Source organism: Melitaea cinxia, chromosome 1, assembly GCF_905220565.1.
Source record: "Melitaea cinxia chromosome 1, ilMelCinx1.1, whole genome shotgun sequence".
Taxonomy (NCBI): Eukaryota; Metazoa; Arthropoda; class Insecta; order Lepidoptera; family Nymphalidae; genus Melitaea; species Melitaea cinxia.
The window spans coordinates 10,210,193-10,282,281 of NC_059394.1; the positions used below are offsets into that span (position 1 = coordinate 10,210,193).

A 72,089-nucleotide genomic window follows, 5' to 3' on the forward strand; every position below is an offset into this window, starting at 1 on the left:
TATTTTTGTTGTGTAGGCAACACCGAACAAATTCAAGCCTGTCGGCTGTTGGGAATTCCCCTAATTATTTTATGAATTTCTTGAATGAACATAAACTTTATATGTTCAACTATTGGGTTAAGTTTGATTTGATTCAAAAGACCAAGTTGTTATTTATTTACTCAGTCGTCAGTCAGTTCAGTGAACGTACAGTTCGCTATCGTTCTTTAATCTGTAAATGATACTTACTTCTCAATCTTGCTTTGTTTTTAAACTGTTTAGCGCTGTAAAATTATTTTTGAAATAGTTTTAAATAGTATTTGATAATACCCAAGCCACAGTACACCCAAAAGTTTCGAGATTGTTGGTTACGTGACCCAGGATTAGAGGATTGGTAGCAAGTTGTGGAAAGCACTGGTGGTCCAGTAGCTAAGTGCAAGATGTGTGGTACGTTATTAAGGAATCATTATGGAGATTTAAAGAATCACGAATTATATAAAAAGCACCAGCAAAAAATAACGAATGAAATATAATTTTATTCGTACCTAAATGAATCTAATTTATACCAAGGAATTTTGTTACGAAGTAATGCAATTCGAAGATGTAGTAGGAGAAAACAGATTTAAAGATTTAGCCACATTTGCGATATCTCTATTAGCTTTACCGCACTCTAACGCAGATGTAGAGCGATTATTTAGTATCAGGAATTTGGTCGAGACGAAACAGAGAAACCGAATGAAACTTGATCTCCTTTCTGCGATTTTCACAGTTCGTGCAGGCTTAGCACGCGAAAGCAAATGCTGCAATAATTATATAATACCCAATGCCGTAGTTCAAAAAATTGACACTAAAGCATTTTATTCTATGCAAAGTGCAGATGAAGCTGATTCATTAGAAGACGATTTTCTTTAGTAGTTATGTACTTACCTAATTGTTTCCTTTTTTTCTGTAGTTACATTAATTATTGTTTCCTGTAGTATGTAACTTAAATAATAATTATTTTATTTCATGATAATAATTTCGTTGTTGTTGTTTTGTTTTCAAATCATATTTAGGTAGGTAGCCGTTGTCTTTGATTTTTTTTGTGGAATTCTGGTGGTTTCAGAGGCCAGTAAGTTTTAATGGTTTCTAGTGGTTTACACGGCCTCATTTGGTGGGTTGGTAAAAATAAAGTTGGCAACACTGACTAGTGTACACATCGCAGTACCATCCCTAGAACAGGGCTGCCAGATGTACGATTTAAATCGTACTCATACGATTTTTTTGCATTTTTACTCATGTACGATCGCTAGACCAAGATCGTACACAAAATGTACGATTTTTATATTTCCATTACCTGGAAGCATTTCATAATTAAAAAAACGTCATCCACCGGCAAGTATGAATTTAGGAGAACTACCCCAACTACCTAACGCGTGCCTAGATCTTTTACTTGAATGAAGTCTCTTTGAATAATCATATAAGAGCTGTATTTGTTTGCTTTCTAACAAAACTAATATATATAATATAGATATTTTCTCTTTCGGTATTAATTGCGACTTGAAATAAAAAACAATTTGAAAATTATAAAACACTGGCTCAATTTGCTTTAAATTTGTTGTTTTCCCCACTACAGTGCAGATTGTGAACGAGCATTCAGCGAAGTTTATTTAATCAAAACAAAACTTAGAAACAGTTTATCCAATGATACACGTAAGTGCAAATTATTAGCTAAGCAATCAATTAAGAAGAAACGAAAATTTTACGAAGTTTAACCAAACAAATTCTTTTATTAAAAAAATATGACCACAGAAAATTTTGTATGAGTGTAACAAATAGTTTTATTACATTTATTTTCTAAAACTAAACGAATTTTGATAATTTATAATAAAAAATTAGTACTTAGTCTTAAAGGGCTGTACGATCTTTTTATTTCAAAATTTCCTTGGCATACGATTTTTTTTTGTAGTTGACGTACGATCACACTTTTTGTGCACCTGGCAGCCCTGCCCTAGAATGATAACAGTTTGACATTTGTAGGTACTATAAAATATTTTAGGTAAATAGGTACAAAACGTTATACTCTAGACTTGCGCAAAACAGTGCTTCAAAATGTAATGTAATATTACATTACATTTCGTACTGAGTAATATGGCATCACACCATCACACCGAACATTACCCGAAATGTGTACTGTTCGGCGTGAGATATTTCTTATCAAATGCTATATATCACGTAATTGTCATCACACCAAACATTCCATGAGATTTTGTACTTATATTTAGTTTAAGTGTACGGTGTTCGGTGTACTACGTAGTAGACCAAACATCACTTTAGCATAAAAATGGTAAATGAGAGGTGGAAACTGGCTAAAAATTCATAATATTTGTTTTGTTTTTTTTTTTTTTGTTTGGTTTTCTAAAAGTTTGTTCTAAAATTAGCTTTGATTTGTAAAAACACATACAACTAAATTAACACATTAATAATAAACACATGGACAACTAAATTAATACTAGCCGTGATCCGCGATTTTACCCGTTTAGTTTCGGTCCCCATGTGATTATTGATCCTCTTCGGATGTCCCATCGATCACTATACCAAATTTCATCAAAATCAGAAATCGTAAAAGGTAGATAGAGTTACTTTCGTATCCCTACTAATATTATGAATGTGTGTTTGTTTGTTCGTCCTTCTTTCACGTCAAAACGGCTGAACCGAATTTGTCAAATTTTGGTATACAGATAAAACAGACCTTGGAGAGAGAGCCTTAGGCTACTTTTTATCCCGGAATCATCACAGGAACGGGAACTACGCGAGTGAAACCGCGGGACGCAGCTAGTTTATAATATAAGTTAGGAATAAACTTATGACCATGAATACTGGCGTATTTAAAAATCAACTTTATATACATACAATGATTACTTTTTTTATGTCAATACTTCATTTATAATTTTATTTTCACAAGCAACATAAATAAACAAAACATTTTAATAAATGCAAAAGCAGAAATTTGAACTCGAATTTTAGCGGCAGTCAAGTGCGTAACGCATTATTAAAAAGTATTACGTACAGTGTTGTGCTATAATATGCCTTAGCATTCTTAAATACGATTCATATTTCACTTAAAAAAATGACGGAAACTCGCCACGGCTCAGTAGCTCGCTCTCACTCATACTAACGAAAATAATGTAGAGCTAGAGAGTGAGGTTATGACTGGTTGCAAAAGTGCGCCGCGCATCACCGTGTCTCACTCAGTAAGTGAAGTTAGACTGAGCAAATAGATAAGAAATCCAACATTCCGACCGAACAGAGCGCGTAATGTCAAGTGTGATGTGTAATACTTCATTTCGTCGCGTAATGTGTGATGCCATATTTCATGTTCGAGTAATATCACGCGTAATGTATCAATTGCATTACTTACACATGTCTATTATAAGGGGCCTACTCAAAGCACTGCCTGCAGGGCCCTGCTTGCAGTGCCACTGCCGATCGTATTGTATGTATGCATGCAGGGCCGATATTTTAATTGTTCACCCTGTCGCAGGGCCGCAGTGTCGTTCTGCCAGCCCGACACACGATCTCCCCACTCCGTAAACTGCAATCAGGGACATGTGTAGCTCGGTCGGGCCGATTTAGACCACCATTTTGTTTACGTCGGTACATTGCGACGTTTGTCTACTCTATTTGACCTGGGGTTTGTCTTGTCAGTGGTTGTCATTTAGCAATTAATCAGTTAGTTGGTGGTTAGTTGGTTTGGTTTTATTATATTATTTGTTTGGCTCTGTTTTCTTCAAGAAAAATGAGCCAGCGAGAAAAAGACGTGTGGAGGGACGTAATCTAATTGTATAGGGATTTGCCATGTCTTTAGAAAACTAACCACGATCATTATCATAACAAAGATATGCGGTCGCAGGCTATGTCGCTTTTACATGAAAAATATAAAACTTCTTTACACCAGTGCTTCCTTTTTTTCTTTTGAACGCTACAAGTACTCAATACAGTCAAACCCAATGCTATTTTTTGGTGTTTGAATAATGTAGGAGCCATTTATAAAAACTGACGAATTTAGGCAAGGACAAAGAGAACACAAGTGAACACGACAACGTATGCCGCGTAAATGATTTGCAGTGCTTTGTGGAGCAACATCCTCTGCGGCAGTAACTGCAAGCAGGCCCTGCAGGCAGTGCTTTGAGTAGGCCCCTATACTCTCATACTTTGTCTACGGTACAAAACTAAAAATATTATCGTCATTTGATGGATTATATGATTTGATCACTAAATTGTCATTTGTCTCAATTTGTCTGTGCAAATTAATAAAACTTGTCAGATGTTATTGTTCTATTAGTACGTTATAAATATAATAAATTTAAAGAATCTTATTTAGTATTTATAATAAGTAGTTCATTATGTTTTTTAATATTGGATGGATTTTTATGAAAAATTAAATCAAGTGAAAAATATAAAAATGGCAAAAACTGCTCAAGAATTCATTCAGAGTTCTTTTTCTCCTATAATTGCAACATTATGTAGCCCAAAAGTAGAAAACATACTTTCCAAGAACAATTTAACATTTCCAGAATTATTACAACCATTTACGTCGACGCAGTGGGAAGGTATTTATTCTTGATATCACTATAATAATTCAATAAAACCAAAACAGTTATAATGAAGAATAAAATTTCATAAATTTCAGGTCATTTTAGGGAACCCGGCGGAAGTGTTTGTAGTGTCAAAAATTTTAATTTAGTGATAAGAGATGTGAACTGGAAACCTCTTCAGCCAACTGAAGCTAGAAGGCAACTTAATAACGCTGTATTACACAATTATGATGACAAAACTGTTTCCCTTAATATTGGTCTGAATTTTTCTTAAAATTCACCATCCTTATTAAAATATAATGATTGTTATGTTATTTAATTAATCATTATAATTACAGAAGGGCGTAAATTTGATATACCTCATACAACTCCTTGGTTCGATGCTTGGAGAGAAACTTATCTAGAAGTACAGTTTCCTTCTGACCATGAATTTACTAATCATTATTTGGCTTGCATAATTGTTGCAACTACTCTTGATGATAATACTATTGATGTTTACGATTCTTTAAATCAACAGTATGCACAGTTACAGAATGTTGTTCCACCTAAATTGCCTAAATGGTTCAATAACTCTGTTCTTAAGTCTTATCTTCTTTTACACGATGTTTCTACTGTTACTAAAGAAAGGTAAAATGATATTTTACAAAAACTTGACATTTTATTTATTTTATTTATTTTAAAACTTATAAAATTGTAAAATTTCAGAGCTGACAAAGCATTTGAAACATTAAAACAGACTTTTGGAACTTCAAACTGTTTTATGTTATCAATTAATTCTAAACATTCTTCTGATGTCAAATTATCAACAGATTATTGGAGTCATTTTCTTAAAAGATCTACAGAAGTTATGGTAAGGAATCTGAAATAATAACAATTCTGCAACTTAAAAATATTTATTTATATACTAAAAGTGATGATTCAAATACAAAAATAACATACAATACTTTTCATTTATAAAAAAAAAACAACTGCAATAAATTATTTACTTTATATTAGTATTATAATACAAGCCTTTAAGCTTTATTGTAACTGTAAAGTATAATTCATTATATTACCCTAAAATATATAATTTATATATATTATAGGTATTAATAGAGTTATAATGAGAATTTCACTCATTTTGTGTATAACAAAATCAAATTAAATAAATTGACATAATAAATTGACAATTTTTATAGGTTATTTCTATTTAAAATCATAGAAACAGGTGATTTTTATTTAATACATTACATACCTAATTACCTAATTTAATACATTAGTACCTGAGTACTAAAAATTAAGTATAAATATCATATTTATCTAATAAATGTTCATGGTTATCACTTTTTGTGATATTTTTGATTGGATATGGTTTAGACATCAAACAACATTCTTAATTTTAAATTTTTGCTTAAAGGATTTATCAATGTAAAGCCCTAGCTGTATCTAGTGCTAATACTAGCTAGCATCTAAGTGCATAATCACCTAAAAATAAATACATACATACATACATACATATAATCACGCCTCTTTCCCGTAGGGGTAGGCAGAGACCACTTCTTTCCACTTGCTATGATCCTTACATACTTCTTTCGCTTCGTCCACTTTCATTATTCCCTTCATACATGCTCTTCGGTTTAGGGTACTCTTGACCTGGCCTTTTTTCAAGACGTCCCTTATTTGGTCTCGGAACGTCCGCCTAGGTCTACCCCTATCCAACCCTTCCATCCACACTTGCCTTATACACTTTTTTCGTCAATCGTTCTTCACTCATTCTCTCGACATGACTAAACCATCGGAGCATACCTTTCTCCATTTTTGTCACTACATCTTCTTTCAGACCATTACGTTTCCTTATTTCACTATTTCTTATCCTGTCACTCAGTTTAACTACTATCATATTTCTTAACGCTCTCATCTCAACTGCATTTATTCTGCTTTCATGTTTCTTCTGCCATACCCAACTTTCACTTCCGTACATGAGTGTCGGAACCAACACCCCCTCATGTACAGCCAAACGGGCCTTGTTAGACACCTTCCGACTGCTCATAAATGAGTGCAAAGTTCCATTCACCCTGTTTCCTGCATTCACTCTTCTTTCAATATCACTCTCACACTTTCCATCTCTTGTAAACTTTGAACCCAGATACACAAACTCATTCGCCTGGTCAATTAGTTCATCTCTAATCACGATATTGCAGTCTGTCACTGCCTCATCTCTTTCAAACACCATCACTTTTGTTTTCTTTACATTCATCTTCATTCCCTTCCTTACAAAGGCTCCACTCATATCAGTTACCATCTCCTGCAACTCCTCAGGCGAAGACGCAAGTAATACTTGATCATTAGCATAGAGAAGACATTTGACGAGTAACTCATTCATTCTCAACCCATTTTCACTGTCTTATAAATCTGTCAAACAATTGTCTATGAATAGATTAAACAGCCACGGTGAGGCTACACATCCCTGTCTAACACCTTTTTCGATATTAAACCATTCAGTGTATGCTCCATTTATCCTCACACAAGCACTAAAATCCCTAGAAAGAGATTGCAATGCTCATATGAGGACACTGCTCATACCATTCACAAACAATGCTGACCACAATTCATTACTCATCACTCTATCATAGGTCTTTTTCAAATCCACGAACGCGCAATAGACTTTTTTGTTTTTTGCCAAACACTTTTCGGCTATGCACCGCAAAAAAAAGACCTGATCCGTACATCCCATTCCCTTTCTAAATCCCCCTTGTGCATCCCATACTTTATCGTCTGTTTCATTCACAACCCTCTCAATCAACACTTTTGCATACAATTTACCGACGACGCTGAGGAGGCTTATACCGCGGTAATTCCTGCAGTCCTGCCGTGACCCTTTTCTCTTGTACAATGGGACGATTACGGCTTTGCATCAGTCTCCCGGTACTTGCCCGTTTCGCCAGCACAAATTGAAAAGGCGGTACAGCTGGCTAGCCACTATGCCGTGTCCAGCTTTTAGCATTTCGACGGTAATCCTGTCATACCCTCCAACCTTACCTAATTTCATACTTTTCAACGCTTTCACTATTTCGCCCATGCTTATCTCACTTTCATCAACATTTATACTCGCTTCCATGGAAGGTACCGTATGTTGTACCTGCACTTTCGCTCTTTCGAACAAATTTTCAAAATACTCTTTCCATCTCTTTAACACACATTCTTCTCCTTTTATAATGCTCCCATCTTGTCTCCTGATTGTACTCAGTTCCGAGGTAGAAGTTTCTCCTCTGGCTGTTTTGATGGATTTCCAGAAAAACTTGATGTTTGACTGAAAATCTTCAGTGAGCCTTCTATCATCTATCTTTCTTTCTAGACACAACTTCTTTCGCCGCTAATTTCAATCTTTTATACTTCGTTCTTGCTTCCTTTATCTCGTCATCCGTTGCCTTTTAAACTTTTTGGTTAGCTTTCGTCGCTAACCAATCCAACCACGCTTTCTTCTTTTCTTGCACAGCCTTTTGTACATCTTTATCCATCCACACATTATAGTTCTTTCTTCCTTTCCTTCTTTATCTACCCCGCATACCTCAATAGCAACATTCACGACCCCTTTCTTAAATGTATCCCATAAATCTTCAATCGCACCTATCTCTTCTATGCCTTTAAAACTTTCTTTCAGTTTCTTTACATACTCGTCTTTCTTTTCCTTTTCTTGTAGGTTTTCCACTTTCACTCTGTCCAAAACACTCATAGGCTCGGCCCTTCGGTGTCGCCACCGTTTAAAGAGGCCACGCATTCGGGCTACGACCAGGAAGTGGTCTGTGTCGAGGCCTACACCGCGGTATACCCAAGTGTCCTTGCACTTTCTTCCTCAGTCTTTCATTCTCTATTACAAAATCAATCACACTTCTAGACTCACCCTCATCTTTTGTATACAAATTGATCTTTTTATGGTTAAACATTGTGTTGGCCACGCAAAGATTCCATTCCAAGCATACTTCAAGCAATCTTCTCCCATTGTCATTCACTCTCTCGTCCCCAAACGTACCCAGAACTTTTTCATACCCATCACGCTTCACTCCAACCCATCCATTAAAGTCCTCTAACATCACGATCCGTTCATTTTCTCCGCACTTATTCAAGACATCTCTCATGCTATCCTAAAACTCCTCTCTCTCTCTCTCTTGTTGGGCTTTTGATGACCCACCTCCGCGCAGCTCTGTCGGTGCATAGACCCCAAGGATAAAAAAAGCGAGTGAGTCCGACTTTTAGCCTGATCCAGAGGAGTCTTGGGCTTACACATTCATGCTCCATCACACATTCAACCATTCGAGAAGAAAGAATCACACCAACTCCCTGACAGCCTCGGCTGGTTTCGGGGACTCCCGACCAGTATGCCGTTTAAGGACCATGAACTGTGGTGTCACATCCCTTCCTCTTAGTCTCGTTCACACACAGAATATCTATAAATCGTTCATCCATCATCTGACCTGCTTCATCTACCTTACCATCCATTCCTCCTCTTACATTCAACGTAGCGAAACGGCTCGGGCCACTTTTCGCCCCCGCGAGAAACGAGACGTGATGGGTGGCGAACCACATCGCCGCCATTTTGGTTATTTAATTTATTTTTATCCATGCGTTCCCACGAGATAGCAAGGGAAAGGTTTGTCCACCCCAGCAGAGCCCCGTATGCCAGGGTAAGGGCTGGCCTAATTCTGGGTCGCCCGGGCAGAGTGGCACGCTAACGACTAGGCTTGCCCCTAGACACGCATCCATCCGCGCGGCAGACGTTGGATTGGCGGAGAGGGTAGGAATGGGGAAAGGGAAGGATAGGTGGTGTGAAAAGGAAGATTGATAAGTTGGTGTGGGGTATAGGAAATGTAGGATATTACCGCCCAGAGGGTAAGGGATAGGACAGTAATAGCTAGGGAAGCCGGGGTCGCATACCCGTATACTATACCACAACTACCGGACAGGTAATTGGGATGAGTATCCCATGAATAATATTTAATACAATAAAATAAAAATCAAACCTGTTAAATAAAAATGTTGCTAAAAAGATATAAAATATAAAAGTCCTTCATCTTTCTTACAATCAAATCTCCTGTAGGTATTATTTGCTTTTGCAGAACGATTCATTATCTCCATCTGCTCCTACCATCACACCTGCAGAATCCCAGGCAATATTTCAACCTCCAAATGTTACAACTCCAGGTATGATTTAAAAATTTTGATGTTTGCAATATCTTTAATATATGAAATAATAAATAATGTTTTAAAATCACTTTTCGGCATAAAAATAAGAGCAAAAATGTACATAGATGAATTCGATGTGTATGTGTTTATGCATATATAAAGAATAAATGTAAAGAGAAACAAAAAAAAATCGTTATTAATAAATACTCCTTTGTAACCTTTGTGTAGACTCTACACTGTAGACCATTTTTCAAAACAAAAATGTCCTGTTTTTTGGTATACAAAAAAAAAAACAAACATATTTATATTTTAAATAGAAAAAGTTAGACTATTGAGTAGTTTACATTACTGATAAAATTTTCAAAGCCATCACATGCTGTGAAACAAGCAAACAATATCACCTTAAATGATTATTCCATTGTATTTGTATTATTAACATCTTGATTACAAATGGTGTTAAATGGCATACAATTTTATTGTTTCATTGTATCATTTTTTGTAACCATGTAAAAATAGACCCTAACGTATATTTCTTAGGAAAACATTAACTTTTGTATAAGATTTATATAACAAAAAATTTTAATTTAAATTTTAATGCTATTTATGTTTCTCAGAAGGCGTTCACCCGCTGACAGCTGAAAATGATGTGTATGATAATGCAAATAGTTTGCAGGTAACAAACATCTGAATTATATTTTAAATATGTTAAATGATAATTCAAAATTAAAATCAAAAATTACATTATTCAGTTAGGCCTTACAAACACTTTTGAATTGTCACTATACAATTTAAACCTATATTAGTTTTAATTAATTAGTATATTATAGTCAAAAGTGAAACTACCACCGATTCGGACTATAGATTCTGCAGAGAGGAATCAGCAAGGAACTCTGCAGTTACTCTCTAAAAAAATGTATTTTTTATACTAATAAAATAAATTATTTTAGCATTTATATAATCTTGAACTGAACAATATGCTTTTTTATTTATTCCACCAGTGTCATGATAATGAATTAAGCCATTATACTTATAGCATGCTTGCTAAATAAATCATTTATACATACTACTTCAAACTTTTGTAACATGAACTAACAACACAATATTACATATTTCCACTCTTATCTTACATATCTAATCTTGTTTGTTTATTGGCTTATGAATTATTGTAATTTTATATGTATATTTTTATAAGAGCAATTTTTTTAAATAATTTTAAATATATTTTTTTAATAAATAAATAATTACATAGAAGAAGTGGCTTTTGTCAGTATAGTGTTTAATAATAGATATTATTACAAGACCTTGACCAAACTGTGTACCCAATTTTTCTAGCCTTATTCGTTTTCTGGAAGTTCAGAAAGTGTCAATGTGATTGGAAAACCTTCGGACACTTCGAATGAAATACATGGAGCAGCTTTAAATGACACTGATATTGAAGCAATAAAAAGTTTTTTGCAAGAATATGCAGCAAAAGCACTATTACCGCATATTGAAAGACAAATAGCCCAATTGACTGAAGTGGTAAGGTTATTTTGATAGAAACGAAATACTTGATTTTAGTGTTAATAGAATATAAAAAATAGGGTTATTAATATTATTGTTTTGATAAACTATTATTCGACATGTAGGTTTTAATATTTCTTATCCCAGTTATCGTCACCAGTAACAGCTATAGAGCAAAATTAAATTAGCCTACCTTATTTATAACCGACTTCAAGAAAAACAAGAAGAGATTCTCGATTCAACTGTTTTTTTTTTTTTTTTGTTACATACCTTATAACTTTTACTAATTAATATTTAATTGGTTATTTTTTGACTACCTACCTACGTTGTATTGCTTGTCTGTAAATTGAAGTCGAGTTTTTTACGTTTGCTAAAAAAAAAACATTTATTTAAATTATTGCTAATGTTGATTAATATATATTTTAGGTGGCCAATAAAAAAGGTGTAAGTCGATCTTTACTTTCGGCGACAAAACGATGGTTTACAACTGGGAAATCGGGCAATACAGCAGTTAATAATACTGTCATGTGAGTATAGAACGCTTTTAGTTTAATACAAATTTAAGAATAAACGAAACTGTAATTGATGCTAGAGTATATGTTTTGTATTTTGTTTTTATTTGGGAACATACAATTTTATATTACAATATAATATTATAACTAATACATACATAACTGCATAATAGCATTATATGAAAAATATTATTTGTGACAAAGAAGCACCTGGCACATCTGAAAGCCATTAAGCCCAAGAATAATAATTCTTTTAGATATTCCAGTGATTGCCCTGAGTTGCAGCTGCGACGATTAGGTGATCTCTGGTTCCTGTGCGGCCAATGGCAACGGGCATTTGATGCTTATCACACTGCAAAGAGAGAGTTCTACGCTGACAGCGCCTGGCTTTGCTATGCTGGTGCTTTAGAAATGGCTGCTATAAGCGCATTCATGGCCGGTGAAGCGAATCGCAAAACTTTTGGTTATATGGAAGAGAGTATTGTCACATATCTCAATACCTGCAGGTGAGATTTGTTTTATAATTGATTCGGTTCCCTTTTGTCTGATAATGCAACGAAAACAAAGAGTCGACATTACCATACATTGAGACTGACTCCATGTGTTCCTTATTGGTTATCGATTAACATTGTTGCGCTGGATCTATCATGGCAGCGTGTGCGTGATGTTATTAGAACCTGTAATTTCCTTCAATACTATAAAATGAACTCAATACTCAAAAGCGTAACTTACTCCTTGCCTTTCAAAATACATATTGTTATTAAGTTTAAGGTCTGTTCGCATTATGCTCATGCGTAAAAAAATATTTACATCAATATTACATAAAGCAAAGTTTTTATTCCACAATATTTTCAGATATTGATATTAAGTGATTGTTCAAAAAATTAATTTGGATCGTATGAATTTCCATCAACATTTACATGAAAAGAATCTGTTGCGCGGATTCTGTTACGACATTTAAGTTTTACACGTGTTTCTCTTTACTAAGCACGCGGTTTCTTCTATTTATAATTTTGATATAAATTATTTCTCCTCTATTTTTCTATTTTTCGAACAGATTTTACTTTTTAAAATTGACAAAAGACTCGTTCGTACAGTCTGAACGTTCAACAGGTCAATGTGAACTTGGCTTTCTTACTTTCTAATTTACCTTGATCTAATTTATGAAGAGGGATGGTATTTTTTCATCGCGAATATACCACAATATATAGTGTGGGTTGTGACTGGAACTAAGATTACACAGTGCGAGTAAAATGCAAAGTGTTTTTTTTTTTTTAAATATAAAATGTTCCTTGATTCAACTTGTTTTTATTTAAGCACGTGGTGATTTCCGCGCACATTGTTAGCTGTTCCGTTTTTGCCCTGAACATTTCATGTTCATACTGTGCATCCTTTTAATTTTAATAGAGTACCTACCGAGAGTTTTCCTCCAGTCTTTTTTATCTATTTATCGGCGTACACTGGGGACATTTTTTATTGTAATATTCAATAAGGTCGGATGTCGGTAACATAATAGATAGGTTATGTCATATACTAGAGAAAAGAAAATAAATTAAATTTTGTTATTAACTGTAGATTCGCAATAGCATTGAGTCTATAACATAACGTTGCAATCATAACTTATTGTAAGTTATTTAAAAATTTAGGTTTTCTTGACGACTTATGTGTATGTATGTTTTAATTTTATTTCATCTAATGGGCGTTTATAAGCCCGACAACATTTACGAAAGGTTTAACTTTCAAACTAATGCTCATACGATGATTACTTTTTTGTATTTATGATCGATATACTTAGGCAAATTATTATGAACTATTTGGCGCTGAACAAATGGCGAATAACTCTGCTAATTATCCAAAATGACTTGGTATAAAAGAAAACTACGTTTAAAAAACCGAGTTCAAAAACTAAAAAGCAAAGTATAACTTAATAGAGATTTAATTGGAAATACATCTAATATATAAAATTCTCGTGTCGCGGTGTTTGTTAAATTCCTCTGAAACGGTTTGACCGATTCTCATGAAATTTTGAGTGCATATTGGGTAGGTCTGAGAATCGAACATCTATTTTTCACCCCCCTAAATTTTAAGGGTAGTCCACCCCAATTTTTTTTTAATTTTTAGATAAATTATTTATTTTTTATTTTATTATGATTTGGCGTTGAAAAATACATACAACCCTAAATTTTCACCCTTTTACCACCAACCCCTATTTTTAAATAGCGTTTAGCGGCAAGACACGGTTTGCCGAGTCAGCTAGTCTTCTTATACAAAGCTACTACCTTTAATAAAACTAGTGGTTGCACAGTGGTTGAATTCGACCATAATTATTTAATCTATAATCTATTCTCAATTTTACTCCAGACTAACAATAAACAAAAGAGTATATATGCGTGTATGTGTCAAATGCATGGTAGTGTGTGTAATGTTTTTTTTTTTAATTTCATTTATTTAATGTATTTTTATTGATTTAATGTATTTTTATGTATAACTAGCTGACCCGTGCCCACTTCGTTGGGCGTTAATTATTATCTTTGTGATGCAATTATGCTGTGTCAATTTCGTCGACGTCTGCTACGTAGCCGATTACCAGTATATAAGTGTATAATCTGTGGAGCCGACCGCGCGAGTGAGCCGCGCGGACCTACCCCACCCCAGCCCGCAAAATAATGATATTTGTAATAAAAAAAATACTAATTGATAGATTTTGAATTGCTCAATTCAACTACGTTGTCCTTTTAAATTGCTCACCTCAAATTATATAATTAAAAATCAAAAATTAAAAAAAAAAACAAATATTTTCAAACTCCTATATCTTTCGATGTATACAATATTTTAAATTGCTCAAAGTGTTAAAAAACTGCTCAAGTTGCATTTATAATTGCTCAAGTATAGTTTGGAACAGATCCACTTCCCTTAATTTTTAAATAAATATAAATAGTTTGCACAAATAAAATATTGATATTTGTAAAAAAAAAAATACTAATCGATACATTTTCAATAGCTCAATTCGACTACGTTGTCCTTTTAAATTGCTCACCTCAAATTATTTAATTATAAATTTAAAAAGTCGTTGAAAAATATTCTTTTATCAATATTTTCAAACTTCTGTATCTTTTGATGTATACAATATTTTAAATTGCTCAACGTGTTAAAACCCTGCTGAAGTTGCATTTATAATTGCTCAAGTACAGATTTGAACAGCTCCACTTTCCTTAATTTTTAAATAAATATATAAAGTTGGAAGAAATTTAACGTTTATATCGATAAAGTGAGCGCTGCAGATGCGCATAGACAATGATGGGAAGCCAAAAAAATTGCGGATATTCGTAATAAAAAGATGCTAATCGTTCGATTTTCAATAGCTCAATTCAACTACGTTGGCCTTTTAAATTGCTCACTTCAAATTATTTAATTAAAAATCAAAAAAGTCGTTGAAAAAAATCATTTATCAATATTTTCAAACTCCTATATCTTTTGATGTATACAATATTTTAAATTGCTCAACGTGTTAAAACCCTGCTGAAGTTGCATTTATAATTGCTCAAATACAGTTTTGAACAACTCCGCTTTCCTTAATTTTTAAATAAATATAAATAGTTTGAACAAATTTATCGTTTATATCATAAGACAGGTGTATATACGCTGCGCGTGCGCATAGACAATGATGGGAAGCCAAAAAATTGCGGATATTCGTAATAAAAAAGATACTAATCGATAGATTTTTAATAGCTCAATTCAACTACGTTGTCCTTTTAAATTGCTCACCTCAAATTATTTAATTAAAAATCAAAGAAGTCGTTGAAAAAAATTCATTTATCAATATTTTCAAACTCGTATATCTTTTGATGTATACAATATTTTAAATTGCTCAACGTGTTGAAACCCTGCTGAAGTTGCATTTATAATTGCTCAAGTACAGATTTGAACAGCTCCACTTTCCTTAATTTTTAAATAAATATGTAAAGTTGGAACAAATTTAACGTTTATATCGATAAAGTGAGCGCTGCAGATGCGCATAGACAATGATGGGAAGCCAAAAAAATTGCGGATATTCGTAATTAAAAGATGCTAATCGTTCGATTTTCAATAGCTCAATTCAACTACGTTATCCTTTTAAATTGCTCACCTCAAATTATTTAATTATAAATCAAAAAAGTCGTTGAAAAAATTCATTTATCAATATTTTCAAACTCCTATATCTTTCGATGTATACAATATTTTAAATTGCTCAAAGTGTTAAAAAACTGCTCAAGTTGCATTTATAATTGCTCAAGTATAGTTTGGAACAGATCCACTTCCCTTAATTTTTAAATAAATATAAATAGTTTGAACAAATAAAATATTGATATTTGTAAAAAAAAAATACTAATCAATACATTTTCAATAGCTCAATTCGACTACGTTGTCCTTTTAAATTGCTCACCTCAAATTATTTAATTACAAATCAAAAAAGTCGTTGAAAAACATTCTTTTATCAATATTTTCAAACTCCTGTATCTTTTGATGTATACAATATTTTAAATTGCTCAACGTGTTAAAACCCTGCTGAAGTTGCATTTATAATTGCTCAAGTACAGATTTGAACAGCTCCACTTTCCTTAATTTTTAAATAAATATATAAAGTTCGAACAAATTTAACGTTTATATCATAAGACAGGTGTACGGTGCGCGTACGCATAGACAATGATGCGAAGCAAAAAAATTGCGGATATTCGTAATAAAAAAGATACTAATCGATAGATTTTCAATAGCTCAATTCAACTACGTTGGCCTTTTAAATTGCTCACCTTAAACTATTTAATAGAAGCAACCGGCAATTGAGGATAACAGTGGAAAGTAATGTTACTTTAACAATGTATGTGAATCCTGATAACTAATAAAAGTAGGTAATTATTTTAATTATACGAGGAAAGTATGAAATCTGCCTGCCAAAAAAGTGGGGTTGTTCCAAACTGAACTTGAGCAATTATAAATGCAACTTCAGCAGGGTTTTAACACGTTGAGCAATTTAAAATATTGTATACATCAAAAGATATAGGAGTTTGAAAATATTGATAAATGATTTTTTTCAACGACTTTTTTGATTTTTAATTAAATAATTTGAAGTGAGCAATTTAAAAGGCCAACGTAGTTGAATTGAGCTATTGAAAATCGAACGATTAGCATCTTTTTATTACGAATATCCGCAATTTTTTTGGCTTCCCATCATTGTCTTTGCGCATCTGCAGCGCTCACTTTATCGATATAAACGTTAAATTTCTTCCAACTTTATATATTTATTTAAAAATTAAGGAAAGTGGAGCTGTTCAAATCTGTACTTGAGCAATTATAAATGCAACTTCAGCAGGGTTTTAACACGTTGAGCAATTTAAAATATTGTATACATCAAAAGATACAGAAGTTTGAAAATATTGATAAAAGAATATTTTTCAACGACTTTTTAAATTTATAATTAAATAATTTGAGGTGAGCAATTTAAAAGGACAACGTAGTCGAATTGAGCTATTGAAAATGTATCGATTAGTATTTTTTTTTTTACAAATATCAATATTTTATTTGTGCAAACTATTTATATTTATTTAAAAATTAAGGGAAGTGGATCTGTTCCAAACTATACTTGAGCAATTATAAATGCAACTTGAGCAGTTTTTTAACACTTTGAGCAATTTAAAATATTGTATACATCGAAAGATATAGGAGTTTGAAAATATTGATAAATGAATTTTTTCAACGACTTTTTTGATTTATAATTAAATAATTTGAGGTGAGCAATTTAAAAGGATAACGTAGTTGAATTGAGCTATTGAAAATCGAACGATTAGCATCTTTTAATTACGAATATCCGCAATTTTTTTGGCTACCCATCATTGTCTATGCGCATCTGCAGCGCTCACTTTATCGATATAAACGTTAAATTTGTTCCAACTTTACATATTTATTTAAAAATTAAGGAAAGTGGAGCTGTTCAAATCTGTACTTGAGCAATTATAAATGCAACTTCAGCAGGGTTTCAACACGTTGAGCAATTTAAAATATTGTATACATCAAAAGATATACGAGTTTGAAAATATTGATAAAAGAATATTTTTCAACGACTTTTTAAATTTATAATTAAATAATTTGAGGTGAGCAATTTAAAAGGACAACGTAGTTGAATTGAGCTATTGAAAATCTATCGATTAGTATCTTTTTTATTACGAATATCCGCAATTTTTTGGCTTCCCATCATTGTCTATGCGCACGCGCAGCGTATATACACCTGTCTTATGATATAAACGATAAATTTGTTCAAACTATTTATATTTATTTAAAAATTAAGGAAAGCGGAGTTGTTCAAAACTGTATTTGAGCAATTATAAATGCAACTTCAGCAGGGTTTTAACACGTTGAGCAATTTAAAATATTGTATACATCAAAAGATATAGGAGTTTGAAAATATTGATAAATGATTTTTTTCAACGAATTTTTTGATTTTTAATTAAATAATTTGAAGTGAGCAATTTAAAAGGCCAACGTAGTTGAATTGAGCTATTGAAAATCGAACGATTAGCATCTTTTTATTACGAATATCCGCAATTTTTTTGGCTTCCCATCATTGTCTATGCGCATCTGCAGCGCTCACTTTATCGATATAAACGTTAAATTTCTTCTACCTTTATATATTTATTTAAAAATTAAGGAAAGTGGAGCTGTTCAAATCTGTACTTGAGCAATTATAAATGCAACTTCAGCAGGGTTTTAACACGTTGAGCAATTTAAAATATTGTATACATCAAAAGATACAGAAGTTTGAAAATATTGATAAAAGAATATTTTTCAACGACTTTTTAAATTTATAATTAAATAATTTGAGGTGAGCAATTTAAAAGGACAACGTAGTCGAATTGAGCTATTGAAAATGTATCGATTAGTATTTTTTTTTTTACAAATATCAATATTTTATTTGTGCAAACTATTTATATTTATTTAAAAATTAAGGGAAGTGGATCTGTTCCAAACTATACTTGAGCAATTATAAATGCAACTTGAGCAGTTTTTTAACACTTTGAGCAATTTAAAATATTGTATACATCGAAAGATATAGGAGTTTGAAAATATTGATAAATGAATTTTTTCAACGACTTTTTTGATTTATAATTAAATAATTTGAGGTGAGCAATTTAAAAGGATAACGTAGTTGAATTGAGCTATTGAAAATCGAACGATTAGCATCTTTTAATTACGAATATCCGCAATTTTTTTGGCTTCCCATCATTGTCTATGCGCATCTGCAGCGCTCACTTTATCGATATAAACGTTAAATTTGTTCCAACTTTACATATTTATTTAAAAATTAAGGAAAGTGGAGCTGTTCAAATCTGTACTTGAGCAATTATAAATGCAACTTGAGCAGTTTTTTAACACTTTGAGCAATTTAAAATATTGTATACATCGAAAGATATAGGAGTTTGAAAATATTGATAAATGAATTTTTTTCAACGACTTCTTTGATTTTTAATTAAATAATTTGAGGTGAGCAATTTAAAAGGACAACGTAGTTGAATTGAGCTATTGAAAATCTATCGATTAGTATCTTTTTTATTACGAATATCCGCAATTTTTTGGCTTCCCATCATTGTCTATGCGCACGCGCAGCGTATATACACCTGTCTTATGATATAAACGATAAATTTGTTCAAACTATTTATATTTATTTAAAAATTAAGGAAAGCGGAGTTGTTCAAAACTGTATTTGAGCAATTATAAATGCAACTTCAGCAGGGTTTTAACACGTTGAGCAATTTAAAATATTGTATACATCAAAAGATATAGGAGTTTGAAAATATTGATAAATGATTTTTTTCAACGAATTTTTTGATTTTTAATTAAATAATTTGAAGTGAGCAATTTAAAAGGCCAACGTAGTTGAATTGAGCTATTGAAAATCGAACGATTAGCATCTTTTTATTACGAATATCCGCAATTTTTTTGGCTTCCCATCATTGTCTATGCGCATCTGCAGCGCTCACTTTATCGATATAAACGTTAAATTTCTTCCAACTTTATATATTTATTTAAAAATTAAGGAAAGTGGAGCTGTTCAAATCTGTACTTGAGCAATTATAAATGCAACTTCAGCAGGGTTTTAACACGTTGAGCAATTTAAAATATTGTATACATCAAAAGATACAGAAGTTTGAAATTATTGATAAATGAATTTTTTTCAACGACTTCTTTGATTTTTAATTAAATAATTTGAGGTGAGCAATTTAAAAGGACAACGTAGTTGAATTGAGCTATTGAAAATCTATCGATTAGTATCTTTTTTATTACGAATATCCGCAATTTTTTGGCTTCCCATCATTGTCTATGCGCACGCGCAGCGTATATACACCTGTCTTATGATATAAACGATAAATTTGTTCAAACTATTTATATTTATTTAAAAATTAAGGAAAGCGGAGTTGTTCAAAACTGTATTTGAGCAATTATAAATGCAACTTCAGCAGGGTTTTAACACGTTGAGCAATTTAAAATATTGTATACATCAAAAGATATAGGAGTTTGAAAATATTGATAAATGATTTTTTTCAACGAATTTTTTGATTTTTAATTAAATAATTTGAAGTGAGCAATTTAAAAGGCCAACGTAGTTGAATTGAGCTATTGAAAATCGAACGATTAGCATCTTTTTATTACGAATATCCGCAATTTTTTTGGCTTCCCATCATTGTCTATGCGCATCTGCAGCGCTCACTTTATCGATATAAACGTTAAATTTCTTCCAACTTTATATATTTATTTAAAAATTAAGGAAAGTGGAGCTGTTCAAATCTGTACTTGAGCAATTATAAATGCAACTTCAGCAGGGTTTTAACACGTTGAGCAATTTAAAATATTGTATACATCAAAAGATACAGAAGTTTGAAATTATTGATAAATGAATATTTTTCAAAGTTTTTTAAATTTTAAATTAAATAATTTGAGGTGAGCAATTTAAAAGGACAACGTAGTCGAATTGAGCTATTGAAAATGTATCGATTAGTATTTTTTTTTTTACAAATATCAATATTTTATTTGTGCAAACTATTTATATTTATTTAAAAATTAAGGGAAGTGGATCTGTTCCAAACTATACTTGAGCAATTATAAATGCAACTTGAGCAGTTTTTTAACACTTTGAGCAATTTAAAATATTGTATACATCGAAAGATATAGGAGTTTGAAAATATTTGATTTTTTTTTTTTAAATTTTGATTTTTAATTATATAATTTGAGGTGAGCAATTTAAAAGGACAACGTAGTTGAATTGAGCAATTCAAAATCTATCAATTAGTATTTTTTTTATTACAAATATCATTATTTTGCGGGCTGGGGTGGGGTAGGTGCCGCGCGGCATCCTAATTCCTATGATGCGCGGTACATGATGCGCAGTATCCAATTGTCCCCCCGCGCAACAGCGGCTTATGAGTTACGGCAGCGAGCGCCTACAGCGATGAATAAAATCGTAATAATATCGTGTATTTATTATTTTAAATTAAAGAACCATATAACATACTTTAAAAAACAAATTTTATAGCACTTAAATGAATAATATGTTGCTTCAACGCCATTTATCAAAAATCGAGAAAACGTCGTCGATAGACTAAAATAAGACTTAATTAATAACGTCGAAAGACTAATAAATTGTTTTCTAATAGCGATAGATGGCGCTAGTTTATTTACCATTATATTTTATTCTTTTACTTATTTAGTGAATTTTTTGTTCAATTACAATAAAATATAGCCTATAGCACTCCTGAATAGTGTAGCTTTCTGTTAGTGAAAGAATTTACATGATCGAATCAGTATTTGCGAAGATTACCCCACATACAAACAAAGTTATAAACTTTACCTCTTTATAATATTAGATTAATTATAGATTTTTAAAAAAATATGCATTCTGCACTCTTCTATATAAACTACAAGTTGCTCTTTGGTAGTGAGAGGAACGTGGTGTGAAGAATCGCGTCCGCCATCGAAAAGGGAGGATCCTCCGGCCAGACGGGTGTTGTGTCTGGCGGGCTACCGGCCCCGGTTGTTGTCGGGATCTTGTATATATACTTATTCACTTTGAAAACTCTGATAGCGCGATGTAGCATACGTCAGTTTTTCTCTAATTACGTAGTTTGTAGTCGTTCGTATTTCGCGCGATAGATGTCGCCACATCACTCCCCTCCGAGACCGCAGGTCGATAGCAGGTTAAGTCGTCCATTCATCTTGTGATGCTTGCCGGGCCAGTGGAATGTTCCAGTGAGTCGGAACCAGATGCCGCATAGTTCACGGTGAGTCGGAACTGTCAGCGGTGATGCTGCATATGCTCCAGTGAGTCGGAGTGGTGCAGTGCTGCGTAGTGGCTGGCTGCTGCGTCGACCAGGAGAGAAGTGCGTCTCTGCTTGCTGACCGGGCGAAGTGCAGTGTGCTGTGCCAAAGTCGCTGAGAAGGCTGTGGGCGATGACCAGGAATGCGCGTCCGCTGCATGCTGGTGGTCAGGATACCCGTAGTAGCCGTAGATGCTGGCTGGCTGGAGTTGTAGATGCTGGATGCTACTCGCTGCTCGAAAGCTTGAGGAAGTGATGATGACGATGAAGGTTGCGCTGATGTTCATGCTCAGGGTCAAGTGATGATGACGTCATGATGACGTAGCTTGCGAAGGCTGCGCTGATGTTCATGCTCGGGGTCACCAGTTTTTGGTAGTGTGAAGAAAAGAGAGGAACGTTGTGTGAAGAATCACGTCGGCCATCGCAAAGGGAGGATCCTCCATCAGACGGGTGTCGTGTCTGGCGGGCTAACGCCCCGGTTGTTGTCGGGATCTTGTATATATACTTATTCACTTTGAAAACTCTGATAGCGCGATGTAGCATACGTCAGTTTTTCTCTAATTACGTAGTTTGTAGTCGTTCGTATTTCGCGTGATAGATGTCGCCACAGCTCCTCCGTCCGCGCAATTTTCGTAAAAAGGCGTACAAAGTTTTTGCTTCACGTATTAATATATAAAATACTACTATTTGTATGTGCAAGCCACTGATAGTTTTGAAGTCGGTGCCAAGCCATAACAAAATATAACTTCATATTATACATAGCTTAAATTAATACTGGTAAGTTACTGTAATAAATTTCCTACTACGCTTCAGCCTGTAATATCCCACTACTGGGCATAGGCCTCTTTCCCCACGTAGGAAAAGGATCAGAGCTTAATCCACCACGCTGCTCCAATGCGTGTTGGCGGATATATTCTCTACTATGAGTAACGATCGCTATCAGGTGTACATGATAACAACCGAGACCGACGGCTTAACGTGCTCTCCGAGGCACGGTGGGGGGACCCACAAGGACTGCACAAACACCCAGACCACGGCAAACACCTGTATGGCCAATAGTAATGTTTCTCATGTGCGGGGATCGAACCCGCAACCGCTAACCGCTAACCGTTGTGCCAACGCGGTGTAAATTTGCTACTACGCTTGGATTGTTTTGTTCTAAGCGAAACCATCCCGCTGAAGGTCTTGGCGAGTGTTACATTTTGCATTTCAGAGAACTTGGTTTAAATTTAATACCCAACATGCGTTGAAGGTATAGCCGCAAGACCATCATATGCGTCTCTAGTACCTACGCCGTTATAGCTTTAGAGCCGCTATATTGTGTTCAGCGATGAGGCCTATTTTTGGGCGTAACGTAATTAACATAATTTTGAAAGTAAACACAATTGATTCTACCCACACCATTACATCCAAAAAAAAAACATACTACCATCAATAATAAAAAAAAAACGAGTTATAGCCTAAAATTGGACGTTTAGAATGCGCTTCGTTGAGAACATATGATATATATGATATGATATTGAGAACATATGATATGACGGTGGCTATATGATACAAATAAACTTTAAATAATAATAATAATAATTAATTTAATCACTCCTTTTAACATAAAAATTTACAGCACTAAGTATTCACATTTCAAAACAAAAAAATTACAGATTAACGTCGGCAGGCGTAATAGTACACACTGTGATACAGCTGCCTGCGTCTTCCAATTTGAGATATGAAACAGCATACATTATGTACATAACGGATGCAAATCTACTTAAGAAGTTATAGAACAGTTTCGAGGATAAATGACAACGAAACGAACGAAAGATACATGACATTAAAATATAAATGTCGTGTATCTTTCGAATTAAGTTTTGGAGCTAAAATTATTATATTATATTAATATTATATATATATATGTTCGGGGATAACTCCGTCGTTTATGAACCGACTTTGATAATTCTTTTTTTGTTGGAAAAGAGATATCCCTAGTTTGGTACTATAATAAGGAATTTTACTGGGTGTACCGATTTTAATGATTTTTAATTTAATCGAAAGCCGATGTTTATCATGTGGTCACATTTAAATTTCATCGAGATCTGATTACAACTTTTGGAGTAATCTTTGATAATACGTATTTACTTGACTATTTTTTTGCCTACCGTTGTATTACTTGTCGATATAATTGGAGTCGGTTTTTCTTCGTTTACCTGCAAACACAATTATTTTCAGGTTTAAGTTCTATCGGTCTTAAAAAATCCTGTTTAAACGGAGTATAATTTAATTTTCAGAATGGTGCAATATGCAGTTCGAGCGACGTTGCTCTCTGTCCCTTGTTTAATTAACGCAGGGTTCTACAGTGAAGCTGCAAAGCAACTGATTCGCATGACCTCAGAGGATAGTGATTTACGTAGCGCTATGCTCCTTGAACAGGCGGCTCTGTGTTTCCTCAAAGGACCGAGTAACAAGATCATGGCGAGAAAATACGCGTTTCACATGGTACTCGCCGGACACAGGTTTTCAAAGGCCGGACAGAAAAAACACGCTTACAGGTGTTACAAACAAGCCTACCAAGTGAGTCATTCATGTATAAATTTCAAAAAAATTGTATCAATCCTAACTATAATATTTAATGTTCACATCTAACTGCGGTTCGACGAGGTGATACTGAAATCAATGAAAAGTTCAAGCCATTTTGTGTTGGTAGGGCATAGCGGTAATTTCCTGTTCAAAATATGGAGCAGCCCGACTGGGGTAGTACCCAAGAGGTCAAGCAAACAAGCGTAAGGCTCACCTGATGGTAAGCGATTACCGTAGCTTATAGACGCTTGTAACACCAGAAACATCGCAAGCGCTTTTCCGACCCTTCCCTCAATCCCACCAGAACACCTTACTCACCACAGAAACACAACACTGAAATCAGTATTATTTAGCTGTGATCAGTATTATTAATGTCGAGGTACTTCCCCAGTCAGGCTGCCACAGATTTTGAGCAGGATATTTCCTGCTGCGCTCTATCTCAGTTGCATAACAAAATGTCCGTCGTCCATCTGGCAACCCCAGGCAGGACAGGTTTCGACTTGCATTGCGCGCGTAATATTTTTGTTTAGTAACCAGGTTCAGGAAACGTCGGGCATCTAAATCTGAAAAAAAAATTTCAATAAAAAGTTATTGTTTTTTTTTCTTCATTTTCTTATATTTATAAAAATAATGTCGTAACTTTCTATGTGTAATAGTGATATCACAAGATAGTTGATTTAGTATCTTTGAGTTATATACTAATAATAATAAATAATAAGTTAATATACCAAAAGTATATAGCTTATAATAAATTACTAGAATATATGTATGTTTGCAATTGAAGATGCCAAATATTTTTAATTATACTATTTAATGACGTATTCTAAGTTATTATGCAGAATTTCATCCTGTAAATTAAATTTTAAAACTAATAAAATATCCGTAAAAGATCCGCGAGAAAAGTGATGGATACGGATACGGATCTCATTTTTCCCGCAGATATGGATACGGATACGGATATCCGAAACATCACTAAAATATACTGCGATGCAATTGTTAATATGTCTACTTTTTGAAAAACATTTCAACAAAATTTTCACTCGGGACGGGAATCGGATTCGCAACCGCCAGTGTGTAAGCACCGACACGGCTTGCGCACCACCACACCGGAGCGCTCGTCGACACGCTATGGTAATATTTCGCCAAGTAGTGTGAGTCTCGCGGTGGCGCGCAGGTGTACGCGGAGAGCGGCTGGCGGCTGTCGACGGACCACGTGCAGTTCGCGCTGGGGCGGCTGGCGGGCGCGCTGCGGGCGCCGCGCGACGCCGCCGCCTGGCTCGCCGCGCCGCTGGCGCCCGCCTCGCCGCAGCCGCGCGCGCAGCAGGACGCCTTCCTGCGCGAGTTCATGCGCGCGCACCAGGTACTGCACTACCCCACCGCGCTCCCGCGCCCGCGAAGCAGTGTGCTCCAGAGTGTTCCAGTGGCGAGTGAGGTGGCCAGGTCGCCTATGGGGACATCCAGGGGGATGGTGGCTAGTTTGGCCAACTTCTGGTGTAGCAGTCGTCTATAAACTACGGTAATCGCTTACCGTCAAGTGACGTTTACGAGTATTAAACAGGGGTGGACGACACCCGGGAGCCGAAAGCCGCACGTTTTCATCTGACCTTTTCTGTTTCCTGAACAGGACGTCACGGTATTATTTGCACCCGAGCGCTATGAGCTAGAGCTGTCCCTGGTGCTACACACTATTATTTTGAACCTTATTCCTTAATAAACGATATCAGACACGCGTTATGATAAATGATTCTCATCATCAAATCATCGTCACCAATTCAATGGAGTCATAGGCCGTATGGTCTTAAGTTCGCCTTTTACGCAAATTATTCTTATTGATTGTTTTGACTATGCAAAATTGTCCTTAATGTTTGCTTATTGGAAGATGTATGGTTAGCTTTTTCACTGCTTATATATTATATAAACAGTGAAAGGAGTGGAATGAATATTTAGTGCAAATATATATATGAAGAATTGGCAGAAAGCTGAGCAATGTATTTCGATACAGGTTTTTAAACTATTCACGGTAAACATTGTATGTGTAGTATTATTTTATCAGATGTCATTACTATTTCGTATTTTATATTTTTTCATAATTTTAAGTAACATATTTTGGTTTTTTATATTAACGATACGTGTTTTTATTAATTGTAAACATAAATATCGGAAGTTCAGTCGGAGCATGTCGACGAAAAACATGTCGAGTCGACACGAAAAACGGATATCTCGTGAAGGTTACGTGCACGAAACAATAGCTTTAAATATTATTTTGTTACACACATAAGCAGTACAATATTAATCGGCACAGCCAGTCGGTAATACGTCGCGTTTAACATTTCCTCAAACTTTTTAATTTGAGGCGCGACCGATGTGTAAAATTTTCAGAGATAATGTGTAGCATAAATGTTGACGCGAAAATATATACTATAATTTAACAAAAGTCAAATCGTATCGAGCTCATTTGAAAATATCCGACTACCCCCAGAAGAGCAACGATGTCGATTAATCTCTAACAGTTTCATTGTAACCTGCAACCCAGTAACGGGTAGGAGGTCACACACAGTTCGGTCCCGCTCGTATCAAATTCGCAAACGATTAAGCGAAGCGTCGACTGGCTCTGCCGATCGGTCGGGGTCGGGGTCGGGTCCGTGGTCGTGGTGCGGCGCGAGGCCACTGAGCGCGCGTTCAGCTGTGGGTAGAGAGCGCGGAGGAGTTCGGCGCGCGGCTGCCGGAGCCGCCGGTGCCGCGGCTGGCGGCGGCGCGCACGCGCGTGCGCTGCGCGGGCCCGGCGCCGCTGTCCGCGCCCGGCCGCGCGCCCGCCGCCGCGCCGCCCGCCGCCGCCGACGAGCCGCTGTGGCAGCGCCTGGAGGAGACGCTGCTGACCGTGGCGCGCGGCGCGCCGCCCATGATCTTCCGCCCCACCGCCGACCTCTACTCGCCGCGCACCGACGCGCACCCCGTCGTGTCGCAGGGAGGTGAGCGCGCCGCCCGCTGATCCCGCTTCGATACTATGTCTGATCGATATAAGTACTTTATATGTTTTGTCTATTTTTCTTATTTTTCCTTTCAAAAATTGTTTCATTATCTATATCTATTCAGATGAATAAAATTGAAGTATCACTTGATATTTGTAATATTAAAATAACCGCTTTGCACTAAATTCACATGAATGTATACACGGTACATATACCACAATACATTTTTTACAATTTTTGTCTGTCTGTCTGTCTGTCTACCTGTTCCGGCTAATCTCTGAAACGGCTGGACTAATTTTGACGGGACTTTCACTGGCCGATAGCTATACATCAGCTGCATAAGACGTAACTTAGGCTACTTTTATTTTAGAAATTTATTTATTTTAAAACTGCGAACTGGACAATCACTGTTTTGTTAAATTCCACGCGGACGCAGTCGCGGGCACAGCTAGTCCTAAATAAATGATTGCTATATAATTGTATGGTGATAGAACGCTAATTTAGCGGACATGGTGTCACGCAGTTTATCGGGATCAAGGAATTATAAAAGTATTTGATCCAAATTAAATAATTTAGTATGTTTATATTTATTTATAGTATAAATATCGATTAACCTTTCTTTATTTCAGAGCCGATACAGATATCTATAACGCTCTGCAATCCGTTAAAAATTTCGTTACTCCTGAAAGAGGTCGAGTTGCTCTGGCGATTCGCCCCGAGCGATGATACGCAGATTCCTTCGAATGAAGTTTTAGACAATGAGCCATCTTTGGCCGCGGGGCAGACGTTGGAGAGTAGTGTGATTCGTATGGAAAAAATTACGTCTATTTTGTTGGAAGGGGAGTGCAATAAACCGTTAAACTTTACTATCACACCTTTGAGAATTGGTCAGTTGACGATACATGGCGTTGCATTTAAGTATGTTCCTCTACTTAACGAGTATCGATTGTGAGTAGGAACTATGATTAGTTCATCAATCATTTTATTTTTATTTACAGGCTTATAAACGTTGGAGAAGGTAAAGAAAACGAAAATGGTGTTCCTATTTTAGGAAAATTAAATTTGCAAGGTGATGACACAGACAAACTATTACAAATTATAGTTATACCTGAGACTCCTTGTTTGCAGGTAAATTTATTGGTTCTTAAAAAAGAACTATAATTATTCTAAAATTTATGGTTTCAATTTTTGATTTTAGGACAACACATTAACAGCATTCTTAAATGTTATTTTTTTAGTCTTCAGCTCGTTTGTGTGTGTTTATATAACCTTTAGAAGCGTACATAACCTTTGTTGATAAACAGATTTTCTAACGAAATATAATATTTTATATCGTGTTGTAGATAACAAGGTAGGCGCATTAGGCAAACATTTAGCTATATAATATGAGTGAAATCATTTTCAGATGACTCTGTCGGAGTTCAGTCCAAGTGTAATAAGTGGCGAGATTTTAACAGTAGACCTAGAGTTCAGAAATGTTGGTCCGGTCGAAATGAAGAATTTGTACGTCGCAGTCTCACATCCGGATTGCATGAGCATTGTAAGCTCTGATGAATGCACGGACGACTTCAAAGTGCTCTACGAAGACAAATATCAAGAACCACCTAACTTTTCAGGTAAGACGGATTTTCGGTTTGGTTTGACCATTTTTTTTAAAATAAAACCACTACTTTTTTTTACCACCCGGTTTCGGGTGATTATAGTTAATTTACAATAAGTAGGTACTACTGTGCTGTGTGGCTACGGCACTAAAGAATTTAGCCACCCCCTCTCTTCCCGTGGGTGTCGTAAGAGGCGACTAAGGGATAACAAGGTTCCACAACCACCTTGGAACTTAAGAAGCCGACCGATGGCGGGATAACCATCCAACTGCTGGCTTTGAAATACACAGGCCGAAGACGGGCAGCAGCGTCTTCGGTGCGACAAAGCCAGTACTGCGGTCACCAACCCGCCTGCCCAGCGTGGTGACTATGGGCAAAACACATGAGTTCACGTTATTTTTGTCGTAAACTTGTGGAGGCCTATGTCCAGCAGTGGACTGTATAGGCTGTAATGATGATGATGATGATGATGATGAGGTACTACTTTATTTTAGTTTAATCTGCACATAAATACAAATCATTTCGCGTAACAAAAAGCGGGATCATAAGTGTCTCATTTTATATGTGGTCGCTTGAACCGTATAGGAAAATAATTCGGGGGAGAATTCTTAATTTTATACGTACCCTGTCGTCATATTACGTACACGACAATAGGCTACCCTAGTTAACTCCCCGCAGACAGTAATCGAGCAATCTAGAATCTGTGTCGGACGAGCGCGCGGCGTGGGTGGGAATATTAGCCATTCAGTAAACTTCCGTAGCATCGTATAAAGCGTCGAAGTACACTAGAGTTAACCATAGGAAGAGCAGATAGTATCGGTCTTTTTCATTTTATTTGGGACAAAAAACATTCGGACAATATATTTCAATATATGTACATATTAGGCACTTATTTCGAGATAAATATCAAAGTTCACGTAATGACTTGTAGTAAACTACGGTTAAAAACAAATAAAAAGTCTGTTAAAGCGGATACAGTTCAATGGAAAATGAAAGGAGCATTTTCTAAGTGCGAACGCAGAGCGCACACGAACCGAGAATGTACATATTCGAAGCTGTTGTCTACGTGCGCGCGGCGAAATTGAAATGAGTAACGAGAGCGATCCCGCAGACGAGCGCGCGGCGCGGGCGGCGGCGCGTGGGCGCGCGGCGGCGCGGCGCTCGGCGCGCGTGTGCGCGGCGCTGGCGCCCGGCGCCGCGCGCCGCGCCGCGCTGCTGCTGCGGCCGCTGGCGCGCGCGCCGCGCCTGCTGCTGCTCGCCTACTACGAGGCGGGCGCGCGCGAGCGCCCGCACCGCCTGCTGCGACACGTCTTCGACTTCCGACCTGCCGTGAGTTCGCCCTCGTGGACCGATTGCCTATTTCTTTACTTATGGTTACTAGGAAGATGTCCCGTTTTGATGTACACTATAGAGATAATTTCACAGTTAAGTCTTAAAAGTCGTAATGATGACCCAAACGATAGTGTAAATATGGAAAATACTGAAAATGTGGAGCTGGACTGGGGTAGTAACCTCGGCCTTACGGAAGATCACGACTAAATATTACTGTTTTCAAGCAGTGTTGTGTTCCTGTTGATGAGTAAGGTGACCAGAGCTCCCCGGGAAATTGGGAATAGGGTCGGCAACGCGCTTGCGATGCTTTTGTTATTGCAGACGTCTGTAAGCCACTGTAATCGCTTACCATCAGGTGAGCCGTACGCTTGTTTGCGGACCTACTCTTATAAAAAATAATAATGACATACAAAGTTTAATTTTCCAAATACCTAAATTTAGACATATACATTTAAATCTAGTTTTAAAAAAATGCGAATATTCTAACAAAAACAAAAATGAATATCGAAAAAATATAAATATAGATATTATAATTAAGCAACTTTTTCGTATTTAATTGCGATTTTTTAGGATTTTCAGATTCCCGACGTTTCGGATACTTTACAGCAACCGTGGTCACAGGAGGACTGTAAAGTATCCGAAACGCCGGGCATCTGAAAAACTTAATAAACCGCGATGAAATCTGAAAAAGTTATTTCTTCATAATAAATATACGAGTAGATATAGATATCCAAAAACTATATTCGATTTTGTATAGGTTGGGTACACGGTGAAAAATCTCGAGCAAAATTTAGAGCAACCTTTAATAAGAAAGATGATCAGATAGTTGTATGCTACTGCTCTCGAGTAGTGTCGTGTTCCTGTGATGAGTAAGAGAGCTAAAACTTCCGAGTGAGTTAGGGTATAGGGTCGGTAATGCCCTCGTAATGCTTTTGGTGTTACCAGCATCTATAAGCTATGCTATCACCACACCATCAGACGGACCGTACGCTTGTTTCGTAACTTTTTAATTAAAATAATAATAAAAAGGAAGTAATTGAATAGTCACAAACTTTCTAATTGCAATTTACCTTATCGAAAATATATGTAGTATCCCGGGGTTATATACTTTTATATATATATATATATATATATATATATATATATATATATATATATACGCTTGTTGCAACTTGACGACAACAATTATACAATTCTAGTTGTTGATTTGTTATTTTTCAATAAATTTACTTTGCACGTGACGATTAATGATATAAAGTTATTTATGGTCGTTTCTTTGTAGGAAATCGTCGAAATTTCTACTACGCCGAGAAGAGGCATTAGCCTTAACAACGATCGTGTTTCAGAGAATATGCATTTAGCTGTTGAAGTCAAAAACACCTGTAACGAGAAAGACGAAGACGTTTCTCTAGAGATATTGGAAGTTTCATTATTGAGCAGGCAATGGAAATTGACGAACCTCATAACGGCACAAGAATCAGCAAATGTCCTCGTTTCGCGTGAAAGAGCCCATCTCTTACTAAAAAGTACCAGAATTTTTGAAACATTAAAAGAGGGCCATGTCGAATACTCTTTTCTAAAAATAGCTAAAAATCTTCCCGAAAGTCGAGTAGGCGTTGACAAACCTCCTTACTCAAAGTTCGTATCAGATGTAGAATCGCCTTTGTTGGACGTAGTCGAGCCTGTTACACAAAACCCTGATAAGAGAGCGGGCCTTATACAATCTATGTTTATACTGAGATGGAAGGCACATAACAAAAAAACCGGAAGAACGGCTATAGGCCAACATTGTCTTTGGTTGGATTGCTTTACAAAAACGATTTCTCACGAAAGAGATAAAACTAATCTAGATATTTCAAACACCATCCAACTCGATGACAGTGATAATCTGTCCGATTTGTACAAAGGAAAAGATAAAAATGAAAAAAGCAATGCTGTTATTTTCAGATTAGAACATTCCAACTATATTGATCACAATTTTACTGTCAATAAATTATGTATTATACCAGTAACCATAAATATTGTAAACTGCTATGGAATGCCCGTTTCTGTATTTATAGATATGTCAAAATCACAAAATAGGTAAGGACCATTAAGTAACATTGTATTTAATATTCTTTGACGATTAGCAGGAAAGTGGATATAGGGTGCCAATCAAACCACCAATTGCAAATTCATGCGACGTTTCGATCCTTTATTGGACCATTATCAGGCATCTTTACATACGGTAGTCAAAAGACATCTCCCCGTCAAAGTTCTTTCATTATGTGGCCTTTGCACTTGGATTTCTGACTTCCTGAGCGAACGTTCAATACAAGTTGTCCTTGACGGGTACTCGTCGGACCAAAAGGCTATCGACGCTGGTGTTCCTCAGGGATCAGTCTTGTCCGCTACCCTGTTCCTGCTGCATATTAACGATCTGCTCGTCCCCGGTACCTTTGGGTACGCTGACGACTGCACAGTGACGGACAGATACTTTTCGAGTGCAAGGGCTAGTAAGGATGTTATCCAGTCTTGTCGAGAGGATATGGTCAGCCGCTTGAACGTCGCCCTCCAGGCAGTCTCCAAATGGGGCGATGCCAATCTGGTCACGTTCAACGCTACAAAAACACAGGCGTGTGTGTTCTCCTCTAAACGGAGCCCTTTACACCTGGCTCCGACTTTCCGGGATGTTTCTGTGGAAATTACCGACTCCCTACAGCTCCTCGGTGTAGAGCTATCGTCCAATCTGAACTTTGGGCAACACATCGAGTCTAAAGCAAAAACTGCAGCAAAAAAACTAGGTATTCTCTCTAAGGTCAGGCGACACTTCACTCCAGAACAACTGCTTCAACTATACCAAGCACAAGTTCGGTCTTGTATGGAGTATTGCTGCCATCTTTGGGATGGATCCGCCAAATACCAACTGGCAACTTTGGACTCGGTGGAAAAACGAGCTAAGAGACTCATAGGTGACCCTACTCTGACAGACACCAAGTTGCAGAGTCTCGATCATCGGCGTAGGGTAGCTCGTCTGTCGGTGTTCTACAAAATATATTTCGGTGAGTGTGCGAAGGAATTACACGATCTAATTCCCCCAACAACCTTCCGCCATCGGGACACTAGGCGCGGTCGATCGTTCCATCCTTATGTCATCGATATGCCACCTACGCGCACAAAACGCTTTGGCTCTACTTTCCTGATGCGCACAGCTAAGGAATGGAACTCGTTGCCCGCGTCTGTGTTTCCCGAACGATACAATCTGGGTGCCTTCAAGGCCAGAGTGAATAGGCTGTTATTAGGCAGTCATGCTCCACCTTCGACCGCATCGTCACTTAACATCAGGTGAGATTGTGGTCAAATGCCTGCCTATTTGTCATAAAAAAAAAAAAAAAAAAATGTAAGATTCTAAATCCAAATACATTATATATTATTTTTAAGTTATATTTTAAACTGTAATCTATAAATTTTGAAAATTTAAACTAAAACATTTGAATTTAATAGGTAACAATATGCACAATTTTAAGTTATTAAGTTTTTGATTTTTACAAATTCAAGGCATCAAATTCTCCGAACTTGACTATTGAACTGCATCTTTACATATGTTAATTAAATTTATAATTTTTTTCCTCCTATTTTGGTTCCTTTAATTTATATTATTTCTACCCACATGTATTTTTCTTCAATTTTATATATTAATTTTTTTATTATTGATTATTTAAATTGTTAAGATTTAAAAAATATTAGTCATTTCTTATAAAATTATGTCATTTAAAATTGGCTAGTTACAATTTTTTTTTTTTATTAATTTACATTACAATTTCTATTTTGTAGTTATTGACATAGATCAAGTAAAAAAAGGTAGATAACGCACCTAGAACAGAAAACTGAAGCCACTTTTTTAAAGATGTGTGAGTGAGTGAAGTGTTGACACCTTTTAAAAAAAGTCCCTAAAATTTTTATTAAACAATTAATTTAATATAGGTAAAATGGGTATGTGAAAATAAAAACCTGTTTATAGTTTTAAATAAATTTACTAAAAATAAAACAAAAAATCGGTAGAATAATAAAAAAATATATTCGTAAGATAATCGTATGGACACTTCCTATCCCCTCTGTTTATCTCTTTTCAGTTTGCAGTCGGTTTTTTTTAACTATTTTTCTTAAACCTAGAATCCTTTATGTTGTATAAGTTTTTTAAATTTTTGTCGCTTAGAACTCAGAGTCATCGTCATTGTTTGCATTTTACTAATATGATGTAGACTTATGTTCAAATATTTTTCAATCACTAATCGTATTAAATATACTTTATGCGCATGACCAGCATAATCGTGGTCATTTTCTCAGTCTTACAGCCGCTACTCATTTACCTCTTATTAAAATATTCGTTGGAAACCTAAAACCATGAAATTTGATGGTAAAATATGGGTACCTAGTTTACTCAAAAATTGTAAAAAGTTAAAACATAAAACAAACGAGTTAATGATTCATAAATATATTTTGATTTTTTTATTTTAGTTTATGTAACATAAAATAACACGAGAAAAAAAAAAACAATAACTATGTCTACTTTTTACTTAATTATTTTTCTGATTGCGTACAATTTACTTACCCACATTTTGGGGTATTGAAAAAAAGAACTACTGGCAACACTCCCGTGGTACGTCATTTCGTGACATTGAAATTATAAGTTCCGAATAACCTCAATATTATTTTGGAATAACAATAAATTTAAAGTTTTATATGTACTTACGTGTGAAACGATATTCCTTCAGATTTTTTGTTTACTTTGGTATTGTTTTTGCACCATTTAATCACACAAGACGGCATTTTATAAGCAAAGTTACTGTATGAAGTCTCGTGACATACTAACGAAAATGAGCGTAGTTTGATGCATATGTGTGCGTGAGCGCGTGTATTTACTTGAAGGAGCCGAGTTTTGTGGCTTCACTAACAACAAAGGCCGCGCATTATCTACTTTTTTTTACTATATCTATGGTTATTGAGACATAAAGGGGGTTTTTTGACAGTTGTGACATCCATGTGGAGGGACGTGTTTTCGGCCGTTAACAAAAAATTAAAATTAAAAACTAATTGGAGGATGTAATTTAATAATCACAAAGATGTATTGATGCTACTATATACACGAGAATACAAGAAATTGGAGAACAAAATGTAAATGTAAAGAGTAATAACTACAAAATAGAAATTGTAATGTAAATTAATAAAAAAAAAAAAAATTGTAACTAGCCAATTTTAAATGACATAATTTTATAAGAAATGACTAATATTTTTTAAATCTTAACAATTTAAATAATCAATAATAAAAAAAATAATATATAAAATTGAAGAAAAATACATGTGGGTAGAAATAATATAAATTAAAGGAACCAAAATAGGAGGAAAAAAATTATAAATTTAATAACATATGTAAAGATGCAGTTCAATAGTCAAGTTCGGAGAATTTGATGCCTTGAATTTGTAAAAATCAAAAACTTAATAACTTAAAATTGTGCATATTGTTACCTATTAAATTCAAATGTTTTAGTTTAAATTTTCAAAATTTATAGATTACAGTTTAAAATATAACTTAAAAATAATATATAATGTATTTGGATTTAGAATCTTACATAATGAAAGAACTTTGACGGGGAGATGTCTTTTGACTACCGTATGTAAAGATGCCTGATGATGGTCCAATAAAGGATCGAAACGTCGCATTAATTTGCAATTGGTGGTTTGATTGGCACCCTATGTCCACTTTCCTGCTAATCGTCAAAGAATATTTATAACAAATGGACACAACGATAAATAATTGTATTTAATCTACAAATATATTAAGACATGCCCAACAATAATAATCATATTGTAAGGGTTATAATCATTAGTGATTTAACCATAGGCCTATCTAGAGATCTTTTCCAGGGAGTGGTCTGGCTCCCAGTGGTCTCTTAGAAGGTATAATTATCATATGGAAGTGGAGTTAACGCTTAACGTACAAAATGAAAATCTTATCATGTAGTCTAAAGTAGTGTCAGCGTGAAGAATCTTTAGTTCAAATAGGTTGTTTCGTACAAAGTTTTTATTTTTTTTTAATTTTTCAGCCTTTTGTTAGTAAAAATTTTGGGATTCGCAACTATTCTGGGATGACGCCCCTCCCCCCCTCTTCTCCTTTTAGACGGCCATGAATTTATCTATTTATATATTATATATGTAGAACTAATCATACTTTAATGTTTAACCCTTTCAGACTTTTAACTGCTGTTGGATCCTGTTATTTTTTGTTTAAAGTAATGTTTATAATAATGCAGGATCAGTACTATAATAGCAGAGTTTGTCGATTATAATCTTCTTCTTAATATATTAATAAATTACGCGTCACGATGGTTATCCGCGATGGACTCCTAAACTACTTAACCAATTTTAATCAAATTTGCACTCCGTGTGCAGTTTGATCGAACTTGAAAGATAGGCTATATTTTATTTTGTCAAATGTAATTATTATATTTACGAAAAAAAAATAAGGCGGTACGAAGTTCGCGAGGTCAGCTAGTATGTAATATATTTTTCAGAGAATCATCTGGAGAGCTGGGTTGGACTGGCGCATTAAACCACGGTTTTGATCCAGACTCTAAAGAATTGGGATTGAATGTTTCATTGGAGAAATTCGAATCCTGTCGAATAAAGGTAATGAAAATGATCATTAATTTGTAACTGAATCACACTTCAGGTCTGTTAATTAACTCAGAATCTTATAGGTGAGAAACCTGTTATTTTGAGACATTTTATTTGTATAACATTAAATTAGACCTCTTTCTTTGTAAACAATAAAACACTCGTTGTTCTCTAATGTTTACACAAATTCCACTCATTATAATGAAACAACTTTTTCAGTCCTCCCGTGACCATGGTTGCTAAAGTAACCGAAACGTCGGGCATTTAAATACTTATTAAACCACTATAAAATCCGAAAAAGTTGTTTTATTATAATAAAACACTCGTTTTTCCTATCAGTTTATTATACCATTTCAAAAAAGTTTGTAAAAATTATCTTTAAAAAATTTATTGACTTAAATGACTTTTATTTCCACAAATGTCCTTCCAAGAGTCTTATCTTCATGGATTATTTGACAGGTTTCGGATTCTTTTTGCACATATAATTTTTTTTAAGTGTTGTTGATTATAAGGAACATGTAATTTTTTATATCTATGTATTTATAAGCATATGCGCATTTGATGCGTGTTTGAAAACAGCCTTGTAATTAGGTATAACGAAGATGATATTTTATTTCAACGGAATAAACTGAATTTATATTTTTATTCCAAGGTACGTGCTCTGTGCGCTGCGCCCGGTACTTACCACGTGGGCTCCGCTTTCTCGGTGACGACGGTAGTTGGAGTAGACAGCCGTTCCACCACTCACTTTCCTAATAGTACTAGCTTACTAGTTGTTAAACAAATTGTATAATACCTATTACTTATCTATTTATAATCTGAATATAATAAATCTTTCTGTCATCATACAAACTTATACAAATAGAAAAGTTGTAATAAATTATTTAATTTTTTTTAGTTTGTTTGTAGTATTGTATGATCTATAAAATACACAAATTATATAGCAGTATCAAGATTAAATATTTGTAGGTAAATTTATACTGCAATATTAAGTGCTTAAATCAATTAATATATATATATATATATATATATATATATATATATATATATATATATATATATATATATATATATATATATATATAATGTTTACTAACTGCTACATCTGAGACAAATTTCAGTTTGTAGCATAAAAAATTAATGACTTTTATAAAATCTTTCGAAAACCTTCTTAATTCAGCTCTGTCACAAGATTCGTTCTTAGTCGACTACTAAACTTGTTAATAATATTATATTATGTCGATAAATTAAAAAAATAAAATAAACGTGTTATTATTTAGTACGGGTTAACAAAATAACCATCTTATTTTAAAATCTCATGTATTATTAGGTATATATCTAACTAGCTGTACCCTGCGCACATTGCTACGCTCATATCATGACTTGATCAAATTCATAGTTTACGATTCTGGAGGACATACAGATAATATATATATATATATATATATATATATATATATATATATATATATATATATATATTAATTTTTACAGTGATTGAGTGTATCACAATAATAGTTTACATATGAAGTAAAATTTCTTGTCGATTTTTTTGTGTTTAGGGCTCTTTTACTGATTGCTGGTAATGCTCTCTGACATGAGATGTATCCATAGAGCAACACGGAGGGGAGTAGCCATTGCGTCTGCTACCGATACAAAACTGTCTGTCATTTTTTGCGGGGGGAAATTACACACATGCACACTATCTAATTCGCACACAAAAATTATCGTCTGTCACTACGAAACACACATACTAAATTAAAGTCACACTTACATTTTTCACACACACATAGATACATTTTGTGTCATTACAGTATAATGACACGCCGCAACTACACTGACAAGTTGCTTACAGCCATGGTTGTAACAACTGTCGATATGCATTATCGATAAATTCAAGTACTCGGTTAGAGAAATAAGGTTTTTAAAGTGATACAAAGGTAAGATGTTATTATAAAAATAGACTTAATTTATTATACACTACAAATCAAACATCTTCATGTAAAATAAACGATTACAAAGAGTAAAGATTTGATTGTTTGTTGCACTATCCTTGAGCGACATAGTCGCTCGACCGATCCGCATATTGTATGCGGGCGAGCGGCCTGTGTTGGTAAACAAATCGAGTCAACACGAACGATAATATTTTGATGGCTCCTAAGTATACTGAGTTAACTCTACTTTTAATAACTTTATTTTTTTGTTACATAGGTAAATAGGAAATGAAGTAAATTTTATTAATATCTTAAAAAAATGAAATTATCAAAAGTTGTTAGTTGACACAGTATACTTAGGAGCCATCGATTTGTAATTTTTAAGTTTAAAAAAGGTTTAAAAGAAGTATACAAGTAATACTGTGTTAAAAAAATACTTACGTATGAAAGGTAACGCCATGTTTTTTGTAAGTTTGACGTGGCAGATCTTTTTTTGCAGCAAAAAACAGAACAATTTGGCATTTTTTGAAGGACGTTGATTCAATCGCGCAACTAGATTTAGTCTAGTGATCAGTGCGGCTGCAACTAGTTTTATTGTTTGCATATGGCCATTTGGCCTTATACCTTGACAGAGGGGAACGCCTGTACATGGCTACTCCCCTCCGTGTTGCTCTTTGGATGTATCAAATATATGATATATTTTCCAAGAAACCAATGATGTTTTTATAACTCCATTAAGCTGAATGAATGAATGAATGTTTTTATAACTTGTCTGTACTAAATTAAATTTGATAGGGTTTTTTAGTGATTTTTTCAAAGGGTGGTTCTTTAAATCGGGGCAGGTTTTATCTTGATAGACAATATAAATAGAATTGGAGTTATTAGTCTAAATAATTGTAGTGAATTGGTGATGAAGTCATTTTGTACCCTGAGGTAAGGCAATGGAAGAAATATCCTGATCAAAATCTGGAGCAGCCCACCTGCAGAAATATCTTGACCTTGAGAAGATCACAGCTAAATAATACTGCTTTCAAGCAGAGTTGTATAATTGTGTTTGTTGTACAATTTACAATAGAAAAACAAAATTATTCTCTTTGTAAGTTTGTAGACAGTAACATCTTAAATTTGTGTAAATTTATTGAAAATTTCCAATAGGATCCCATCCAAAGCGACACGGGATACGTCAGCTAAATGGTTGCGATTTTCTTTTCAATCTACGGCCGCCAGAGGTATTACAACAGATGGGTCTGCTGTGCACCGAAGACAATAGCATTTCTGTCTCTTTCTGTCACGTAACGCATTTCTGTTTTAAAATATAACGAATTACAATGAATTACAGTGCATCGCACCTATCGATAGCAGTGACGTATAGCGGCGTTGACGTGAACGAAAAGTTGTGACACGATCGTAGTCTTAATAGTCTTGGTTCGCACATGTATGATGTACTAAAAGATTACGTTACTTAGTAAGGTACGAAATATAATAGTATCAAACGTCAATCGTTATTCGGACCTAATCGGACTAATCGTACACTGTAACCGTACTATCAACTATCACGGTGCACCGCGGACCGACGAGTTTGTATTGTACGTTTATGGGTCCGCCGAGTATCGCATTGTTAGACCCCTCCTTGTCACTGCCTAGCGTCATCACCGCGATGCTCGGCGACGACAAGTCCTGGACGGCGATGGTCTCCTTCTGCGAGATAGTAATGTCCCAGAAGGAGAACGACGAGCGGATGAGAGATGAGGCCACCGACGAGGCCTCCGTCCACAGTCGACGAACGGGGGTGCGTAGGAGGCGCTACTTAATGCGCCTCCGGTAACGCCCCTGTGCTCGTGTCGGCCCATGATGGGAACCTGGTCCTGCTAGACATGGCGTCGTCGGGATTATTCAGAGGTGAGCCGGATAGTCCCCATGGAGGAGAAGTCTGGCCTTTTCGCCGAGGCCAACCGGTCGCTGGAGGGATCCTGTTGCCTGCAGATCTGGGACTCTCCAATTAAAGCGGCTGAAGGCTCCCGCAAAGGTTTGCTCGATACTGCACCCCCAAGTGCTGAAGCTGACATACGGTCTAGGATTGCCTACCCGGGCGTCCTGGATATCACCCATAAATAGGTTCCCCTGCGATACCAAAAAAAAAAGAGTATCACACTGTCCGACTGTCCGAGATGATGTTATTCGTACGACATTCGTTAGCTCTAAAATGAAACAGCTATACAGCATAACGGTACAAACGAACGATTAATGTTAAATTGAATGTGCGTACGTTAACATTGAATGTACGTAAGTTACATCGCGTCGTGCATTATATTCATTTCGCGTTTTAATGTCCCCTTTTTAATCAAAGTTTAATGAACATAACGTAAACTAATTCCTTTTACATAAAAGTAATTTTCTTTTTGTTATAGTTTTTGTTTAGCGTAGTAAGTAAAAATTGAGAATTTTAGTGATTAAAAAAACCTTTTAAATACACTTTTACGTAAAAGGAATTTGTTTACGTTATATTTATGGAAATCCAATAATGTGTATTATGAAGTTTGTTATTTCACAATCGTATCTTTAGTGCTAGAAGACAAAAAACATATATCAAAATGATGAAAAAAAAAGTATTTCGACCTTTATTCTGTTTCGTAGCCAGGTACTATTTATTATCATTAAGTTAAAAAATCTGGGTACTACTAAGTACTAGTAAGGTGTACTAGTACATTTTTTGAATTGTACAAAGGAATTGTACGAATAGAGTGCGCACCTGTCAACGTCCGATTAAGCCCAAGACCCAAGACTACGCACTAATCTCTCACCATTGAAATTGAGCTCCGTTGCATGACATAGGTCGGTAGTCGGTACTGTAAGATATTTTTGCAGTAGGTACATAAAGAGGTTTTAAGGAAAATTAAATCATTTGCCAAAATTCTAATAGTCCAGTACCTTTAGCCTTTGAAAATAGCAGAAGTGAAAAAAATTATAGTAGGACCCAATGGAAAAAGAAGACAAAACAACGAAAATGAAAGGAAAAATGTATTACGGGCGATCTGAGGTCGGGAAATGGTAGGGCTAAACTACAAGTCCTATGGAAAAAACTTCAGTGGCAAAGTTAATAAAAACTAAAAAGATAGTTAGGTAGGTATTAAAAAGATTTACAATTTTTGTATTTAGTTATTTACACTTTTTTCGCACAACCTCATATAATTTATGTGAAAAATAAAAAAAACGTTTGGTTTTTTATTTTTCTTCTACAAAAAAATTACGGAATTTAGTGAAAACTTACCTTTTTATGTCCCAAACAAACTGTATTTTTTTTTTATTTAAAATACTTATTTTTTCACCTTACTTTGACCTCAATATCGAAAAAGCAGCCTCATTTTCTATTGAAAATTCTCACGTCAAAATATCAGTTTTTTTTTAAATAAGCCGGTCGGTTTTTTGTTTGTTGAAATCTCTACTTTCTGATGGTGTAAAAAAATATACATTACTGAGGTAAATGTTCTCAGAAAATGAAACCTACTCTTCTCAAATTTTATAACGCGGGTGATACTGTAGATGTGGGGCATAGCTAATATAATTTTGGTATAAATATAAAATACTAGCTGTGCTCGCGACTTCGTCCGCGTGGAATTTAACAAAAAAGTTATTTTTCAGTTCGCAGAGTTATAAAATAAATAAATTTCTAAAATAAAAGAAGCCTTAGCTACTCCTTACTACATCAGCTATCTGCTAACGAAAGTGGCGTCAAAATCATTCCAGCTATTTCATAGATTAGCCAGAACAAACGGACAGAAAGACAGACAAAAACTGTAAAAAGTATTATTTTGGTATACGTACCGTGTAACACATCCACATTATGCATTTAGTACAAAGCGGTTATTTTAATATTACAAACAGATACTCCTATTTTCGAATAGAGATCCTATCCTCCTATTATCAATTAGATTTTGTGAACGAATGCGTACCGATTTGGCACCGCGAGTGTCAATCGACTAGCGCCTATTCGATTGCAAACTGAAGATATTTGATATAATCTATACTAATATTATAAAGAGGTAAAGTTTATAACTTTGTTTGTATATAGGGGGTAATCTTCGCAAATACTGATCCGATCATGAAAATTCTTTCACTAACAGAAAGCTACACTATTCAGGAGTGCTATAGGCTATATTTTATTGTAATTTACCAAAAACTTCAGTAAATAAGTAAAAGAATAAAATATAAGTGTAAATAAACTAGCGTTATCTATCGCTATTAGAAAACAATTTATTAGTCTTTCGACGTTATTAATTTAGTCTTATTTTAGTCTATCGACGATGTTTTCTTGATTTTTGATAGATGGCGTTGGGGCAACATATTATTTATTTAAGTGCTATAAAATTTGTTCCAGTATGTGTTGGTTGTTGTTGGTGTATGGTTCTGTAATCTATACATATAATAAAATGGTAGGAAAGTCAAAACTGTACATTGAATATTTTTTTAAAAGAATACTTGGGGTGTGATCTACAATCAATACCGAAGCCAAAAATATAGTTTTTAGAATTTTTGTCTGTTTGTCTGTATGTATGTACGGGATAAACCCAAAAAGTACTGCATGGATTTACTTCAAATTTGGCACGAATATTATTAAGAAGTCGGGTCAACATATAGGCTACAAATTATCACGCTATCACCTACGGGGAACGAGCAGTGAACCTTTATTTCTTTAACGCATTGTGTAACAACTGTAATCTAACGACGCATATTTGAATGTTGTTTTTATGTTAATAACCATGCTATAAGCTAGCTTCACACTATAAATAAAGACATTCTGTAGTATATTTAGTATCAGCATTTCCCCCGTGCGAAGTCGGGGCGGGTCGCTAGTTTAAAATAATACACGGGAGCAACATATTATTTATTTAAGTGCTATAAAATTTGTTCTTTAAAGTATGTTATTTGGTTAATATAATAATAATTAACGCCCAACGAAGTGGGCACGGGTCGGCTAGTTTAAGTAATATAACAGCGAAAACCTATTTCGTTAGACTTATCGGTTACAGTATTAAAAATATTTTACGAGCCATATATATAATATATATTTATTTTCACTTTTTTTATTATTTTTTAAAACATATATTTGATAATAACTATCTAAGAAAAATTTAATTTTAATTTTCAATTTAGTCATTACTGAATTGCTTTTGCAAATTTTATTACTGAGCTACTATAATATCCAGGAAGACCCTGATGATATGTGACCGTACAAAACTAAACAGAAACACTATTTTTTGTGTCTTAATAAATAATAATATATTAGCCACTGCAAATAAATTATATATATATATATATATATATATATATATATATATATATATATATATATATATATATATATATATATATATTATTTTTAATGCTTCCTTTTTTTTATGCAAGCAAAACTGTATATTACTACATGTTATATGTTTATTTCGCGCTACTTCATTCCAAAGAGTATATGTATAAGTACTTCATTTTTGTCGTTTTTAAACTGAGTAATACCCATACTCTTTGTACCCATACGACTGCTTGAAAAATGAAACACATTAAGATTTTTTTTATTGGTTTGTTTTTTTCCGGTAAATATATTGATGAATTTTTTTTTTGTCTAGCAGTACCCTATTTTAATAACAGTTTCAAAATTTTAAAATAGTTTAAGCTAATAAATTAAAATGCCCGAACAGGCGAAATAAAGATAGACAACACATAAAAAGGGTTTTGTTTTATGTATTTGAATTTTGAACCATATCTTAAGTTAACTAAATAAAAGGAGGGGACTGAGGTCACTCTAGTTCGTGTTTTATATTCATAGTGCTTATTCCTTTAATTTAACAATATTAAATTAACAAATATGTATTACGTATAAAAAGTAAGATTAAAAAAAAATAACATTTAATACAAATTTTAGAGGATGAATAAAAAAAGGTACGATATATTTAAATGTTTAAAAATTTTCATGTATAAAATAATGTATTTATATAATAAAAAAATGTATTTTAAAGCACATTAAATATTTTCGCTTAGGTCAATCTGTACTATTTCTTCACTCGTAATATTGTAGGCAGTGTCAAACAAACAACAAGTCGACAAAATGGTGTATAATAGGGGCGGGAGGGAGAGAGGAGAACAAGACTAGAGCAATGGTAGATGGATGGATGGGCGTCCATCTTGAATTTCGCTGAATTTGTGCCGGTTATGTGATAAAAGTGTAATTTGTATATTAGACCTCCAGTTTATTGTTAATTTTCAAGAAGTTAATGTATTCTTTTACTATTTATTGTTTAAAATAGGATCATATACAGGAATGTTTTAGGTATGAGAATAGGCCCAATTCATTTAATCATTTGACGAGTAATGGCGTGCGTTTTTCTTCTGAAGACTTTCAAATTTTATTTCATGTCATAATCATGGTTGTAGCAATATTGTCAATTTAAGTTGTTATTTTATATAATTAGTTAATTAGTAGTGTAACGTGAACTTTTTATCTTTTATAAAGTCTCGTAGTTTAATTTCAATTGACTGAGTTGGATGTCATTTTTAGGTTATACATCAATACAAGTGACTCGTAATCGCTCGCAATCGCTAGTAATGACTTCCAGTGAAAAATTGAACAATAAAATTTACTATAGTCAAGTGTTATAGTGAATGTCTCAAAGTGACGTCGAAAATATTTTTATTCACAGTATCATTACTCAAGACATATGCGATTTCCGGTAAGAGTGTCGTCGACAAGACCTTAGGTTGGCAAAGACCGAATTATTATACGATGGCAGTACCTAGTAGAGCCCGGGTATATGCCGATGTAAATTCACAAAAGCCAAGAGAATATTGGGACTACGAAAGCTATGTGGTGGATTGGGGGAATCAAGAAGACTATCAGTTAGTGCGAAAGCTTGGGCGCGGAAAATACAGTGAAGTTTTTGAGGCAATAAATATCACAAACAATGAGAAATGTGTAGTGAAAATACTAAAGGTGTGTCACAATACATTCATAAGTGCTTTTACTATATTTGAATGAAAATAACTTATAATCTAAATAATACTTTTGTTTTAATTCAAAAATATAATTTAATAAATGTTGAATGGTATTTTGATTACATATAACAATTTGAGTTAAAGTAGTCATATCACTAAAACTTAAGTGTAAGCGTACAAAAATAATGTAAGGATAAATATTTTCAGTATCAATTCCTTTACATATAATTTTACGTTAATTAAATTATACGGTAAATTGTCTTTTTTTAGCCTGTTAAAAAGAAGAAAATTAAACGAGAAATAAAAATACTAGAAAACCTAAGAGGAGGCACAAACATAATTACTCTGCAAGCTGTTGTGAAAGATCCAGTATCTCGCACACCGGCCTTAATTTTTGAACATGTGAACAACACTGATTTTAAGCAACTATATGCAACACTGTCAGACTATGATATAAGGTAACAAATTTTCATTCACTACCGTTGAGATATCTTGAATATGCACTTAAGTATATGTATTGTAGGTCATTGAGTATTGGGTTTAGTTACAATAATCTGCAAATGTTTTTTTACAGGTATTACTTGTACGAACTTTTGAAGGCTTTAGATTATTGCCACAGTATGGGCATCATGCACAGAGATGTGAAACCACATAATGTGATGATTGACCATGATAATAGAAAGCTACGTCTCATTGACTGGGGTCTAGCAGAGTTCTACCATCCCGGGCAGGAGTACAATGTTCGCGTAGCTTCTAGATACTTTAAGGTATAGATATCTTTCTTATCTATTATTATATTAATATCATTCCATTAAATTGATAATGAATTAGAAATATATAAAATATATTTTCTTTCAGGGTCCAGAGCTCTTAGTTGATTATCAAATGTATGATTATTCTCTTGATATGTGGTCTTTAGGATGTATGTTAGCATCCATGATCTTCCGAAAAGAGCCTTTCTTCCATGGTCACGATAATTATGACCAGCTTGTACGTATTGCAAAGGTGCTGGGCACTGAAGAACTATTTGAATATTTGGATAAATATCATATAGAATTAGATCCTCGGTTTAATGACATTCTGGGCAGGTAATTATTTTAATATTCATTTATGTATTTTATAAATATTTTGTATCATTGAAATATCATATTATTGTCATGTACACAGTTAATATGTAGAACCAACAATTAAAATCTAAATATATTGCAGACATTCTCGTAAGCGATGGGAGAGATTTGTACATTCAGAAAATCAACATTTGGTGTCTCCAGAAGCCTTAGATTTTCTTGATCGTCTTTTACGTTATGATCACTATGAGCGCTATACAGCCCGCGAAGCAATGGATCATCCGTACTTTTGTAAGTTAATCATATTTTTATGTTATATAATTCTTGTTTTTGGGTAAGTCTATAAGTTCCTCTTAAATGGTTCAATGATTTCATTGTATATTTCATATGATTGTGACTCTGAGTTAAATCCCATAATTCCTTAGTTGCTTGTAAGATTTTGTGGGTAATACATTCATATAATTTGCTTTTAAATTTTTTAATCTCAAGATTTATATTTCATAGGCAACCTTTTATCATGTTTTGGTTAATATGAACTGCTAAATAGTTAACTTTCTTGCATATTGCACAATGTATGTACAAATATTGTCATGTTATCCTATTCTTATTACATGTACATCTTAAATTTAAAAATATTTTTGATTTTCAGACCCAATTGTAAAGGAACAAGGCCGAATGGTTTCTTCAAATTCTCCTAGTCCTAATGCATTGCAAGGACCAATAAATGCAGCAGAGTAATTATTGTTATTGAATTCCATAATGCTCTTTATTAAACTATATACTGAAGTATTTACCTGTACATGAATTTCCGTGAATGAGAGGAAAGGCAAGAATAACACCAAGTACTGTTTACAGTAAGCATAATGAATACAGAAAAGATATGACAGTGTGTTGTTTCCATTCAGTGTACAACTCTGGTCTATTTCTTATGTAACTAAATGGAAGTAAATTTGGAAAGACAATATAATTTAGTGTTTAATATTAGTAAAATCCGGTTTATTAATTGTTTTTAAAGTGTTTTGTCTCTGGTACAAACCAACGAGTCCAAGGAAATGTACACTAATATTACTTTAAATTATCTAATGGGTTTAAAATTTTAAAGAATTTAGATTCAGCAAGCATCTTTTATGTTAAGTTCAATATGAATTATCGAAATAACGAGAACTTCTGGAGTTTCATTGCACTTGATCTTTTGCATTTATTAACCTATGGTATTGATATTGTAATTACTTGTATGATATATTGATAACACCTGCCTACCATTTGCAAATACTGGTTAGCAACTTTTTGTTGGTACTATTAAAATTTTGTATTTATGTTATAATAATAATATGTAGATATGTGTGATAAATACAAAATTTTAAGATGTAACTGTTTTTTCATTACACAAAACAAATACCAGTAAAGTTTAATTATTAGATATGTCAAATAAAATATTGCTTCTATTAGTTTATTTTAGTAAGTTATGTTAGTGCCCCATAATATAGTTAAATTGAATCAATCGAAAACATTAAAATGGGCCTCATTGATTATAATTTATTTTTAGTGTGATAACTACAAGTTAATGCATCAAAGTTTTCTTAATAAAAAAACTAACTAAGGTGATTAAATGTTTTGGATTTTTTGTTTATTATAGTATGAGTTTCAGCAACCTTTTTTTAAATAAATTAAAATAAATTTGTTAAATATACTGTGTGGAGATGACAATACAGCGAAAATTGATAACACCGGTAATACTAGTTTATAAGAGTATTTCAAAACCATCAAAAAATTCCTAAGGTCAAAATCTAAAAAAAATTTTTTTCAAACAAACTAAATAAGAAAAATATAATAAAATTTTATTACAACATGTGTAACAATAGGTTCACTGACCTGTCAAAGGCCTTTTACACGGTCGGGATCGACCGCCGACCGTCGTGTTCTTGGTCGGGTCAACCAATTTTTGTATTCATTCTACACGGTCCGTGGTTGACTCAACTTGTCAGTTCTTTTCTGGTATTTAAAGCGATGGCTCCTTGCCTTTTAAAGCAACATAAGGTGGGTTTGGCAATAACTTTTTTATGCTAAAGTGAAGTGAAGTTTTTTTGGTTCTTTTCTTTGTATAAATCGGATCCAATGTCCCAAAGACATGGCAAATCACCAACCAAGACCGTTGACATAAAACAAATATTGGTCGGGTCAACCGTTTTCCACACTGTCCATTTTTATATCAACCCGACCAAGGACACGTTGGTCGGCGGGCGATCCCGACCGTGTCCCGACCGTGTGGAACGCTGTCGGCCGACGCGAGCGCTTCAGTTTGCGCTTGTCAGTCGTCACGGGTAGCTAGTTTAAGTGTATTATCTATGGTCACGGGCGCATGTCATCACGTGTTGCAATGGATTCGCAAAACGAGAGGGAACGAGAGGTTCTGACCGAATTTTATATCTTTATATATTGAATTGCCATGTCTTTGGGACATTGGATCCGATTTATACAAAGAAAAGAACCAAAAAACTTCACTTTAGCATAAAAAAGTTATTTTAGCATAAAAAAGTTGTTGCTTTATAATTGTGTTTGTTCGCAAAAGAAAAAAAACCGACTTGAATTACATCGACGAGTAATACAACGTAGATCGACGAAAAAATAGTCAAGTAACTACGCGTTATCAATGATTACTCAAAAAGTAGTTATCAGATCTCGATAAAATTTATATGTGACCCCATGATAAACATCAGCTTTCGATTAAATTAAAAATTATCAAAATCGGTATACACAGTAAAAAGTTATTGCGGATTTTCGAGAGTTTCCCTCGATTTCTCTGGGATCCTATCATCAGATCCTGGTTTCCTTATCATGGTATTAAACTAGGGATATCCCCTTTCCAACAAAAAAAGAATTATCAAAATCGGTACATCCAGTAGAAAGTTATGCGGTATAATACAACGTAGGTCGACGAAAAAAGCGTCAAGTAAAAACGCATTATTTGATATAACTCGAAAAGTAGTTGTTAGATCTCAAATAAATTTAAATGGGACCAAATGACACAAACCATCTTTCGATCAAAAGAAAATTTGTCGAAATTGCTCCACCCAGTCAAAAGTTCTAAAGTACATTAAAAAAATACAGTCGAATTGAGAACCTCCTCCTTTTTTGGAAGTCGGTAAAAAATGCAAGGAGCCATCGCTTCAAATACCAGAGAAGAACTGACAAGTTGAGTCAACCACCGACCGTGTAGAATGAATACAAAAATTGGTTGACCCGACCAAGGACACGACGGTCGGCGGTCGATCCCGACCGTGTAGAAGACCTTTTACACGTTCTCAGGGTCATTGCAACACACGTGCCACGTTGATTGTTTTTTTCAGCTGCTGCAAGATTTAATATTTTAATCTAATAACGTGGTATTTTATTATTAATAATTGTTGTTATTGTTTTTTGTTGTCTGTATCGCATTTGTTGAATTGCTCGAGCAAAAGTTTCGCGAATATTTCGATCTTGAAATAAATGTCAATGTTGGCAACGAAATACTTAAATTTATTAAAGATTGTAAATTTGTTATGCCATGTGTGCTCCCCGTGATATTACCTACTTGAAAAAACTATATTAGATTCAGAATTTACATTTTTAGAATTTAAAATTTAAGCATTAAAAGAAACAATAAATTATTAAAAAACAAAAATTATAAAACGAAAATTATTAGAATCATACTGAATATTAAAACTATTTAACAAATGTTTTTAATATGTTTTAACTACGTTTTAACTACATACCACTGACCTACCAAAATAGATAACAATTTTGCACGTTTTTAAAGACGAATCGATTGTTTGTACCGATCGCGTTCAAAGGGTCGTTAACCGTGGTGACCGTTTATTAATGTTATACAACACGTAGTAATTTTAAAAAATGAAAAATCATATTTTTGTGACTACTGGATGTATTTTATTGATTTTTTGTATGTGGGCTTGGAATATCATTACATATAGGTACGATGTCAAAGTTATCGTTGTATTGTCGTCTTGGACATTTGTTTAGATCCTTTTCAGGACATAGTATCAATAATAAATTATTTCAGTAGGTATATGTATCTAAAAAAAAAAATATTGTACAAAAATGTAAATGTTGTCTCTTCATTCAGAATAAGATTTTATAAAAAATTTCTTAATGAGTAGGCTACTTAATTTTTTTTCAGAAAATAGTCAGGGTGGTTAGTTCGATAGAGACCAACATCGTCACTATATTAATTTGACTTACAAAAAAAAAAACAAGGAAAAGTTTTCGTAAAATGTGTCATCAATGATCATAATATTCTACCATTTTTCGTCACATAAGCAACATTAGACAGATTAATGTGTTTATTTTTTATCTCTACTAGACTACATAACTTGATTAAGTAAGCCATAGTCTTATCATATATATTTTAACTTAATTATCTTTTTTTTACAATTACTGGTTGAAACCATCTATTTTTAAAGACCAGCCTATTAGCAGCTCAATTAATTCTTGCTCCCTATTCTTGCTTGGTCCTTTAATTGTAGTATCTAACACGGACCAGATGTTACAGATTTTTTTAAAGATGTTAAATATGCAATAGTATACAATAATCCTCATTTCTTTAAACCAGTTCTAAATTGATTTTTACTAAAAGTATTGCTGATTCTAAATTGTGAAATGATTTTACATTTTTTTCAGAAAACATTAATATTTTATAAATTGAGAGTTATCTCACGATATGTCATGAACATTTTTTAGATTGTGATAAAAGAGATAAGACTGACGACATATAGAGGTTATAAATCTATAGGAATCCTAATGAATTAGTTATTCAATTGACGTCTCATTATTTAAGTATTTATTAGGGATGGTAAACAGAACAGAAATAGTTATAAAAAAACAGGAATGAAATATAATCATAAAGGCCAATTACGACCATACATTATTGATTTACAGATAATTTAAACAAAATCTTATTCAATGAGAACTCATCTTACTTAATATTTTGAATATCGACAGTTCTGTTGGTTAACAAAAAACGGAACTTAATAATTTAATTTAACCCATGTAAGCAAGCTCTTCACAATTTGATGATCCTTGGATAAATTTCAAATTAAAAATGTACAAATATATGATGATTAAACATTACGTATATACGTAACAATTTTAGGTGTCAAATATATACCATTGTTTGGAAGGAATACATTAATTTTTTATGGTTATATGTTATCTTGGGAGGGAGAAATGAATATGCAGATCTACTACATACCTAGCAATACAGATAGCAGTCTCGCTGAAAGGACACGCTCAATAGTTATACCTCTTGAACCCGTAATGTCATACACGTTCTCCTGAAGCGAAGTCTAATCTTCTGTAGCGAACGCTGGTGTTCAGCACTCCCGTGTAAGCAGCAAACGGTCAGTGTGGGTTGCAACATCTACCAGAGTTCGTAATCGTATTCAATATTTTCACGCTCTTTTCTTTTATATAATCAGTCTGGTGTAGCAGTACATGACAGCGTCTATATTTGTAGTTGTACAAATATGGATTTTCCGGTCTAGGTGTCTGTTTTTGTGGATCTACCCACCGTGCCTCGGAGAGCACGTAAAACTATCTGGCTGGTCATTACTTTTACATTTGGTAGGGCACAGCAGGGAGTATCCTGCTCAAAATCTGAAGCAGTCCGAATGGGGAAGTACTTTAAACTATCAGAAGATGACAGCTAAATAATACTGCTTTCAAGCAGTGTTATGTTCCTGTGGTGAGTAACGTGACCACATCTCCTGAGGGGCCGTAGCCTATAGACACCTACCAGCTAGGTGAGCCGTACGCTTATTTGCCGACCTAGTTTAATAAATAAAAATAAACACAATTGGTAGGAAATACATATGGCCAACCTGCAGTTGAACAGTGTCGTGTATTAAACTCCCCTCTTCTACATAGAGAAAGAGACCCATGCCCAGCAGTGGAATGCTTCAAGCTGAATCAATTAAAATAGATGATAATCAGTCTTGATGAATAGACTCATTAATTTCCTTACATCTTATGTAAATAATAGGCCACTGTATTATTAATCATTTTAAATCGGCCATGATAAATAAGACTCAAAAGAGACAATTAAGTTTTATATGATTAGTAGGTACTATATAATAAGAGGGGTTTGCTCAGTTGTTAGAAATTTATACATGTACAAGAATATACATTACTGTGAACCTTAGTGACAAAATTCTGAAAAATTATATATTTTTTACTAAATATGAATAATAATTCTGAAATTTATATTTTCTCTAAGAAACTGAAAAAGTATTATTAAGTCAAAGAAATGTTTTATGTGGTTTAATAAGTCAGAGTAATTGGAAGATTTGGGACTCTGCTTGCACTCTGCCAGAAGAGATAAAGAATTTATGAAACTTTTGTAAAATCGTTGTGCGGCTACGATTACGTTGTGCGACGAACTAAAATTTTGTAGTTTAAAAGGTTAAAAAGTTAGGAATATTTTAAAGTAAGTTAAATGGAAGGATGATTTAGGACCTTGGTCGTTAAATGCTACCCGCAATTCAACGAGTAATTTGACTAGAAAAATATCTAAACCGATTTGAGTGAAAAGAAAAAAATTATTTTATTGGTAACAAATTAAGGTACAATTCACACTTTTAGAATTAAGGTGGTGTAAAGAAATGTATTTATAATAAAAGCGCACCTGTTATCTGAACTAGTTAGATAACTGTAGCCATCTCAGAATAACAGGGTTCTCCTTTCTAGAAATTTATATCCCACCAAAAACATTTTCATGTAAAATGTTGCCAAGACGAGATCATATGACTCGCACTGTCAAAAAGTTATCAGATCTCATGTAGAGCCAAGCTTCTAACTCTACACCACAGAACACTATTACACTCTACACGCCCTAACTCTACAAGCCCTAACTTCACAAACTCTACACCTTAGTCAAAATATGTGGCTTGGCCGTTTCGTTACTACCGGCTGCCGATGTTGTAGATGACGACTTTCCTGTCTCATTTATATAAATATATTTTCTCTTTTTATTTTTATTTGTATTATATGTATATCAATTATTCTTCTTCTTTTTATTTTTTCTTTAATAGAACTATTGTATGACAGAAAAGTAAAAAACAGTGAAAAAAATTTTCACCTTACACCCACGGACGGATTTCACTTCTTTTTGTAAGTTGCTTATGACAATATTATAGTTGTATTTTACCTCCGACACATTTTATACCATAAATATCATCCAATCTTCACCATATTCGGTTTAAGTACGCTGTTTTTGATTTTATGTTGAACTGATATGCAAACGGTGATCTCCGCCAAAACTTAAATACCAAAATTACAAAATGTAAATTTTCGACATAAACTAATAACCGATTTTTATTTTTTATGTATTTTATTATTATTATTAATAATAAGGAGTCCCTATATCAATTTTCAGACCTCTGGCATCAAAATTTGCGGAAGTCTCATACAAACTTCCATCCCCTAGTTTAAGGGGTTGGGGGGGGTAAAAGTTCCAAGTTTTAGAATTTTTTTGTTGTTTGTGTACTAATACTAGCTTACATACCAAATTTCAGCTTTCTGGGACTTCAGGAAGTACTCTAAGAATTTTGATGATCATCAGTGAGTGACGAAATCGGGGTTTTTTAGATATCAATAAAATCTAAAGTATAAGAGCTATGCAATTGAAACTTTATATGTTTAATAAGTTCACTATTGACATCATATCCCCAGAATTTTGTTTATCTAATATAATCCAAACCCAAGTTATGAGGGTTCAAAAAAACGACGTAGCACTTCGAGAAAAGATAGGTAGTGCTTTTCGTTTTTTTTTTTTTTGTTTCGTCTTGGCGGGGGCACTACCGTGCCCCCAGATTTATACAAATTAGGTCCGAAGTGTAATACAGAGAAAAACGAGTAAAACGACTTTTTCGGATTTTATCGCGGTTTGTTAGGTTTTTTACATGTTCGACCTTTCGGATGGTTACGAGAGGACTGGACCGAAGAAAAAAAGTTGAAACAGTTGTTTCATTATAATGTATAAAACAAAAACAAGAGTACCTACATGAAACTTTGGTAAAATGTGCCAAGCAATTAGAAATGCTTAAGAGACTTCGTAATATTTATTTTAAATGTATTCATTCACAACTAGCTGAGCCCGTTACTTCGTTCGCGTGGAAATTTAACAAAAAGTTATTGTTCAGTTCGCCGAGTTATAAAATGAAGAAATTTCTAAAATAAATGTAGCCTAAGTTACTCCTTACTACATCAGCTATCTGCCAGTGAAAGTCCCGTTAAAATCGGTTCAACCGTTTCAGAGATTAGCCGGAACAAACAGACAGAAAAATTGTAAAAAATGTTATTTTGTTATATGTACCGTGTATACATCTATATGCATTTAATAAAAAGCGGTTATTTTAATATTACAAACAACCAATCCAATTTTATTTGTATAGATAACGATAACGGCAGCGTTTGTTCACTTACAAGTACGTATTCGGTTCTTATTCTTAATTTTCATTTATATTTGTTATTTTTTTTTTTTTATCCACAACCATTAACAATTATTAATTAAGCCGTTTCGCTTCGCTTCAGTCTATCGCCGTCCACAGCTTGACATTGGCTACTCCAACTTTGTTCCAAATATTCCATTTGTCGGTAATCCACATCCAGTCTCCACTGGCGATCTTCCGCAGATTCTAATTATATATTTAAGAGAGACTCCCAAGCACAGCTTGTTTCATAGCACGTTGAGTGACTATTTGAACTTGTGGGCTAGTCTAATTATTAACATCCATGTCTTAAAACTGTCAACACAGATAAGATGCATTACTCGAAGTCTTTTGTCTTTAAGCATTGAGGAATTGTCACATTTTTGGTAGAGCCTACCATATCCCACCCAGCCTAACTGACTCTTGTTGGAGACCTAATAGGTAGTTCTATTGTATGGCCTAGGTAGACATTATGCTTTACAAATTCGGGAAAGGCTACCGTCGACCAATACCAGTCTCAGCATGACTTGTTTTTTCATACTCAGGTCGACATATCGGGGACAATCATTTAGGTCGCTTAGCATTTGACCTATCTTTTCCAAGGTCTCCGCAATGTTAATGAAACCGTCAGCGGAAGATAGGTGAAAAAATTTATTTGCTGCTGAAATTTATGTCATGTCTGCTTCTATCTTCTCGGTATCTATGGGTCTTAAAGACATCTTCTATAGCATTAGTTAATAGTTTTGGAAGATATTACACCCCCTATTTACCTTGCAACGAAAGAAAAACGATGCTAATTAAACAAACTTCTATTTAATAGCATTATTTGCCTCTAAAAATCTACATTGTCTTCTGAATTAATAAGTCAGCCACAAATAACGAGAGTTTGAATGATACTATCTTAGCCACTAGTTATCTTCTATGTAAGCCACTCTAAATACAACTTAGCATGGTAGTTATTTTTAGCATCTAAATTTGTAACATGAATTCTAGCAATAAACTTCTAAAACATTAATATATGACATCAAATAAGACGCCGCGTTGGCGCAACGGTTACAGCCATGGATTGTACCTATTGCGCTAGCGGTTGCGGGTTCGATCCCCGCACATGACAAACATTTGTATTGGCCATACAGGTGTTTGCCGTGGTCTGGGTGTTTGTGCAGTCCTTGTGGGTCTCCCCACCGTGCCTGGGAGAGCACGTTAAGCCGTCGGTCCCGGTTGTTATCATGTACACCTGATAGCGATCGTTACTCATAGTAGGGAATATATCCGCCAACCCGCATTGGAGCAGCGTGGTGGATCTGATCCTTTTCTTACATGGGGAAAGAGGCCTATGCCCAGTAGTGGGATATTACAGGCTGAAGCGATCAAATAAGATATTCTATTAGCTTCTAATTTTTTAACAATGAAAGTTTTAGAATTGCTCCGGTCTCCGGTTGGGAGCTCCACTGTGCTTTGAACACAGATGTCCGTGCGGAAAAGAGGTCGATTCTTTCGGACTACACGGCCTTTCCTGTAACAAGAGTTCAGGTAGGTTTTCCCGTCACGGTTCCCTAAACGATACCATAAAAAGAACTCTTGTGACCATCGACGTTCCTGCTCTTATCGAGCCTACTGGAATTAGTCGCAATGATGGCAAGAGACCTGATGGATTGACGTTGGTTCCCTAGGAAAGAGGACGGGCGCTTTTGTGGGACGCAACCTGCGTTGACACACTTGCTCCGTCTAATGTCAGGGAAACAGCCTTAAAAACGGGAGCCGCAGCGGAAAAAGCTGAAACGACTAAACGGCGCAAATATTCGTCACTAATTCCAAATTACATCTTTGTGCCGTTTGCAATAGAAACACTTGGACCTTGGAGTAGTAGTGCTAAAAATTTTTTACGTTCGTCCACGCTCGTCCTGCCCTCCGCACCTCCGGTTTTTAAAGAACACTATAGCTCAGTCATATTAGGGGTTTCACCTCGGAATGAAAGATAATAAGCTGAAAATTGGTATAAACCTTTGTTTTGTCGTTCTAAATGTTGTCTCAAAAGTCGTTAAAAAAAAATGTTATCGTGTCCGCGTCTTAAGATATTGAAGGTTTTTCGCGAATATCTCGCTTTCTATTGCTTAAATGAGATTTACACCTATTATAAAAGTTGTAGAGTATAAAATTCTCTAGAACTTTTGTTGGAACTTTTTTCATACGATCAACCGTTTTTACAGGAATTGGCACAAAATATATTTAAAAAGAGTATCCTTTTGAGAGTGATGCTAAATCATATGCATTGTTGCAGTTGACAAGAAACGAATTTAATGTTTCTTTCGCCCCATCGTAAGGTTTAATGAATTTTAGTAATGTCGTTAATAATTAAATTAATTCTAGTCTAATTCTACCCTAATAGTGGGAGTGACCTTTTTTTTACTCTGTGACCTACTGGTTGGACCGGTAGGGCAGAAATTAACGTCCTTGGTGTCCATTACTATGGTTTCGGGTTGACCTGTGGGGTAAAGCAAGGGTGCGTCCTACCACTCACACTGTTCGCTCTATACTTTGCAGTAGCAGTCAAGGAGACCCTACAAACTGTTTCTGAAGAAGTTCGCATTCGCTTTCGCACTGATGGCAGTCTTTTCAACTTGGCCAGACTTAAGGCGCGAACCAAAGTCTCGTATGCATTGATTACAGAGATCATGTATGCTGATGACCTGTGCTTCTTAGCAGAATCCCCAGACGGCCTGCAACAGCTGATGTCCGCTTTCCATCAAGCGTGCTGCAAATTCGGCCTAAAGATCAGTGTCAAAAAGATGGAAGTAATGTTTCTAGACATACATGGTCGTGAGACACTGACCATTAAGCTTGGTGAGGACGTGCTGAAACAGGTCGATAAATTTCGTTATCAGGGGAACACTATAACAGCTAAGGGTGACCTTGATGCCGAGATCAACAATAGGATAAGTGCTGCAGCTGCAGCATTGGGAAAGCTGTGTTCCAAGGTCTTTTGCTCGCACGACCTTAAGCTGGCTACTAAGATCTCGGTTTACATGGCGATCGTGCGACCTGGTGTGTGTATCGTCGACATATACGCACTCTCGATCGATTCCACCTAAAATGCCTGCGCACCATCATGAAGATCAGATGGTCCGATCGGACACGTAATACCGAAGTTTTAAGACGGGTCAATGTTGGTGGCATTGAAGCATATTTGATGCGTCGCCAACTTCGGTGGTGCGGTCATGTATCACGGATGGCAGAGAAGAGAGTGGCGAAGCGCATCTTTTACTCTGAGCTGGAGATGGGGCCAGCGAAAGCATGGTGGACAACTCCTTACATACAAAGATGTTCTGAAGCGTCATATGAAAAGATGCAATAGAGAGCCCTCTCGCTGTACAGTTGGCAGTTAGGCAGCACAGCGACCGGAATAGCGCGAGATTGTGAAAAAGCGAATTCGCGATTTGAGAAACAGCGTTTAGCTGACCTCGACCCCAAGCGCGATGAGCTCAAAGACCGTCCACTCGCCGCCATTCATTATAATTATGAGAGTGGTAAGCTCACTTGCCCACTTTGTGCAAGGGAGTTTGCTGCAAAAATCGGCTATATAAGCCATCTCCGGGCGCACCAGCGCCAAGCCCTGTAAGGGGTCTAAGTGGTCTCCATGGCCGAAAATCGGTCGGAATACACATTCAATGTCATTAACCCTGTGGAAAATATCTCCTAAATGTCATAAAAACAGGGACAAATACCAAGATATGAGAGACTATGACGTCTATGAGAATTTGATTTGCATTTGTCCATGTTTTTGAGGTTTATAAGATTTTTCCATAGGGTATTGGCTTTCAAAAAATCCTCGTTCATGCACGGTATGATCGGATATTGATCATTGACCTTATCATTCGAGTGTCGTTATCGAGGACTTCAGACTCCAAAATACGTTACTAATAAGTCTTGTGAATTACAAAACATATACTAGGGAAAAGCTATTTATCATTTACACAAAAGTAGATCAAGTGACCAGAGTTTAGAACTATCGCGTCTTGGACCTCTTTTCGGATTTCAGATAAACAGACCAAACTCACAGTGGAGCTAAGTCACTATTACTCCATACTCCAGTTTATTAACTGGACTTAGCTCCACATCAAGTATGGTGAGGTGGTGGTCCAGCTGAATGAGCGTTCACTGTATGTAGTTCCAGTATCCAAATTTCGTAGTGTTTTAGTTATTAACAAAACATATACTAAAGGCAACTATTGTGGTTCAGTAGTGCGAGCATCACAGGTTAAATTCCTAATCGATATATGTATTTGTAGTGAACATATATTTATTTCATATATTTTATTTTGATCAGGGTATTTATCCTTATGGTTGTCCCATGTCCTTTGACCTTGCTTTGAAGCATGTATGTATGTACATGTTTTGGTTTTAATTATACTATATTATTTATGGGTTGATAATTAAAAGTAATGATTTTTTTTTGCGTTTTATAAAATTAAACTAAAATATGTAACAGAGGATCACCTAGTTCAGATACATTTCTACTACAACAATAACATAAACTTTCATAAATAAATGGGAACATTAAATTGTTCTCCCCTTCAATATTTTGTTTATCTTCATTGTGTATTGATATTCTAGATGGTATTGACGAAACCTGCCTAGAAAACATAGTGGCATCTACTGCTGTCAGTTTTGAATCATTATTATCTAAGATGCTCTGAAAAAAGAATAATTAAAGTTAATAATTTGCAATACAATTTAATATTAATTGAGTTTGTCAATTTCATATTTAGAAATTACCTGACACACTTTACATTTCTTCTTATTAAAATTATTCGTTACAGAACCAATTTTATCTGCCGTTTTACATATCGTAGATACAGTAGCTGGATAGTTTTCCTGTAGATCCATTACAAAGTTTTTAATAACAGACTGAAGGCTTGTTTCATTTAATTTATTATGCATACATTTAGCGGGTTTAATATCTTTAACTTTTAGATAACATTGTATGTCTTCATTAGAAATATCTTTCAAAGGTCTCAAAATTTTTACATTGCTATCTCTTTTGTCTGCAAAACCCTGGAATATTTAAAAATTTACAACTTTAAATAAATACTGACCACATTAAGCTTTTACTTTTTTTAATGTGGAAATTTATACATAAATAATTAATACAATATATATACTTATAATAATGAAGATCTCATGTTACATAAAATAAAAGCTTGCAAGCTTTTTTCATAATAAAAAAAAACTTACAATATCATTCTCAATTTGAGAGCCTCTGCCAATTGCAATATTAGATAACAACTTAGTAGCCAATGTAGTAGTTGTTTCAGCTGTAAAGATAGATTTACAGTCTAAAGTCTTTGAAACTTTCACAAAAATGTTCTGTTTCATTTTTGCAACAACATCTTGACCAATAGAGGAAGGTACATCTGATAAAATACTTTTTGAATTATTTGAGTTCTGATTTTCCAGTTCTCCTGTGTTACACAAAATATTTTTATAGTATTCTTTAATATTTACTACGGTAACAGTAAAACCATAATTTTTACACTGTTCAATTATTGTGTTTGATATGTTTTCGTTGTCTGAAACAGCTTCTGGAAGTAAAAATAGTAGTGAATTGTTTTATTATAAAGAATGATTTAAATTAACTTGCAATTTCATATCTTACAGATTTAAAATTACTATAAGCTTATATAAGCAAGCTTACCTATTATATGTAAAAAATATGGAACCACTCTTAATTTTTTGTGGTTATTTAAAGAAATGGCATTGTATATCAAATCTAATAAAACTGTAGAGCTTCCATCGCCAGATAGACAAATTAGTACTTTTTCATTAGCTGACAATGTTTTATTTTTACCAATACATGCACGAAACTTATGATTTATCATAGAAATAAAGCATTCGTTACAATAACAATATTCTTTTCTAATATTTACAGTCGCTGGATTACTACACTTGCGACAAATCATTCTTAAATTTTTAGGTTAAAATTAAGAATAAGTGAAAGAATAATAATTATATCTTAAATAGTATTATATTTTAATCAATGTAATTTAATCTTTTTCAGTATAACAAATAATATTAATTCTTATATTATTTTAAACTTTTTACAGATCAAACATTATTATTATATATTCATTTAAATTAAAACAAAGTTTAGTACAAGAAAGACGTTTATAAGAGTGTTCTAGTGTTGCCACTTGCCTGGGAAGGACCAAAGAGTATATAAATAAGTTAATACATGGTTAATACCATTTTAAATACCGGTGAATAGCGTTATTTTTTTCCGATAGCTTTTATAGCGTTAAAATTTTTTATGGTAATTAGGGGATATCCATTAATTACGTGAGCTTAGAATGGGGGGGGAGGGGTCCAATGAAATCTCACCAAATCTCATCTAAGCCGCGGGGGAGGGGATAATCGAAAATCTCAGATCAACTTAAAAAATATTACAGATATTACAAAAAAAAAAAAAATTTTTTTGAGTGTTCATTTTGCTCACTAAAATAAATCTCATTGCTATTAAAATCATTTAGTAGTTTTTGCTTTGAATTTTATTGAATTTAAATAAATTAACTATGTAAGTATACTTGAACAGTTTATTATTTCCCGTCAATCTATATTATATTCACGTCAATCTCACTTAAGGGGAGGGGGGTCCAGGCAAATCTCACCTAAGGGGGCAAAGGGGCTTAAACTGATCGAAAAATAACTCCTGTAATTAATGGATGTCCTCTTAGGTAACGCAGACGTTTTTTAACGTTGTTTTACCAGTAAATAGAATTATATCGAGACCTATAATATCTCCTCTGCATCATTAAAATATGACGATATCTTTACCGATACCTTTCGATGTTGCCGCTCCGTGCAAAAAATTGTTCCACTCTTTTTTTTCGAATTGACAAGTGCTGTTGATCGGCTTTTAAAGCGTCACTGGTGAGAGGGGCCGGAATGAATAAAAAAGAGTCCTCTAGGAGGGCTCGGGGAAAACGCTTGTCCTAAGGATGTCTCCTAATGAGATCACACTTCGCTTAGAACGTCGTCGAAGTGGAGGAGGCGCTATACGGGGCGCTGAGATGGCTTACGGACGGTCCGCTACGCGTCTAGGCGCGTGCGAGCCGTCAGAACGCGGGGACCTCGCCCTCGTGTCGTGTGTGTGGTGGTGTATATGGCGTTAAGCGCCATGATCCTATCCTCAGGGTCAGTTAAGACATGCATAGGACGTCTTTGAACTGTCTGTAAGTTTCCTCTACCTACGTATTTGCAAGCCTCTACTACAAGAAGGTTTGGGTGACTGCGCGCTCTCTCAAAATACGCCGTAGCGAGTATTTTGAGGTGCTTCGTGATCGAATCGATCTTAAGGTCACGATGTAAGTCGACATTACGCACGTACCATGGCGAGTACGTGACAGTACGTAGAAACTTATACTGTATGATTTGAAGCCTGTGGATGAGCGTCAGCTTAACATGAGCGAAGACAGGACACGCGTAGGTCATGATAGGTCGTACGCAGGCCTTGTATAATGTCGTCTTATTTCTAAGAGGCATTTTACTCCTTCCGCATAGCAGGGTGCAATCGACCTAGTACGAACGCTGCCCTGTTTCAGACCCGTTTGATGTGGGTTTTGAATGTAAGTTTACTGTCAAGTATGACGCCTAGATACTTTGTTTCCTTTAGCCAAGAAATCGGAGTGCCGAATAGTCGACCTTTCATCCAGAAGACGCGATTTGTATGCTTAACAAAGTGTACTGCTGCACTCTTTTCGGGATTCACCGAGAATCGAAGTCCCCATTTCCTAAACCACGCGCCAGGGGCGGTGACCACGGATTGGAGTCGAGAAGTTATAGCCTCGCCGGACGTATAGATAGCTATCTATACTTATTATAAAAATAAGTCCCCCGGCCGCGTCTTTCTGTCCTCCTGTCTGTCCTCCTGTCTGTCCTCCTGTCTGTCTGAACGCGATAAACTCGAAAACTACTGAACGGATTTTTATACGGTTTTCAACAATAGAAAGAGTAATTCTTGAGGAAGGTTTAGGTATATAATTTATTATGCTTTTATGTAAATTAGCTGAAATACGGCGACAAATGTTGAAGAGGTCGCAAAAAATCTCGCCAAATGGGAACTTTCCACGCGAACGCCGCGTAAACTAGCAAAGATACAGTTAAGTAATGTACTAGAGAATTCAAAATCTATAAAAATGCTACAAAAAAGTCCGCGATAGCATATCTCTATCTCTTACGGTTGACTTACAATAACCACTTTTATGTTAACATTTTTAATTAAAAACATTACGTTATTTTCAAAGCTATTTTCTTTAGTTCGGTATTAATCCTTATCCAAATGAATATGTTAGTTAGCTTAGTCATTTAATGCAGATTAAAATTGCTTTTTACACTAAATCAATCAGATGAATAGTTTTTGAGATATCGTTGTTAGAAGTAATTAGTAGCGAAACATTTTTAATGCTTGGCGAGCATTGAGATGCCTACGGCGAGTCCATCCCCTCTGCCCCGCATCGCTCGACCGCCTGCTCAAGCTATATAAACCGGGCGATGTAGCGCGCGATCCGCCATAGTAAACAGACTTTGGTAGCAACTGAACGCATTGCGTATATCGACTGTCATCGGCTTACTACGGGTATTGCTGTTCGGCATTAAATCTTGCTATTGGTTCCTATTATTATGCTATTGTTAGTTTTAATTATTATGCTATTGTTAGTTTTAATTAATTATTTTCATACTTAGTAGGTGGTGTAAGAAACCTTTCAGTTTACTTTCTTCTTTTCGTTTGGTTATTTCGTTACTTTTAAAATAACCAAGTACCTTACTTTTCCGTACTTGGTTGCTATAAATAGATTTTTGTAAATAATTTTCGTGAGTCTATTTAAGTTCATGTATATTCCTTAATTAATTATTTTCATACTTAGTAGGTGGTGTAAGAAACCTTTCAGTTTACTTTCTTCTTTTCGTTTGGTTCTTTCGTTACTTTTTAAATAACCAAGTACTTTACTTTTCCGTACTTAGTTGTTATAAATAGATTTTTGTAAATAATTTTCGTGAGTCTATTTTTAAGTTCATGTATATTACTTTTTTGTTACTTGGGTGTTGTAGGGAAGTTGTTGTAAATAAATATTATTTAGATTCATTAAACTGTTTCTATTAAGTACCTCTTTATTCAATTTCTTATTAAACTTAGGTAGATAATCATGCCGAGAAGAAGGCCAAATATAGGACGCAGTACGTCTGCTGCTAAAAGACTTCGTTTGAATCGGAATAGTGAAAATAATGAAGAGAGAGAACTGCGTTTATCATTGGACCGTGAAAGACATATTTCGCAAAGACTGCGAGAGTCTTCTGCGGAACGTAACGCACGTTTGTCGTTGGATCGTGAAAGACATGTTTCACAAAGACTGCGCGAATCCTCTGCTGAACGTAACGTACGTTTGTCGTTGGACCGTGAAAGGTATGTTTCGCAAAGACTGCGTGAATCCTCGGCAGAACGTGATTTACGTTTGTCGTTGGATCGTGAAAGACATGTTTCACAAAAACTGCGTGAATCCTCTGCTGAACGTAACGTACGTTTGTCGTTGGACCGTGAAAGACATGTTTTACAAAGACTGCGCGAATCCTCTGCTGAACGTAACGTACGTTTGTCGTTGGATCGTGAAAGGTATGTTTCGCAAAGACTGCGCGAATCCTCGGCGGAACGTGATGTACGTTTGTCGTTAGATCGTGAAAGACATGTTTCACAAAGACTGCGTGAATCCTCTGCTGAACGTAACGTACGTTTGTCGTTGGACCGTGAAAGACATGTTTCACAAAGACTGCGCGAATCCTCTGCTGAACGTAACGTACGTTTGTCGTTGGACCGTGAAAGGTATGTTTCGCAAAGACTGCGCGAATCCTCGGCGGAACGTGATTTACGTTTGTCGTTGGATCGCGAAAGACATGTTTCTCAGAGGCTACGCGAATCCTCTGCTGAACGTAACCTACGTTTATCTTTAGATCGTGATAGACACAATGCTTTAATGGAAACTGAAACATTTGAGAGAAGACAACTCCGACTACAAAACGATCGTATTCGGCACATAAATTTTAGGAATAATATGCCAACTAATGGAACACAAAATAATAATAGATGGTCCAATAAAGAGTACTCGGCAATGAATTACAGTACAACAATTGATTATCAAAATTATCGTATCGTTTGTATAGGTTCTCCTTCCATTGTTTGTCAATACTGTTCGGCACTGAGATGGAAAGATGAGTCAAAAGGTTTATGTTGTTCAAATGGTAAGGTAAAATTAGATGAAATAGGTGCTCCACCTGAACCTTTAAATTCTCTACTTGATGAAAGTCATCCAAAGCATACAGAATTTATGCGTCATATTCGGCGGTATAATAATGCGTTCCAGATGACTTCATTCAAAAGTCAACGAGTAGTTGAAAACGGCTTCATGCCAACATTTAAAGTCCAGGGCCAGGTTTACCACCTTGCAGGAAGTCTTCTTCCACAAGTTCCTGACGACCATAAGTTTTTGCAGATATATTTTATTTCCGATCCTGAAGTTCAAGCAACGACTCGATGTAATATTAGTAATAGTAATTCAAGAACACCACTTGATAACTCTATAGTCAGGTCATTGCAAAACATGTTGCATTTGCATAATAGATACGTACAATCTTTTAAAACTGCAATGGAAAGTATCTCTCTCGATGTCCCAGATTACAATGTAGTAATTCATGCAAGCAGGGTACCTGACGGTGAACACCGTGGACGGTATAATGCTCCTTCTACCAGTGAAGTAGCAGTTGTCATTGCTGGACAACAATTTGACAAAAGGGATATCGTTCTTCGAAGCCGCGACGAAAATCTCCACAAAATTTCCGAACTACATCGTTCATATGACAGTCTTCAATATCCATTGATGTTTTGTCGAGGTGAAGACGGATACACAATTGATATTCCCCAAGTTAATCCTTCTACAGGAGACAGAGTACAGAAGAAAGTTTCATGTATGAATTATTATTGCTATCGTTTAATGGAACGCCATAATCATTATAATGTTTTACTAAGGTACGGAATGTTACTGAATCAATATGTTGTAGATCAGTATGCTAAACTAGAATCAGAACGTTTAGCTTTTATACGAAATAACCAAACACAATTACGCGCAGAAAATTATATACACTTACAGGATGCTTTACATTCTAATGAACACACGACAAACAATATTGGGCAGCTGGTAATATTACCGTCATCTTTTACTGGCGGACCAAGATACTTACACGAAAAAACTCAAGATGCCATGACCTATGTCAGGAATTACGGGAAACCTGACCTCTTCATTACTATGACCTGTAATCCTAATTGGAAAGAAATAAAAGATAATCTGCATTCCACCGCAACACCTCAAGACCGATATGACATTTTAAATCGTGTGTTTCATTTAAAAGTACAAAAACTATTACACTTAATAAATAAGGTAAACGTATTTGGTCCGACACGCTGTCACATGTATACGGTGGAGTGGCAAAAACGTGGGCTGCCACATATACATTTGCTTTTGTGGCTGACAAATAAAATCAGGCCCGACCAAATTGACACAGTTATAACGGCAGAATTACCAGACTAAGACGAAGACCCAACATTGTATGACATCGTGGTAAGGAACATGATTCACGGACCCTGTGGAGCTTTAAACCCTAACTCGCCATGCATGCATGAGGGAAAATGTTCAAAAAAATTCCCAAAACCATATCAGAGTCAAACTTCAACTGGTGATGATGGCTATCCAAAGTATAGAAGATTATCACCAGACGAAGGAGGACGCAAGGCTGCTATTCGTAATTACGAAATTGATAACAGATGGGTAGTGCCTTACAATAAACTATTATTAAAAATTTTCGAGGCGCATGTTAATGTAGAACTTTGCAGTTCCGTGAAATCAATAAAATATGTCACTAAATACATCAATAAAGGAAGTGACCAGGCTACGTTTAGTTTACATTCTACAAATGAAGTAGAATAATTTCAATCTGGCCGCTACATTTGTAGTTCTGAAGCACTATGGCGGATTATGTCCTTCAATATTCATGAAAGAGCACCAACTGTCACACACCTCGCTGTTCATTTAGAAAACGGACAGCGGGTGTATTTCACTGAAAATAATGTAAATGACATTGTGAATAATCCAAGAGATACTACTTTAACAGCGTTTTTCAAATTATGTGCAGAGGACGACTTCGCAAAAACTCTGACCTACGACAAGGTGCCTGCCTATTATACCTGGAATCAAAATACGAAAAAATTCCAACGACGAAAGCAGGGGGCGGTAGTTCTCGGGTACCCTGGCGTGAGAAAAACAGATGCTCTTGGAAGGGTGTACGTGGTACACCCTAATAATGCAGAATGTTTTCATTTGCGGTTGTTACTCCACGTTATAAAAGGCCCTACTTCGTTTAGAAGTCTCCGCACTTTTGAAGGTGTAACTTACGACACATTCCAAGGGGCTTGCAAAGCTATGGGCCTCCTCGAAGATGACAGTCACTGGGAGAGTACGCTCTCTGAAGCAGCCATATGCTGTTCACCAAAATCACTTAGGTGCCTTTTTGCCATTATGATATCGTTCTGCCAAATCACGGACCCGCATCTTCTTTGGCAAAACTATCAGGAAAGTATGTCCGAAGATATACTGCAACGCAGACGACAAGAACTGTCATCAGATGATTTAGAGTACGACCAAAATATTTTTGATGAAGCTTTAAATGAATTAAATAAAGAGGTCGAATCTCTATCAGGTAAAAGTATAAAATATTTTGGTTTTAACTTGCCGTTAAATTCAAATCTTTATGCAATGAACAACATCGAGGATTTACGAGAGACTGACTATGATTACACCCAACTCTTACAGACAATTCAAGATGAACATCGCTTAAATCCAGAACAAAAAATTGTTTACGACCAAATATTGTCATCAGTTAATAGTAATGAAGGGAAAATGTTCTTTCTAGATGCACCCGGGGGCACGGGTAAAACATTTATAATTAATTTATTATTAGCAAAAGTAAGGTCTGACAGAAAAATTGCTCTTGCCGTGGCGTCGTCCGGTATTGCAGCCACACTTTTGAAAGGCGGGCGAACTGCACATTCCACTTTCAAACTACCTTTAAAAATTTGCATTGACGACGTCTCTAGCGTTTGTAACATCTCAAAACAGAGTAAAACAGGTAAATTAATGCAGGATTGTAGCTTGATTATTTGGGACGAAGCTTCCATGTCCCATAAAGCATCAGTTGAGGCATTAGACAGGACAATGCGCGATTTACGCAACAGAAATTGCCCAATGGGTGGCTGCACCGTTTTGTTTTCTGGAGACTTTCGTCAAATTTTGCCAGTCATAGCAAGGGGGACTAGAGCTGACGAAGTCAATGCATCACTCAAAAGATCTTATCTTTGGCCACATATTACAAAATGTGAACTTAATACAAATATGAGAATTTTGTCCTCCAGTGAAGACAATAAACAATTTTCAAATAACTTACTTCAAATAGGTAATGGTGCATTTCAATCCGGAAATGTTAAAATCAATCTTAGTAACCTATGTGCTTTGGTTCAAAATGTGGAAGAATTGGTTGAGACCGTATATCCCGATATTACTAATATAACTACAAAGACTTTATGTTGGTTTAAGGAAAGGGCTATATTGGCACCTACTAATGAACAGGTTGATAAAATTAATCATTTAATTATTTCCAAGTTTGAAGCACCATCACAGATATACTATTCAGTTGATACAGTTTTGGATACCGCAGAGGCAGTACATTATCCAACTGAATTTTTGAATTCTTTAGTTCCTCCCGGAATTCATCCACACAAGTTAATATTAAAAGTGGGTTCACCAGTGATATTACTTAGAAATTTAAATCCCCCAAAATTGTGTAATGGCACGAGACTCAAAATAGTTAAATTAAAAAACTTTCTAATCGAATGCACTATTTTAACTGGCTGTGGTACTGGTGATACTGTTTTAATTCCCAGAATACCGATGATTCCCTCCGAATTACCCTTCCAATTCAAAAGACTGCAATTTCCAATCAAATTAGCCTTTGGTATTACTATTAATAAGGCACAAGGTCAAACTTTAAAAGTGGCAGGAATAGATTTAACTGATCAATGTTTTTCTCACGGCCAGTTATATGTTGCCCTTTCAAGGGTGACATGTAAAAATAATCTGTTTGTGTTTACTAACAATCCGTCAGAAGTAATGAACGTTGTGTATAAGGAAATATTTCAATAGAAATATTCCTTATACACAACGTTTCAAGTAAAAAGTATTCACTTTTAAATATCCGGTGCCTACCTTACAGCTTCATCATCAACAATGTGTAGATATCTTTGTCATCACATATACTTCTTTATCTATACCTAAAACACTGGATGTGTCTATAATATGCGAGGAGTTATTTCAATTACTCTAGGCTCCCATCACCACATCCTGACCTGGTTACTATAGGACCAGCTGCAATGTTTACTCTTTCAAACATAATAAGAATTATCCAAGTCGATACACTGGCCTCGAAGTAATAGGGAAACATAGTCATTATTGGGGAGTTTCGACGATGATATGATATACCTAATCATCGTATTTTTAAAAACAGACAAACAAGTTACACATAAAAATACCAAAATCGTCATAGGTTTGCCTATAATATTTAAGAAGTTCCTGCGATTTCACCAGGATCCCATCATCAGATCCTAACTGGACAATGGGACCACCTGCATACGCACCATATATTAAAAAACATCCCTACGAATTGAGAACCTCCTCCATTTTTGAAGTCCGAAATCCACACGGGCGAAGCTGCGGGCGGAAGCTATCTATATAAATAAAAATGAATGTTGTTAAGCGCATAACTCGAGAATGGCTCGGCTAATTTATTTTTTTGTATGTTCCTTAAGGCCCACGGAAGGTGTTAATACAAAAAAAAATTTACTATTGACAGAACGAAGTCTGTCCGGGCAGCTAGTTATTTATAAATTAAATATGACTTTTTATAAGTAAAAAGCATTGTTATAAGCGTTGGCGCAGCGGTCACAGCCATGGATTGTACCTGTTGTGCTGGCAGTTGCGGGTTCGATACAGGTGTTTGCCGTGGTCTGGGTGTTTGTGCAGTCCTAGTGGGTCTCCCCACCGTACGTCGGAGAGCACGTTAAGCCGTCGGTCCCGGTTGTTATAATGTACATCTGATAGCGATCGTTACTCGTAGTAGGGAATATATCCGCCAACCCGCATTGGAGCAGCGTGGTGGATTAAGCTCTGATCCTTCTCCTACATGGGGAAAGAGGCCTATGCTTAGTAGTGGGATATTACATACATGGGGAAAGAGGCCTATGCTTAGTAGTGGGATATTACAGGCTGAAGCGAAGCGATATATACGGTCGAATTGAGTAACCTCCTCTTTTTTTTGAAGTCGGTTATTAAAAAACTTGATCAATGTTTGAACAGTTTAAAATATATGTATGCCTCTTGCGTCACATTCCTAGCGGTCAACTATCGACGACTTCGGCGTTCTGGAATATCATTTACGTGGAATAAGAATGCATGTTTTCATTTCAATGTTTCTCCACAGTCCAATTCTATTTATTTGTATAGATACTAAAATTTTGTCCAATATGAAGTTATTTTTTGATTTCTTATTTAAAACTAGCTGTGACCGCGACTTCGTCAGCGTGGAATTTAACAAAAAAGTTATTGTTCAGTTCGCAGAGTGATAAAATGAATAAATTTCTAAAATAAAAGTAGCCTAAGTTACTCCTTACTATATCAGCTATCTGCCAGTGAAAGTCCCGTCTAAATCGGTCCAGCTGATTCAGAAATTAGCCGGAACAAATAGTCAAGACTACAAAAAAAAAAAAAAACAATTGTTGGTATATGTATTGTGTATACATCCATGTGCATGTAGTAAAAAGCGGTTATTTTAATATTACAAACAAACATGCCAATTTTATTTATTTGTATAGATGAAAGCCAGTGGCGTGCATAGTTTTTAGACAGGGTAGGCAGTAAAAAAAAAAAAAATATGAACAGCCACACTGCACTTACTTTCTTCCAATTTTTTCCTACTTTTTTGTTGGGAACAGAGGCTTTTTTACCTTTTGTTTTATTTGTCAGTTGTGACTGATGCATTACCAACACAATTAGCACTTAAATCTAATATTAATATTGCTTCACTTTATCGCATTCTATTGCTGGACATATGCTTCCCTATAAGTACAGTTCAAAAATTATTCAAAAATTATATATATATACTGGGGACGTACGTATAAAAAAAAAAAAAAAAAAATACACAAAAAAAATCTGCTCATATATCTTGATTAGCAAGAATTTAAATTTAACACGAATACTTGTGTTCCGAGATAGAATAGACTGAT

The 72,089-nt window shown here is 34.9% G+C and overlaps 5 protein-coding genes across 5 annotated transcripts; 4 read left to right on the forward strand and 1 right to left on the reverse strand.

The window, feature by feature from the left end:
* Positions 1 to 4,423: 4,423 nt before the first annotated feature.
* LOC123653477 (trafficking protein particle complex subunit 8) lies at positions 4,424 to 38,463 on the forward strand. The gene is made up of 20 exons (XM_045589476.1): positions 4,424 to 4,571; positions 4,652 to 4,813; positions 4,895 to 5,183; positions 5,262 to 5,413; positions 9,170 to 9,327; positions 9,650 to 9,734; positions 10,331 to 10,389; positions 11,049 to 11,237; positions 11,646 to 11,746; positions 11,989 to 12,237; positions 24,354 to 24,636; positions 25,817 to 26,002; positions 27,326 to 27,611; positions 28,241 to 28,529; positions 28,610 to 28,739; positions 29,017 to 29,227; positions 30,324 to 30,541; positions 31,827 to 32,626; positions 37,096 to 37,210; positions 37,851 to 38,463. The coding sequence occupies exons 1-20, from the start codon at positions 4,424 to 4,426 to the stop codon at positions 37,989 to 37,991; spliced, it is 4,251 nt and encodes a 1,416-aa protein (XP_045445432.1). The 3' UTR covers positions 37,992 to 38,463.
* A 6,772-nt stretch (positions 38,464 to 45,235) lies between these two features.
* On the forward strand, positions 45,236 to 48,786 carry LOC123656624 (casein kinase II subunit alpha). Its single transcript, XM_045592293.1, has 7 exons — positions 45,236 to 45,451; positions 45,822 to 46,111; positions 46,384 to 46,571; positions 46,688 to 46,880; positions 46,972 to 47,201; positions 47,323 to 47,471; positions 47,830 to 48,786. Exons 2-7 carry the CDS (start codon positions 45,905 to 45,907, stop codon positions 47,916 to 47,918), a joined length of 1,056 nt encoding a protein of 351 aa, XP_045448249.1. The 5' UTR covers positions 45,236 to 45,451; positions 45,822 to 45,904; the 3' UTR covers positions 47,919 to 48,786.
* A 9,549-nt stretch (positions 48,787 to 58,335) lies between these two features.
* Positions 58,336 to 59,279, forward strand: LOC123653489. Its single transcript, XM_045589486.1, has 2 exons — positions 58,336 to 58,638; positions 59,109 to 59,279. The coding sequence occupies exons 1-2, from the start codon at positions 58,336 to 58,338 to the stop codon at positions 59,277 to 59,279; spliced, it is 474 nt and encodes a 157-aa protein (XP_045445442.1).
* Positions 59,280 to 60,081: 802 nt separating this feature from the next.
* Positions 60,082 to 61,649, reverse strand: LOC123656633 (cytoplasmic tRNA 2-thiolation protein 2-A). Its single transcript, XM_045592302.1, has 4 exons — positions 61,356 to 61,649; positions 60,896 to 61,242; positions 60,437 to 60,715; positions 60,082 to 60,353 (listed from the first exon to the last, which is right to left on the reverse strand). Exons 1-4 carry the CDS (start codon positions 61,618 to 61,620, stop codon positions 60,129 to 60,131), a joined length of 1,116 nt encoding a protein of 371 aa, XP_045448258.1. The 5' UTR covers positions 61,621 to 61,649; the 3' UTR covers positions 60,082 to 60,128.
* A 6,085-nt stretch (positions 61,650 to 67,734) lies between these two features.
* Positions 67,735 to 69,954, forward strand: LOC123653501. The gene is made up of 2 exons (XM_045589495.1): positions 67,735 to 68,884; positions 69,209 to 69,954. Exons 1-2 carry the CDS (start codon positions 67,735 to 67,737, stop codon positions 69,952 to 69,954), a joined length of 1,896 nt encoding a protein of 631 aa, XP_045445451.1.
* Positions 69,955 to 72,089: the final 2,135 nt, after the last annotated feature.

Bases quoted from the DNA above. Each gene is read 5' to 3' on its own strand.
- LOC123656624 (XM_045592293.1), top strand. From the start codon at position 45,905: ATGGCAGTACCTAGTAGAGCCCGGGTATATGCCGATGTAAATTCACAA. The intron at 47,202-47,322 runs GTAATTATTTTA...AATATATTGCAG, and splicing joins TTTAATGACATTCTGGGCAG to ACATTCTCGTAAGCGATGGG. The intron at 47,472-47,829 runs GTAAGTTAATCA...TTTGATTTTCAG, and splicing joins AATGGATCATCCGTACTTTT to ACCCAATTGTAAAGGAACAA.
- LOC123656633 (XM_045592302.1), bottom strand. From the start codon at position 61,620: ATGATTTGTCGCAAGTGTAGTAATCCAGCGACTGTAAATATTAGAAAA. The intron at 61,243-61,355 runs GTAAGCTTGCTT...TTTTACTTCCAG, and splicing joins ATATTTTTTACATATAATAG to AAGCTGTTTCAGACAACGAA. The intron at 60,716-60,895 runs GTAAGTTTTTTT...TAAATATTCCAG, and splicing joins CTCAAATTGAGAATGATATT to GGTTTTGCAGACAAAAGAGA.
- LOC123653501 (XM_045589495.1), top strand. From the start codon at position 67,735: ATGTCCTTCAATATTCATGAAAGAGCACCAACTGTCACACACCTCGCT. The intron at 68,885-69,208 runs GTAAATTAATGC...TACTTCAAATAG, and splicing joins CTCAAAACAGAGTAAAACAG to GTAATGGTGCATTTCAATCC.
- LOC123653489 (XM_045589486.1), top strand. From the start codon at position 58,336: ATGTATGCTGATGACCTGTGCTTCTTAGCAGAATCCCCAGACGGCCTG. The intron at 58,639-59,108 runs GTCTTTTGCTCG...TTTGAGAAACAG, and splicing joins TGGGAAAGCTGTGTTCCAAG to CGTTTAGCTGACCTCGACCC.
- LOC123653477 (XM_045589476.1), top strand. From the start codon at position 4,424: ATGGCAAAAACTGCTCAAGAATTCATTCAGAGTTCTTTTTCTCCTATA. The intron at 11,747-11,988 runs GTGAGTATAGAA...TAATTCTTTTAG, and splicing joins GCAGTTAATAATACTGTCAT to ATATTCCAGTGATTGCCCTG. The intron at 27,612-28,240 runs GTGAGCGCGCCG...TCTTTATTTCAG, and splicing joins CCCCGTCGTGTCGCAGGGAG to AGCCGATACAGATATCTATA.